Below are 72089 nucleotides of genomic sequence, written 5' to 3'. Positions count from 1 at the left end.
CTACCAGTCCAGTTAGGAAGCTTCGACGTGGTAGTAGGGATGGATTGGTTAGCAAGTAACAAGGCGGAGATTGTTTGTCACGAGAAGATTATCCGTATTTCGACCGACGATGGTGAGACCATTGTTGTTCATGGAGAGAAGCGTGAGACGCCGTTGCGGATTATCAGCTGTCTGAAGGCGAGAATGTGTCTGAAGAAAGGGTGTGTTGCTTTTCTAGCACACATCGTGGATAAAAAGGCTGCTGAGCCGAAGATCGAAGACATCCCTGTCGTAAGGGAATATCCGGAAGTCTTTCCAGAAGACTTGCCTGGCTTGCCGCCTCTGAGGCAAGTGGAATTTCACATCGACTTAGTTCCGGGCGCCGCGCCTGTGGCTAAGGCACCTTATAGACTTGCCCCGTCTGAAATGCAAGAGCTATCAACGCAACTTCAAGAGTTGTTGGATAAGGGTTTTATTCGACCAAGCTTCTCGCCTTGGGGAGCTCCAGTTTTGTTTGTCAAGAAGAAGGATGGTAGTTTCCGTATGTGCATTGACTACAGAGAATTGAACAAGCTGACGATCAAGAATAGGTATCCTTTGCCAAGGATTGATGATCTGTTTGACCAACTTCAAGGTTCAAGTTTCTACTCCAAGATCGATCTTCGATCTGGATATCATCAGCTCCGGATACAGGAGGAAAGTATCCCGAAGACAGCCTTCAGAACTCGTTATGGGCACTACGAGTTCCTTGTCATGCCGTTTGGTTTAACAAACGCACCTGCAGTGTTCATGGATTTGATGAACCGAGTTTGTAAGCCGTACCTGGATAAGTTCGTGATTGTGTTCATTGACGACATCTTGATCTACTCAAAGACAAAGGCAGAGCACGAGCAACACCTCAGAGCTATTTTAGAGCTACTGAAAAAGGAGCAGTTGTACGCCAAGTTTTCTAAGTGTGAGTTTTGGCTGAGAGACGTGCAATTCCTTGGGCACGTGGTAAATGAAAGTGGAATTCATGTGGATCCAACCAAGATCGAGGCGATCAAGAATTGGGAAGCGCCAAAGACGCCAACCGAGATCCGGCAATTCTTGGGTTTGGCTGGTTATTATCGAAGATTTATTGAGGATTTTTCAAAGATCGCTCAGCCATTGACGCTCCTCACGCAAAAGGATAAAAAGTTTGATTGGGGAATCAAACAGGATGAAGCATTTCAGTTGTTAAAGGATAAGCTTTGCAACGCGCCAATCTTAGCTCTACCGGAAGGTACCGACGATTTTGTGGTATACTGCGACGCATCGCGTCAAGGATTGGGTTGTGTGTTGATGCAACGTCAAAAGGTTATCGCCTACGCATCACGCCAACTGAAAGTGCATGAAAAGAACTATACCACGCATGATTTGGAGCTAGGCGCAGTGGTTTTTGCTTTAAAGATTTGGAGACACTACCTTTACGGTACGAAGTGTACGATCTTTACAGATCACAAAAGCCTCCAGCATATATTCAACCAGAAGGAGTTGAATATGAGGCAAAGGCGATGGGTTGAGTTGTTGAACGATTACGACTGCGAGATCAAGTATCATCCAGGGAAGGCGAATGTGGTCGCCGATGCCCTAAGTCGCAAGGAGAGAATCAAGCCCATAAGGGTTAGGGCTATGGAAATGATTATCCAAACCGATCTTTCCTCACGCATTCGAGCAGCGCAAAAAGAAGCTCTCAAGGAGGGAAACCTTGAGAAAGAATATCTCCGTGGGATGGAGAAGATATTGGTTCCAAACAAGGAAGGAACGTTATGTTTTGAGAAAAGGATTTGGGTTCCTTTGTTTGGTAATTTAAGAGAAGTTATCTTTGATGAAGCTCACAAGTCACGGTACTCTATCCACCCGGGAGCGGATAAGATGTACCAAGATCTTAAGGATTATTATTGGTGGCCTAGGATGAAAGGCGATGTTGCTATCTACGTGAGCCAATGTTTGACTTGCGCTAAGGTTAAGGCAGAATACCAGAAGCCTTCGGGACTTCTGCAGCAACCAAAAATTCCCCAGTGGAAGTGGGAAGAAATATCCATGGATTTTGTTACAAAGTTGCCAAGAACGCCTAAGGGCCATGACACTATCTGGGTGATAGTGGATCGCTTGACGAAATCAGCACACTTCTTGCCGATCCGCGAAAAGGATCATACAAGCAAATTGGCTGAAATTTACATGAGAGAAATTGTCACTCGCCATGGAGTACCTCTCTCGATTATATCCGATAGAGATGGAAGGTTCGTATCGAGGATATGGCAATCCTTCCAGGAAGCTTTTGGCTCGAAGCTGAATATGAGCACCGCGTTTCACCCGCAGACCGACGGCCAAAGTGAGCGGACGATTCAGACATTGGAAGACATGCTGAGAGCATGTGTGATGGATTTAGGCGGTAGCTGGGATAAGCATTTACCCCTGGTTGAGTTTTCATACAACAACAGCTACCACACCAGTATTGGTGCCGCGCCATTCGAAGCTTTATATGGACGCAAGTGCAGGTCGCCGCTCTGTTGGTCTGACGCAGGTGATAGACAATTGGTAGGTCCCGATGTAGTTCAGGAAACTACAGATAAGATCGCGCAAATCCGAGATCGCATTAGCGCGGCCCGTGATCGCCAGAAGACCTATGCAGATCTGAAAAGGAAACCTCAAGAGTTTGAGGTTGGGGATATGGTTTTGTTGAAGGTATCACCCTGGAAGGGTGTAGCACGCTTTGGGAAGCGTGGGAAGTTGAATCCACGCTACATTGGTCCTTTCAAGGTTTTGAAAAGAATTGGAACAGTAGCATACAAGTTGGATCTACCTGCCGAGCTGAACAACGTTCACGATACATTTCATGTATCCAATCTAAAGAGGAGTCCAACTCAAGTTAACGTTGCCATTCCTACCGACGAGATTCATATTGATGACACGCTCCACTTCGTTGAAGAACCTGTTGAGGTCACAGATTGGAAAGTTAACAAGACCCGCCGGAGCAGTGTCAAGCTCGTCAAAGTTCGCTGGAATGCTAGACATGGTCCTGAATTCACCTGGGAGCGTGAAGACCGAATGAAAGAGAAATACCCCCACCTGTTTCCTAAGAACCCTGCTTCTTCAAGCAGAACCTAAATTTCGGGACGAAATTTATTTAACGGGGGGAGAATGTGACAACCCTCTCAAAACCAGGTATCCGTACGACTTAATTAATTATTAATTATTGCCTAATCACTGTGCTTTACTGAGTTTGCTGATAAACTGCTACTTGATTGTTGGTACTTGTACATATCTGCATCATACTTTGATATTCCTGTCACTACACTACTTAATTGCTGAACCTTAGTGACAAACATGATGCACAAAAGCACAGTAACACTAAACGGATACACAGTAAACATGCTGATATAGCCAGCATCAGGCAAACACTGCCTCTAAAGGCCTGAATGAGCCAGAATTATTTTACTACACCCATAGTGTGTGTAGGGATACAAGGGTTGTATGATTACGTCTCTAGGAATAAGATATAGAGATTTGGATGTGCCTAAAACATACTTTAAGCACGGAACACAGCACTTTTATCAACACACTAGCTTCTAGCTAATTAATAAAGTGCCAAAATATGAGGAATTATTCCCGACACTTTGCAGAATAAATTGTGTCGCTAAAAATATTATTTATGACGCTTAACGGATATCTTAAGCACTTTAACGGATTACTATCCAACCGAACAACCGGACAATACCCGGAACATAAAAATATTGCCAAAATTAATATTGGTACTTTTCTGAGCCAGTTAGGGTCCCTGATTACCCTAACACCCGCTTTTAATGCGCTAAAACAACTAACGGGGTTAGACCTCGCACTTAACGCACTTAACCAAACTGAACCGTAACTGAACGATTGGAAACAAACCGAGCACCATTACAACCTAAAGGAATCGGCCAACTAGTGGGACCCGGGGGAGTACGTCCTTTATTATTTTATATTAGATTACGCGAAGATCGAGACGACTTTTTCTATAAATATCCTCACCTCTCACACCTAAACACACACACACCTCACCTTCACTCTCTCTCCCTCCCTTGCTCTCCCTCTCGGCCGAACACTATCACCACCACCCACCCGTTTTTCGGTTCAAGTCTTGACATTCCAAGTATACTCAAGTGTCGGTGGTTACGTACAACGGAGCTCGGAACAAACGGAACACGGAGGACCTCTACCGTTTGCTATTATCCACGCAGTTTTCGACTAGTTTCTTCCCTAGCCCCGAGCTAGAGGTATAACGTTTAAAACTCATTTTTAGTCATGTCTAAAGTGGTTAAAAAGATATTTGTTGGTTGAATGTCGGTAACCCGCTTAATGGAACTTTAAAGCCTACTAAAACGTGTATATCGTTGGATAAAAGCTCAAAACGCGTGTAAATGTCGTAGTATTTAAATATGTTGGTTTTTATGGCCCGATCTATGATGTGGTGGCTCTCATCATCGTTTAACCCGACTTTGTTAGGATCACGTATCTTGACATACACTGGTTTCTTTGGTACAAGGGTTAAAAGGTGAAACTCCACCACACGGGAAACATGAACTTGTGTAAAAATGTTTTAACGTGAAAAATAGTATTTAAAACAAGCCGATCTACGTATGTACAAGTGGTATATTCGTAGGACCGGGTGTCGAGAAAATCATGTTTTTATAAAAATAGATAAAGTGTTAACAAATACGATTTCTATAAACTACAAGTGTAGAAACACTTGTAGAATGAAAGATCCGACGAAATAACAATGTTTACAAAATTGTCGGGAAGTTGTAAGAAGTGATTTGTTCCAAAAACGAGGTTTTTGCAAGACTAAGTTATGCTATATATAGATCCACTAAAAAATAACGAGATCTACACCGTAGTTTTTGTAAAAACTACAAGTTCATGAAACAACGCGGTTTTACATACTAGTCTTCTATTTGAAGTGTTGAAAATTGATTCGGTTGATTTGATAAATTGTTGAGATGATTTTGTAAAAGAAAATGATACGCTTGAAAGCGTGGCCACCTCCAGTTACAGGGGAAACTCTGGCGAAATTTTCTAAAAATCTAACACTTAGAATTATTTACAAGTGTTAGACTACTTTGACATGTTTTCAAAATATATTTCGCCGCAACTTTACTTATAAATAATCGGAGGTGGGATTTTCACAAAAAATAAACGAGATAAGTATATATTCGGTAAATATATTTTGTCACCTCACTGTTTATGATTATTTTGTGAAGATATATAAATATTATTTTTAGAGTAAAAATAATATTTACTAACCTTGTCAAGCCCGAAATAATACAAACGCTTATACGCCAAGAATATAAGTTACAACGGTAATTATCATTACCACTTAATCGTTAAAACGTAACTTACGCCTTATTCAGAAGTATTCATAAGCGCGTGTGTTGTCAATACATTATTTTGGGAAAATATTATGTGGAAAAAGGAAATATATTATTTTTGAGAAAAATAAATATATCTTGAAATTAGAAATAAATATATTAAGTGGGACTTAATAAAATGATACAAGTGTACATGTATTTAAATCCCCCATCCTTGGGAAGGAGAATGCGTATCAAAAATATACACGGAACGGTTGTCTAACTGTTTCCAAAAATGTAAACTATGAAGCTAAAGCACGGCCACCCGTCTAATAGAATTAGCACATGTAGGTCGTTGCACAGCACTTGGATATTGGATTGCTTGATTTTGTGACGCGTTCACTGTGAGTTCATGTCCCCCTTTTCTTCTCTTAACTGTTTTCAGTTTTATAAACTGCGGGGGTGAAATACATGTTACAATGATTATGGATATGTTATACATGGTATGATTAGCATAAGGAGGGTTATTACTTAGATCATGTGAGTGGGTAGGCAGAAACTTGAGGCCATTAATCCTCGTTGAGGACCGAGGGACAGGAGCGGTAGATCTATCTGGGTGTAGCGAGCCCAGCCCCAGGTCCAGCTGAACGGACCTCGGGGTGACTTAGTGCCCGACGCATAAATCCGCTAGGTTTGAGTCATCCCTACTTGCACTTCACACATATCAGTGGACTTGCAACCCATTGGTGATCTCTTTTATTTCCTTATTTGCTACATACCAGGGTTTTTGATAAAGATAAAGGTTTATTTACTCATTTTCGCATGAACTCGCTCAACATTATTGTTGATTTTTCAACTTACATGTATTTCAGGGAATTAAGGATCTGGCACGGTTTAGCAGGATTTCCCGCTGCATTTAGACTCAGAGTCATCCGGGTTCAAGGCTTATGGCTCTTTCCTGGACAAGCCATAGCCCCTGAACCATGTTTATTTTTGTTGCATTATGGTAGTGGTTGTACTGTTTAAGACAAGTAATGGTTGTTGGGTGTTTACCCATTTAGACAATGTTTGACAATTTTATTTTCAATGGATGACTTTGCATGATTTTAAGTTCATATAGCTTGTTATGATTAAGCTATGGTATTAAGAAGTCACACCAAATTAACCACGCTTCCGCAAAGCCAGGGTGTGACATCATTCACTCTCGAATCAAATGAGAAGACCTAACCCTTTTATGCAGATTCAAACCCCCTGGTTCAATTGATTCCGGTCGATTAAACCCAGTGTTTCTTCATTGGCGCCCACCGGTTTCTCAGTTTTTATTCATATCTTCTCGTTTTGATTTACTCTTCCATCTCTGTTTTTCAACGCAAGAGACTCCGACAAATCGTCAATCCGGCCCTCGGCCAAATTTCGCACACAATACCCAAGTTGAAGGGATTGTGGAAGAGGCTTCGGATGATAACGAAGTCTAGTACAATGATACTCATCCGAATAACCCTGTTACTCCAGGAGCACAACCCGAGATCCCAATCATTTCAATTTTACCTCCCGGTGAAACTCACATCTCGTGGTATGTCAGATCCCAAGGTGCAATAAACGCTGTATACGCACAACTTTGTGCACAGACTGCTCCTCCCACTCAGTCACGAAGACCTGCATCTCGTGCAAGAGCACCATCTGCACCACGTGCATCACACCATGACGCACCATCACGAGTAGATATAGAAGACACAGAAGTCTACTCCAGATCTCCTACTGAGGTACGAGTCTACTCACTCTGAGACTCGACGAAGAGATTACCATGATGAATCTAATTCTCATCGAAGGCAGTCGGTCCATTCTCGGTTGGGCCCGCGTTCTTACCATAAGAGGGACACCCACACCGACGAATACGACAGAACATACCAGGAGGGTGATAATACAAGTGTGTTCAGCCGGCTACAGCGAGACCATGCAAATTATAGACCCCACGTGGTTTATAATCCGAATGCAGAACATAACTACAACTTAATCTACCGCCCGGCAGAAGCAGCTGAGAACTCGAAGTTCGTAAGCGAAATTGCTTTAGCTCCCCTCAAAAAAGCGAAGCTACCATCAAACTCTTGGCAAATTCAACGGCATGTCAGATCCGGATGATCACCTTCGTGTATTTACCAGCGCAGGTCTGGTAGGAGGCTGGACATTGCCTATGTGGTGCCACCTATTCGTCCAAACCTTGACAGGTGCGGAACGGTTGTGGTTCGATAATTTACTAGTAGGGAAACTAACGTCGTGGGTAGATCTAAAAGAGAAGTTTCTGGTTCACTTTAGCCAACAGCGAAGATCTATCAGAGACACCGCCGATGTGATGAACATTTGGAGGCGCGATGACGAGAGCCTGGAGGACTTCATAACACGTTACAACAAGGAGGTCCTGGAGATTGGTGATGTCCACGAACATCTGATACGAGCGCAATTCAAGTATGCAGTGCGCTGTGATGACATGATCAAGGTTCTGTCGGGAACAGAAGGTCTGCTTAAGAGCTGGGAAAAACTGATGGCAGCAGCCAAAGTTTACGCCCAGACAGAACGAAATCTCAGCTCCAACAGACCACAACCACCACACAATCGTCCGCAAGATATGAGCGGCAGCAGCGGGAAAAAGTTCAAGAAGAATTGGCGAGACTCAACCTCTGGAACATACTCATCTGACGACGGGCGCGCAACAATAAACAAAATTAGCGGCACAGAAAGAAGCAAAGCAATAGAATAGAGAACGATAGTGGACCCTCCTAACGAAAACTCCGGCGAAGGTGCTCAGCACAGAGGACTATCAGTTTAAAACCCCTCCGCCAATGAAGAACAAGAGGGGCCAAGACCCAAATCAGTATTGTGACTACCACAAGGACAACGGTCACACTACAAACAATTGTATATCCCTCCGCACCGAAATCGAAAAAGCGCTCAAAAGTGGTGAACTCACCCACTTACTACAGAACGTGCGGAATGATATTAAACAAATTACTCGCGGAGATGAAGGCCCGAGTAAGAAAGCGAAAGTGTAAGCTGCGCAAGTGCAAAAGGCATACAATAGCTTCTTTTCATGTTGGTTAGATTCTCCAGCCTACCAATCCATGACATAGAACTATTAGTATGGATAAGTTAAGTCTCAAATTAATTATCCTAAACAAACGACTTTGTAATCATGGCCTCTGAGCCCTATCCTTAGTTAATGCAAAGTTTGTTTTCTTACTTCTATGTTTATTACAAAGTGCATGCAATTCCTTTTGGTAAGCGCAAAAACATTATGGTAACCGTAACACAAGTCTCATGAACGGTCTATGATCACACGCATCGCGCAAGGCCCAGCCTTACGTTCACACAGGAGCTTTATACACCTTTATTCGCCTTGCCTAGTCAAAGAAATTGTACTCATGCAAAATATTGTAATTCAAACACATATTATATCAGTTACTGGCGCACCATGTGCCTTAACAAAAAACTATATACATACACGACAGTGTATAAACGAAGTTACTTGCGCCGAAGCGCATTAATAAAACAGGGATCCACATCCCAAACCTAAGTCAGCTATCTATTGTTCATACAACCGCAAAAATAAAGAAAACCTAAGCTAGGTCTTCATCCTCATCCTCTTCTTTGTCTGGGAAAACCTCTCTCAGCTGTGCCATGTAGTCTTCAGACTGTAGCGCGACAATAATGAGATCCATGACTGGAAGCTGTAAAGTATTAAATTGAGTCTTGGCAGCAGTGATGTCTGTCGTTAGTGACATGCAAAAACCGAAATAAACTAGTAGCTAGAGTAAGTCGGATATCGAACCAGAGGAGGATTGTGGAAAGTGTCGAATGTAAAGTATTAATTAATTACTACTGAATTGGAAAATCGGTGTGATTGATTATAAGAATTATCTAAAGTAATGAATAAAAATTAAGAAAAAGAGTGAGTGTAATAAACAATGATGAGAAAAGGTGATCACTCCGGGATTCAGATTGTGTGATTAACTAATAACTTAGCTGATTGTCATATTGGATACTATTGGTTAAACGATATAATTATCAACTATTCATGCAATGAATAATTATTCAACCAACAAACTATAATTGGATTTAAACGTATTTATGTCTCTGTCTAACACAGGATTCGTTTGTCAAACGAATTATAAAAACGCAAGTAAAGACCGTCTGTCACACGGTTACAATCCGAACTCAATACATAAAACAATAAACCAAATCAATAGTGTCTTACACAATCATTCACCCGAAGTGTCCACGAGAGATTTAGCCGCTCATCTCGGTCGATCTTCGTCTGCCTCTCTTTTCGTCCCCCCTGTCTGCCGTCGAAGATGATGTTTATTATCATATATCTTGTGATCCATGTCAAGATGACGATTTTGTTGTTATTATTGGCCCAATCCCTGCGCCCAAAGAAGTCCAACTAACAGCCTTATATGATGATGTCGGCCCACCTAATGCTTCACCAAAAGTCGGCCCAATGATGATCATGATTTGATTGACTTTGTGTGCCTTCTAGTCTAACCGTGATGATGATGTATAAAACCCTCAAGACCTCCTGTCTGCGCATGTGCCTCCTCACGTGACTTCATGTGTACAATTGTCTACATATGGGCTGCTCTAATAGTCTAATTCATATCCCATGTGCGGCCCACTGTCAATGGCCTGCGAGCCCAGTAAGTCAACACCAACAGCCTCCAATTCGTTTGATGATGGATGATGTTTTGTGATGATGCTTTGTTAATCCCCTCTCGATCTTTACATATGTTGCCGCCAAAGAAGTCCTCCCAAAAATTGTTCACATGATGATGGATGATGTGATATAATATCCAAATTCCTTTTTAAAAGTCACGTGAATCAAGTCTGCCTCCCCTTTGACTTTAATTTAACCTTTTCACAAACAATTTCCTCTTGTATTCTTGCCGTAGCTTACGCTTGAAACCGTATGCTACGGTTTATGTTTTCTGTGAATCCAGCTCCCACCAACCGTCACTCATGTGATTTAAGTTAGCATTCGATCCGAACAAGCCCCGAATAACGCCTTTCACTATGTTTATCATCCACGGGTGTTCCGCATCATCATTAAACTCTCCAACTTTACCGAATTAAGTGATTTACCTGTAAAACCACGAACACTCGTAGTTAACACATTCAAAGCATGTAGTCGCTTAAAACATAATAAGACACGTAAAATAAGCACATTAATACTCGGGTTTCACACTCCCCATCAAGAAGCAAGAGCAGCTTCGGTATCAACACCATGAGTAGCAGACCTACTAGTGTCCCAATCAACCTTTAAAGCGTTAACCACATGATGGGAACACTCTGCATACCATTGGGCATACCCATCATTCCGCGCAGCAACCAGCAGGTGTGCAACCGTTTTATCTATTTCTTCAGAATTAAGAACTGAATCGGCAATCTGCACAAAAGTAAAAGAAGAGTAAGAAGACGCGCAAACATCTCCAAATGTTATCAAAGATAGATAAACTTACACTTACGATCCCGCGCTCTTTCAACCACAACATGTCACTCTTCAACGGTTCAAGCTCACTCTCCGCCGTTACCCGCGCAGTCTCGGAGTTTTCCAACTTATCTTCAGTTTCGGAAAGACGGCGGGAAGTCTCAGCCTTTTCAGTCCGTTCAAGCTCCAAATCTTTTTTAGCAGATTCAACTTCCGCTTTAAGTTGTTCCTTCTCAGATAATAAAGAAGTAAGTTCTTCTATCTCCTTATCTCTAATGGCAAGGGTAGCGCAGGTATGTACCTATCTCTGTTCACTTCTTTCCCTATGAGAGCGTGCTTCATCACGCGCTACTTCAGCCTCAGCTTTTTCTTGCTTCAATTTCTCAATCTCCGCATCTTGTTTTTTCAACTTCTCAACTTCAGCTTTAAGATTGTTAATAACATTGCGGAGACCCATCTTCTCATTAGTATCTTTCTCGCAAATCTCTCTCCAATTTTTACGCTCCTTGGAAAGAAGAGCAGCCTCAGCCTCTGCTTTTCTCGTCCACCCCGCAACAGACCATTCTTCAGTTTTCAGGTCATTCTCAAACTTGGCCCAATCAGCCTCCCACGTAGCCTTCAACTGAGCTACCCGGGCCTCATCTTCAGCAAATTTTTTCTTGGACTCCTCATAGGCAGCCCATTCTTTGCACATACTACGCCACTCACACACTATACGATGCGTAGTGGACGTATACCTAGCAGATTCCTCAAGATAAGCATGATAAGCCTGTTCTTGAGCACGATCTTCTTGAAATTTAATCTCCGCAGGAGGAAAAGTGCCTTACAACCAGTCACGGCAAACCCTCCAGTTGGAGAAGGTATCACCTTTCTTCAAATTCCAAACTGGTATATAAACTTCGGATGCCTTCTTTTCTGTGTAAGTTTTATAACAATGACCCCCAAAGTTTCATCTGGGCGAAGGAGATCATCCTCTTCATCATAAGAAGCAGCACCTTGATCTTCCGCAGGGATCTTTTCAACGTTCACAGGCTCAGAAGTGGGGGCAGAGAAAGGGATAGTAATTACCGGGTCTTCAGGAATGAATTTCCCTTTCCTCACATCACGTGCCGCAACTTCAGGAGACTTAAGACGAGCAGACTAAGCTTCTGCAGTCTCTGAAACTATAACCTTCTCCGTTCCCACCGCAACTTCAACAGGTTTTTCAACCTCAGGGTTCCCTGCCTCAGTAGTCTTCTCCGCCTCATCTTCAACAGCAGCTTTAGTACTTTCTAGCTGCTCGCTAATCGGGGCACGAGGAGGTGAAGGCGGAAGATCCTCATTAACCGTGGATGATGGCTCCGCATGCACAGGGGAACTTGGTTTTTCTACAAAAACAAAATACATATTACAAACATGCAATGCGCATAGAAAGCAAATAAAGAAAAAGGCTTACCTGGAGGTGGTTTCGCAATAAAGGCATCAAGATTGCCCCTTCTAGTGATTTTCTTTCTTTGAACCTTCTTGGCAGGCTGCCCTTCAGCCTCAGCATCAGTCTGTTTTCTTTTTCCCGCCTTTGTCTTCAACAAAGGCTCTGGACTCGACTCTAAGTCAATTGGGTCCTCAGGATTTGAAGGAGGGATGTCAGCAGTATCCCTAGGTTCCGCCTTTGGCTTCTTCACAACTATAGGCGCAAGTCCCTCCAATGAGTCAGACACAACTACATAATCACACCAGGAGTCAGATGAATGGCGCGTACCTTTCTTCTCTCCTTTCACATTTTTGGCTCTTAGCGATTGAGCCTTCATCGCATCATTCTTTTTCGACGCAACAGTAGCAGTCGGCGCACGTTTCTTCTTTTCAGGGCCTACGCCCAGGTTAGACAACTCACCTACTGGAAAAAGAAAAATCTTGCAATGATACCTCATGCACAGAAGCAACAAAAAATAACATTGCAATTTCAACAAGGATCATAGTAAAATTACCAGCGCCAGTTGGGGGGTCGCGCGGACAAATCTTCATCTCGTGGAAGAACAAAGTCCTTAACAATCTGAAGATACCAAAGCTCCTCATCAGCCCTTTTTGGAATTGGCCATCTTCCCACCTTCTCTCTCGAATGCAACAACATATAGAGAGACAACTGCAGAAAGAAGAACAGGGGAAAATTCAAAAAAAGAAGAAGAAGCAAATAGTGTTAGGAAACCCCAAAACTCACCTTTGCCGTCTTCCGTGTACACTGGCTTATCATCTCGATTCATTCGCCAGCAAAGGCTCATACCAGCACCAACCAGGGCTTTCTCTGGCAGAGCAATCTACGGAACATCCTTTAGATCCTGGTACCAATTCTCTGAGAAAGGAGTTTGTATGGTTTCGGTTGGAACGTCTTCTTTGCCTCTAAAAACCATCTTCATCGGGATCACTCCGGCTTTAATAAAGAAGAATTTTGGCTTCCAATCATGAAAAGATTTTGGGGGGCTCAACAAGATCTTCTTTGCCGAAGCACGTTGGATAAACGAGTAAAACCCCTAGGAAAAATGCATCTGGTGAAATACCCGGAAACGGGTAACCGTCGGCTCAATATGCATTGACCGGCAGACAAACTCAAAATGACGAACCCGAATCATCCCAATAGGGTGCATTTGAGAGATGTGAAACTTGTAATACAAAAGAATTTCGAGGAAAAATTTTGTTACAGGCAATCGAAAATTACTTGCAGAAAAGAAATCCCAAAACAGAGTAATATACCCGGCCGGAGCATCCGCCGCCGTCTGACCTTTTCGTCAGGATATCGAGCATCCCAACTATCAGGGAACTTGAAGTTTCAAACCATACCGTCAAAAGTTTCCTTCGGCCACTTTAACGGTGGAAGACCAGATGCCATCTCTTCAGAAGAGTCTTCGTGGTGTTCTCCGGTTGACATAAAGGGGGAAATTACAAAGATTCTTCAGAAAATTAACGGAGAAGATGAAGAAGACTCAAGGGCAGATAATAAGCAAATAAACATCAAACGAGGTTTATATTGTAACCGCCATAAATGCCCTAGAAAATCGAAGCGGCCCCTTTTTCGGAAAAAACACGGTTATCTAAGCATCAAGGGCAAGTGGGAACAACCACAACGCGAGTTCACGCGCGCGTGTCAGCCACGATCGATGACGTGCAACTGACAAGTGACAGCCTGTCACACATCAACAGTCGTCGCTGTACCTTTCACCTGCCAAGAGTCAAGACTCTGAAATTTGAAATCATGAGCAAAAGAAAAATCTTCTCCAAGAAGATTTCCAACATTTTCGCGCCAAGAAAGCTCCATAAAAGCAAAAAACACCCATCTCTCATAGTCCAGTGCTCCACTTATTTGCATAAGAGCAACACTAGACTGGGGGACTTGAAGGGGTAAGGTCCCAAAAACCTTGCACAGATGCTTGGGACCATACCACAACTCCACCAATGAACTCTCTTTAAAAAGAACCCTGCGCGGCTCCGCACCGGTTCTAGAAGAGAACTTAGAAAGAAAACAGTTTTTAATATCCGCGCGCCAAAAGGGAACTAATAAATCCTTGCGCAAGCTCTCATACAACAGAACAGTTAGGATAAGGTCCTAACAAAACCCCCGCGCAAATATCATCTAGACTTGGATAAAAGTAACCTTTCTGTTACAACAAAATTAGCATGAAGCAAAGCCACATAGGATTACAACTATAAGCCTTCTAGAAGGCTTTATCATTCATCACCATTCGGTTATAACCGAATGGCCACGTGGCATCATCCTAGGTACTCCCCAAAGTCACGATGACGGCACCAAATTGAAGGAAGATCCACACTTGCCCACTTTCCACGTGGCATCTCCCCAGCTGTTGATCATAACCACGATCCGTGTGCTCACACATCCGTTAGTGATTAACGGTGAAGGAAATAACCGCTCACGGAAATTACTTTCCGTCCTTTCTCACGTCAACAAACTTTCCCGCCCAAACTTCGGTTATAAATAAGGATAATTTAGGTATGATTTCTCAAGTTACTCTTACTTCACTTTCACTGCTACTTATTCTTCTTCATCAAACCCTGTACTTATTCTCACGCCGAAGGGTGGTCACGGAGAGAACCCCCATTCTCCCCGTGGTGAGTCTAACGGCTGTTTGTTTTGTAGTTGTTGTTCGAAGAAGGAGATCATTCACCCTCGAATCAAATGAGAAGACCTAACTATAACAACCCTCGGTAAAACCGACATCCTCATAATATTTCTGACACCCTAATATATCCTAAAAATATCCCAATATGTCTTTATATGCACCCCGTATGTGAAAACCGAGCCCAATATACAATATAACATATAAAATAAATTAAAAACAATAATTATTAAGTTGACGCGGGCCGCGTAAGCCCTGCCCATATCCCACGCGGGCCGCGAGAGGACCAGTTTTCGGCCCTATATAAGGAAGCCTCGGGATTTCATTTCCGATCGCTCACTTCTTTCTTTCTTAAGCAAATTTCTATAGTGGCGTTATTATACCCGGGCATTATACCCCCTAAAATAGCGAGGTTCTGCTACGATGTAAGTATTATAACCCCTGGAGACGTATTAGATACGCTGCCCGATTGATCTAGGGTTCCGTAACGGCTGTCGTGGTTCTGCCCGACGTAGTCGTTGGAATGCCGTCTCGGGGAGGGTATTACTAATGTTAAAATGGGTTATTATACTAACACACATGCATTTGTGTAAATTATAGATATTCACCAGGAAACCCTAAAGAATAACCTAAGACAGCAAACTGAGTAATCTCCTTTTTGTTAACAGTTTTTACAAAACCTTAACCTTTTTATAATGCAATTTAGCAGTGATTGAGTCTTTGTAATTCTACAATTACTGCCGGTATGTTGGGGTTTTGTATACAAAATGTGAGTAACGTTACCATTGGACGAAGAGTTAGCCAATGGGTAATATGACCCTCAGTCAGACTTGACACTACTGAATGAGTAATTAGGTAGATATAAACATTGTAATCGCCCTCAATACTGTTTAAAGTAAATTAATATTTCTTGATTAAACTGGGATTCACTCACCAGTATTTCCCACTGACAAAACCTTTTTAAAACGCGTTTCAGGTAACAATATGTGAAAGCCAAATAGAAGCCAGCTGGACAGCACTGAAGGCTTGGAAAAGTGGCAATAAAGTTACCTAAGAATAAAAGAGATGTTTTTAATAAATAAATAGGATTTATTCCTATGAAACGTGTGTATTGAAAACTTGGGTTTTACCCATTTGTTTAAGATTATAAAATATGGTGGTTTACTCTGATTTTATATTTCCTAACTACGATCCTGATGAAAATTTCCGCTGCCAAATAAGTAATTAACGTGATACCACCGAAACTGGCTCACGGCCGCCCGTTCCCGGGAACTAGGGACCGGGGGTTGTGACAAAAGGTGGTATCAGAGCTATGCCACTGATTCAGCCACAGAAGTGTTCTGCTGACATCAAAATTCAAAGTGTTAGGAAATAATTTATGGAAATACGTGTATAATTGTATTTCTTGCTATGTGTTATCTGACTATTTGTTAGTTTACAGTATGAGCGACCAAGGACCTTCTGACGCCTATCGTCAACTGTCTGGTTCGCCTAGGAGCGAAGGCACCTCCTCTTCTCAGCCTGCCCTCTCGGGGCATTCTGCTGACACAGAAGAAGGAATATTTGTGTTTAAGGCTCAGTCTGAAGAGCCATTTCCTCAGAAAAAGAGGGGATGGTTCAGTAGGGGAGCGCACGAGCGTAGGAAAATAATGAAAAAGGTGCAGGAAAAGCGAGTGTTAGCCGCAGCAAAAAGAGAAACTGATGCTTATAATCAGGACATGCTCAATAGGGGTATCGCTAATATCCATATTTTAGCAACCACTGCTGCTGACCCAAACCTGGAACAAATGCTAGCACCACAACCACAAAATCCTGACCAACCCATGGAAGTAGAAAACCAGATAGAAATGCCTGATTACAACCCGGAGGAGATACCTAGGGTACCTGCACCTGATCCCCTAGACCCAAACAATTACGACCCCTGGTGGGACGATGTTAGGGACTACGTGCAACAAAACCCAATACAGGAAAATGTGCCAATGCCCAACTTAGGAGCTTACCCAGGGTTAGATCCTCAAGATCCCTACATCATTAGTGATGCATATGTTAGGGAAATTTTAGAGAATCCATACCCGTACCAAGCCCCTATGCCTCCGTATCAGGAACCCGTACCCCAGTTTCCAAACCCAGTCCTAGAACCTGCACCCCCAATGAGTGCAGAAAATGTCCAAGAACTTAGGACTTTTGGGGAGGAAATTTTAGAAAGCAGTGATCGTATGCGACAGGTGGGAGAACGCCTCGTATGGAAATACGATGAGCGTAATATGGATTTTTGGATGAATCCATATCAGTGAAGGTGATGGCAGAAACGGTAGTAGTAATAATAATAAAATAAAATATATGTGTGTATGTGTTAGAAAAAAAAAACTATGGATGCCTACTATTAGTATTGTAGCTCTACATTTCAGTCGGTATTGTAATTTAAATTTCAGTACTAGTGTGTAATGATGCATACTATATAAATAGAGTAAAAGTCGCAATGCTCGACGCTTTTGGTTAAAAGTGCGTGTCATGTGATTGGCTATATTCAAATATTAATTGTGATATTAATATTTGATAAATTGTTTAAAATTCAGATGGCCGACGAGGAAAATCAAGATAATCTGAATAACGATAACCATAGTAACATTAACGTGGTTAATGAGAATCCGGACAACAATAACAATGGAAACCAAATGGATAATAGTGTCGTTCAACATATAGTGGCACAAGGAATTATAGATGCAATGCCATTTATTATTCAAACGGTTCAAGAAGCGAATAATAAAAGTAAGCATAGCAGTAAGCGACCAAGTGAACCGGAAAACAGCGTGAACAATGGACCCGTACTTCAAGCGCCCATTCCCAAAAGAAGAAGAACCATGCCATATGGTTGTTCTTACAAAGAATTCTGGTCCTGTAAACCAATAGAATTCTCGGGTAATGAAGGACCCATTGCAGCCTTACGCTGGATAGAGAAAACTGAGGCTGTTCTAAAAATAAGCAAATGTGCTGAAGAAGATAAGATAATGTTTGCTTCAAATCTGTTTAAAAACGCAGCCTTAGAATGGTGGAACACTATCCTCCAGTCAAGAGGAAGTGATAGGATTTATAGCATGGAATGGGAGGAATTTAAAAACATGGTAGAAAGGAAATTCTGCCCTCCCAATGAAAAGGAACATATAGCAAACAAGTTTCTGAATCTTAGAATGACCGGGGTAGACAGTAAGGGTTACACTACCACATTCTTTGAATATGCTAGGATAGTACCTACCCTTGCATCACCCGAACCGGTATTAATCTCCCGTTATATCTGGGGATTAATTGGAGAGATTAGACATGTAGTCAAGGCAGCTAGACCTCAAACTATAGAAGAAGTTGTAGAACTAGCCAATACCTTGACAGATGAGTTAATCCGTACTAGAGAAGAAGACCAGAGGAGAAACCTAACCCAAAGGCTTACCCAAGAATTCCGTTCTGGGAATTCCAACCGTAGGAATGTAGGATCTACATCTGCACCTTATTGCAAGTATTGCAAAAGGAAGCATTCTGGAAAATGCTCCATTTATTGCAATTTTTGCAAAATATCAGGTCACAAAGAAGAAGACTGCAGGAAGAAAGCTAATAGCAGGGTGTGCTTCAACTGTGGGGAACAAGGTCACATCAAGACCAACTATCCAAAATTAGCCCCAGCTGCAAACAACAAGAACACTAAAAATGCTAGAGCATTCGTTCTAACTGCAGACGAAGCTAGGATGATTCCGGACGTCATTGCTGGTACGTTTTTAGTTAATGATATTTTTGCTAAAGTATTATTTGACTCTGGTGCCAACCAAAGTTTTATTAATACTTCACTTTGCAAACTCCTAAATCAATCATTAACTAACCTACCACAAGAATGTCTAGTAGAGACAGCAAATGGAGAAACCGTTAGAATTTCTGAAATCTTGCAGGGAGCAAGAATAGAAATTTTTAATCAAAAATTTATTGCAAACCTTTACCCAATGAATCTGGTAGGATTTGATGTCGTATTAGGAATGGATTGGTTAATAGCCAATAAAGCAAATATCTTATGTGATCAAAAGTCAATACAGATAAAATCACCAAGAGGTGAAAAGATCACAATTAAAGGAGATAAGCCATCTAGACCCACTAAATTCATCTCTGTGATGAAAACTGCAAGTTGTATAAGGAAAGGATCTATAGTGTATTTGATTTCTGTAATCACTAACACTAAAGGAAAAGAGTTAAAAGACATTCCAGTAGTGTCCCAATTTTCAGATGTCTTTCCAGAAGAATTGCCAGGACTACCGCCAGACAGGGAAGTTGAATTCAGAATTCACCTGTTACCAGGAACAGCACCGATTGCCAAAGCACCTTACCGTTTGGTACCCGCTGAAATGCAAGAACTGAAGAGACAACTAGACGAATTGTTGGAGAAGGGATTCATACAGCCAAGCTCATCGCCATGGGGAGCGCCGATTTTATTTGTCAAGAAAAAGAACGGATCAATGCGTATGTGCATTGACTACCGTGAATTGAACAAAGTCACGATTAAGAATCGGTACCCATTACCAAGGATCGATGATTTGTTTGATCAACTTCAAGGAGCTCGATTTTTCTCTAAAATCGATTTAAGATCAGGATATCATCAACTAAAGGTACAGGAAGAGGACATTCCTAAAACCGCATTCAGAACAAGGTATGGTCATTATGAATTTACTGTCATGCCATTTGGTTTAACCAATGCCCCAGCCGCATTTATGGACATGATGAACCGAATATGTAAGCCATATTTGGATAAATTCATAATTGTTTTCATAGATGATATTCTAATTTACTCTAAAAGTAAAGAAGAGCATGCAAAGCACTTGCATTTACTTTTAAGTTTATTGAGAAAAGAAAAGCTTTATGCTAAATTTTCAAAATGTGAGTTTTGGATAGAACAAGTACAATTTCTCGGACATTTAGTTAACCATGAAGGAATTCATGTAGACCCAACAAATATCGAGGCAATTACCAAATGGAAAACCCCAGAGTCACCAACTGAAGTTAGAAGTTTCTTAGGATTGGCCGGTTATTATAGAAGATTTATTCGAGATTTTTCTAGAATAGCCATTCCTTTAACTAAGTTAACCTGTAAATCTGTTAAGTTTGAATGGGGACCAAAACAAGAAGAAGCCTTTAGAATTCTTAAGCAAAGATTAACCCATACACCCATACTAGCGTTACCATAAGGAACTGAAGACTTTGTAGTCTTTTGTGATGCTTCTAAGTTAGGTTATGGATGCGTATTAATGCAACGTCAAAAGGTTATAGCTTATGCATCTAGACAGCTTAAGAGTCATGAAGAAAATTATTCGACCCATGATTTGGAATTAGGAGCCATAATTTTTGCCCTTAAGATTTGGAGACATTATCTTTATGGTAGTAAGTTTACCATATTCACAGATCATAAGAGTTTAAGATATGTCTTCGGGCAAAAAGAGTTGAATATGAGACAGAGACGCTGGATGGAGTTACTTAGTGACTATGATTGTGATATCCAGTATTATGCAGGAAAAGCCAATGTGGTGGCTGATGCTTTAAGTCGAAAGTATCATGAAAAGCCAAAAAGGGTACGTTCTCTTAAATTAAATCTACAAGTAGATTTAAACAATCAGATTAGAAAAGCACAAGAATCAGTAATCAAGGAGGATACTGAAAAATTAAAGGGAATGATTAAGGAATTAGAACAAGGAACAGATGGAATTTGGAGGTTCCATAAAAAGAGAATGTGGATACCTAAATTAGGAAATTTACGTCACCGTATATTAGAAGAAGCTCATAAGTCTAAATATACGATGCATCCAGGAAGTGATAAAATGTACCAGGATTTAAGGAAAAATTTCTGGTGGATAGGAATGAAAAAGGATGTAGCAGCCTATGTTTCTAGATGTTTAACTTGCTCACAAGTTAAAGCTGAACATCAGAAACCCTCAGGATTGTTACAACAATTAAAAATACCAGTTTGGAAATGGGAATTGATAACAATGGATTTTGTTACCAAATTGCCTAAAACAAGGAAAGGAAATGATACAATCTGGGTGATTGTAGATAGGTTAACCAAGTCAGCTCATTTCTTACCAATGAAGGAAACCTTTAGTATGGAACAATTAGCCAAATTATATGTAAATGAAATTGTTTCATTACATGGAATTCCTTTATCAATTGTTTCTGATATGGATGGCCGTTTTACCTCTCATTTTTGGTCAAGTTTCCAAAAAGCAATGGGAACCAGGATAAATCTAAGCACAGCTTATCATCCTCAAACGGACGGACAAAGCGAAAGGACAATTCAGACAATGGAGGACATGCTTAGAGCTTGTGTAATTGATTTTGGAGGTAATTGGGACGAACACTTACCTTTAATAGAATTTTCTTATAATAACAGTTATCACACAAGTATTAATGCTGCACCATTCGAAGCACTTTATGGACGAAAGTGCAGAACCCCAGTCTGTTGGGCAGAAATTGGGGAAAAACAATTATCTGGACCCGAGATAGTACAGGAAACAACTGACAAAATCATTCAAGTCAAAAAACGACTGAAAACAGCACGTGATCGCCAAAAGAGTTATGCCGATAACAGACGCAAACCATTAGAATTTCAAGTAGGAGATAAAGTATTATTGAAAGTCTCTCCCTGGAAAGGAGTAGTAAGATTCATCAAGAGAGGAAAGCTTAGTCCCAGGTATATTGGACCTTTCAAAATTCTTAAAAGAGTAGGACCTGTAGCCTATAAGCTACAACTGCAAGAGGAAATGGCAGGAATACATGATGTATTTCATGTATCTAATCTCAAAAAGTGTTTAACTGATGAATCACTCGTAGTACCTCTCAAAGATATAGAGGTTAATGAACAACTCAAATTTGTAGAAAGGCCTCTACAGATTGAAGATAGGAAAATTAAGAATCTCAAGCATAAGAGATTAGTTCTGGTCAAAGTGAAATGGGACTCCAAAAGAGGACCTGAATACACATGGGAACTTGAATCAGAAATGCAAAAGAAATATCCACACTTGTTCCAGTAGATCTCGAGGACGAGCTCTAAAACAAGGTGGGGAGGATATAACAACCCTCGGTAAAACCGACATCCTCATAATATTTCTGACACCCTAATATATCCTAAGAATATCCCAATATGTCTTTATATGCACCCCGTATGTGAAAACCGAGCCCAATATACAATATAACATACAAAATAAATTAAAAACAATAATTATTAAGTTGAGGCGGGCCGCATTGACCTCACCTCAACTTAACGCGGGCCGCATTAGAATGTAACCAGACTTCGCTAAAATCATAAGTTCATGCGGGCCGCGTATGATCTCGCTTAAGTCCATGCGGGCCGCGAGTGTCCTGAATTGTGGCACGACCCTGAGCTGACACGTGTCAACACCGTGTCAAGTCTAGAGGGTGACCCAGCTAAGCTACGCATTGACCGCATGTTGACGCGGGCCGCGTAAGCCCTGCCCATATCCCACGCGGGCCGCGAGAGGACCAGTTTTCAGCCCTATATAAGGAAGCCTCGGGATTTCATTTCCGATCGCTCACTTCTTTCTTTCTTAAGCAAATTTCTATAGTGGCGTTATTATACCCGGGCATTATACCCCCTAAAATAGCGAGGTTCTGCTATGATGTAAGTATTATAACCCCTGGAGACGTATTAGATACGCTGCCCGATTGATCTAGGGTTCCGTAACGGCTGTCGTGGTTCTGCCCGACGTAGTCGTTGGAATGCCGTCTCGGGGAGGGTATTACTAATGTTAAAATGAGTTATTATACTAACACACGTGCATTTGTGTAAATTATAGATATTCACCAGGAAACCCTAAAGAATAACATAAGATAGCAAAGTGAGTAATCTCCTTTTTGTTAACAGTTTTTACAAAACCTTAACCTTTTTATAATGCAATTTAGCAGTGATTGAGTCTTTGTAATTCTACAATTACTGCCGGTATGTTGGGGTTTTGTATACAAAATGTGAGTAACGTTACCATTGGACGAAGAGTTAGCCAATGGGTAATATGACCTCAGTCAGACTTGACACTACTGAATGAGTAATTGGGTAGATATAAACATTGTAATCGCCCTCAATACTGTTTAAAGTAAATTAATATTTCTTGATTAAACTGGGATTCACTCACCAGTATTTCCCACTGACAAAACCTTTTTAAAACGCGTTTCAGGTAACAATATGTGAAAGCCAAATAGAAGCCAGCTGGACAGCACTGAAGGCTTGGAAAAGTGGCAATAAAGTTACCTAAGAATAAAAGAGATGTTTTTAATAAATAAATAGGATTTATTCCTATGAAACGTGTGTATTGAAAACTTGGGTTTTACCCATTTGTTTAAGATTATAAAATATGGTGGTTTACTCTGATTTAATATTTCCTAACTACGGTCCTGATGAAAATTTCCGCTGCCAAATAAGTAATTAACGTGATACCACCGAAACTGGCTCACGGCCGCCCGTTCCCGGGAACTAGGGACCGGGGGTTGTGACACTAACCCTTTTATGCAGATTCAAATCCCCTGGTTCAATTGATTCCGGTCGATTAAACCAGTGTTTCTTCAGTACTTCAATGCGTGTTTACAAGTTGATGACTAAGTTGATAATTATGTGTTTATGTGATTAGTAGTGGTTTAGATAACAAAACAAGTGTAATACCATAAGAACATGGTGGATACGCCGCTGGTACTTCCTATATATAAGTGTTCTTATTGTATTATTCTTGTTGCGTTATCCGAATCATTTTAGGACTTTTATGTTTGGTTGATTCAATGTTCGATTATCCAAATCCTTGTAAAATCTTCTGTTTTTTCATATGTTAGATTCTTAGAAGGATATCCAAAGTATTATTATAAATCATTGATTTGATTTCTAATAATACTCACACGAGTTATGACTTATTTCAATATTGTTATTATTAATCCTTGATTGGATTTCTAATAACACACTCATAAGTTTTATGACTGATTTCAATGTGATTACAAAGTTCAAAGTACAAATTTCAATGACATAAAAATTACCTAGTAATAATCATATTGCCATATACAAAGCTCTTTCGTCACAAGTTTTCACAATCAAAATAATGTATTGCAATACTAAACATTTTTGCCATTCCTTGGCTTCAAAGATTTCATTTTCAATTGACGACCCTCGTAGTTGTTAAAGTATGGCAATACCAAACTTTTTGCCATTTATTTGGCTATCAAAACCTATGTACTCGCCAGCTTTTATGCTGACTCTCATTTCACATATGTTTCAGGATTTGATTATTCAAGCATGCTACACATGGGAACGCATCCGGGCATTACACTTCCTTAATCAAAAGACAATTACATGTATTCCTTGTTTGTAAAACAATGTTACATTAATGAAACAATTTAGTACCAGTTGTTGTGTGCAATTTGTAACGTGACTCCTCGATATTTCCGCAGTGTGTTACGCGATTGGGGTGTTACAACAGTTGAACACATTCAACGTTTAAGACCAACTTAAACCAGTCTTGATATTGAAGACCAACTTTACTGATGTTCAATACCAAATTAGTTGTTTAACCCTAGTCAGGTGTGTTGCCCCTTATACCCCAAAAGTGGATGCCGCTCTTGGGACCTTACTACTAGAGACGTTGCTCCCAAATTTTCGTTGTCATGCGAGGTTGAAATCATAGCATTCTCAAACAAGCGTGCACTCCACACTTTCCAACTTGTTTAATCTTTACTATGATTTCTCATTAGTCATCAGGTAAAACCAATTATATAAAATAGTCTAATGACACTTAAAAAATACTCAGCATCAAACTCGTTCAACAGTACGGAATAAAGGTGACAAAGTTATGAGTTCGCTTGTGTCACGTGTCAAAACAGGTTTTGAACTAATTGTTTTTAGTACAAGTCGAAACGAGTTATCTTGGGATGGCCGGTGAAGATAATTATGTCATTTTCCTATAAACACTTATGATATTACTTTCTTTTTTATAGTATAATATAACAATATTTACATGTGTGTTTATGCGATGCCCAACATCAGACCTAGTAAGTGGCTTAGGTGAGCAGGCGCACCTGTTGAAGATGAAAAAAATTAGTGTATTTTATATTGCAAAATCTCACCTGCACCCCCTGAAAAGAAATAGAAAAGAATACATACAATACAGTTGTTATTGTTCAAAACAAAACCAAAAGGTTATTAAAAATTAATAAACAATAAACTATATAAAAGGAAGGGGATGTTCATTTGGGAAGAAAATTTAATTGAGAAGAACAAGAACAAATGATACAATTGTAAAATATTAAATAGTTTTTCCTTTCATCTCATATATTACTATCTTTAACTAATTAATTAGTCATAAATACTATCATCCTCTACACTTTTTTTTGCCTACACACATAAAAAGTTATCCTACACATTTCAAAATTAATCCTATACATATTTAAATTTATCCTACACAACTCGTAATTTATCCTATATACCTAGTAATTTGTCCTACACTCTAATTTTTTTATTATTATTTGAAATAATATATATATTTTTTGAAAATAAATTACAAATTTAATGTAATTAGCTACTAAAAAGGAAGACTAACAATTAGTGATCTATATAAGTTTACAAATATACCCTTGACATTAAAATTAAATGCAAATATTAAATAAAGTAAAGTGAATCATTCTTATTGATTAAAACTTATTTTTTTTTTCTTCTTACAAAATAATTCTTCTCAAACACTATAAAAGGATAAGTACATAACTTAAAATTATAACTGAACAAAAAAAAAAAAAAAAAAAAAAAAAAAAAAAACTAAACTTTTTTTAATATTAAGTTAAATAAAAAAAAAGCTTTAACTATTAGTTATTAATTATTAATTTTGTATTGGCTTACTTTTTTACTTTGATTTTGAGGTGAAAAATCAGTTCTACATTTTGGTAAATTACTGGGCCATGTATTTATTTTTTCAAAAGGCCCAATTGTTGGGTTTTTTTAACGACAGATCAGCTCAGCTGGTATTCAAGTTCGAATCTTTACCAATGGTGTTTGTCCATATTTACAGAATTTCTACTTAGTATGGATTGAACCCTAGACCTGAGGAAACCTTAGTGGAAAACCCCCTGACCAACTGGGCTATATCATATTGGCGGCCCAATTGTTGTAAGTCATCTTCTTCATTATTTCTCACAACCGGTAGTGTTGACGCCCGAAAAACACCGTCGCGTTTATCTTAGTTTATCGATTTTTTTTCTCATCTCAAGTACTTTGTCTAGATCGACAATAGTTTTGAGGGTCAAAGTAAAGTGACTGAAGTTACTTACTGATATCAGAAGAAATTTGCCTTCATTGTGTCTCTCAGCCACCAATTCCCCAGGAAAAAAACGGGCATCAGCAAGGTGCGCTGCTAGCTCACCCCTGGGGCCGGGCCTGAAGGGGAATTGAGATTTTTGGGCATGTAAAGAGGAAGTAGACGATGGCGCCAAAAGACAATTATTAAGAAAATAATATAACCAAAAGACATTGGTTAACACTTTAACAAATATATAGAAAAAGACACGTGGACATGAATGATAAACCAATAAAAAAATTAGGCTCCGTACAAAATTGTTGAGATTTGTCATAATGAATAAACCAAATTCAAACAGAAGATTCGTCATTATGAAAAACAACATACCATATTGATATGCACCTGTAGAATAAGTACATTTTCACACTCCCGTGAAGTTCCCCATTTGACTAAGAAAGTTAAGTTTCTAAACATGTTTGTGTAGGTTACAGAAAGCAAACTTTAAAACAAACCAAGACATTGTTCAACACTTTAACAAATATATAAATGACCACAGAATAACAAAATGAGTACATCTAATACAACATAAACATGTATTTAACTTTAAGCAATAACACCAGTGTCTAAAAACCTAAAAACGATTCAAATTCCATGTACTAATCGAACACTAGTTTTTATAGATTTTCTTTTGACCAGCTAACTCACACACCGGTCTTGAAACCTCAACCTCGCCACACCTTGATACTACCAAGCTAGAAGAAAATTCAAAGAAGTAATTTTTGTACCAGTGGAAAGTTCAGTCACCGTATTAACGCCGAATTTCTTCACTTCCCTAATAATGTTTTGTATAGTAGTGTAGTTGGATTAAAATGGTAGCAGAAAATGAATATAGCATGTGCAGACGAAACATGGACAGAAGAACTTCTACAAGCAACAAACATAGCATTTCTGAAAACTAAACAATATGTCTAGACAATAAAAGCAAATATAAGTTTTACAGGAATCCAAACGACATAAGAACTAAAAAGCATATCACAGCGCTGTAATAAGTTATGTAAACTAAGAAGACAACTCACTGTATTCTTGTCCACAACATGGTTTCGAGTCAGGTATCAAAATATTAAGCGAGCTCGAAAAATAAAATTTATCCATGTAAGCCGTAAGACAGAATTAAGGAAGGACATATGAAATGGTTCGATTGGCTTATATTCTTTAGATTGATCTGGAGAATATTGCTACTTTTGGGCACATTCTCATGTCGGCATTAGGGGTGTGAACAAACCAAGCTGCTTGTAAGCCACTCAAGATTGGCTAGCTTTTTCTAGAGACATAGAGCGGCTAGCTAAAACCTTTAACCGAGCCTTAGGCCGAGCTTCATATACCCAACCTAAACTGAAGTTCATTCAAAGAAATGACATCCTTGATTTGATTCTCCACCTCTATCAAAAAAAAAAAAAAAAAAAAAAAAAAAAAAAAAAAAAACAAAGAGAAACAAGGGTTCAGAAGACTATCGCCATAACATGCCCATGTGAATGCTCGTGTACAACAACAACCATACCCAGTATAATCCCACCTATAGCGAAGCTATTGATATGGTATGGGGAGGGTAGGATGTAGGCAAGCCTTACCTCTATCCCAGGAGATAGAGAGGTTGCTTCCGGTGAGACCCCCAGCTCCAAAACCATAACCAAGACATAAGCTTCTGAAAAACATACATAAGCACACAACTACTAAAAAAAGGTAGAAACAAAAATAATAAAGATAAACACATAAATAAATAAGTATTTGTTAGTAAAACTCCGACACATAATAGGTGAAAACCTATAAAAAGCTATTTAGCACCTCATAGAAACTGAAAAATTAAGCTCATAAGACAAGAACCAAATCAAAACCAGGCCAAACTCCTAAATGTCCTTAACCTTAATCCTACATCTCCACGAAGTTCTGTCCTCAACCATGTCCTCATAGAGGTGCAAATCTAGCAAATCTTGCCTAATCCGCTCATCCCAAGTCATTTTCAGCCTGCCTCTACTCCTCCTTCTCTCTACAATGAGTGTTTCAACTATTCTAACCGGTGTATGTTGTCTGCCTCCTCCTGACATGCCCAAACCGTCTAAATCTCCCCTCCCAAATCTTGCCTGAAATACTAGCAACCCCTAAACCATCTCCTGACATGCCCAAACCATCTCAATCTCCACGAAGTTATGTCCTCAATCTCCCATCCCTCTACAATGTGAATACTCGTGTATCATCTTTTTTTACATATTTATTTTGTTACATGCACAAAGTATGAATATAATCTTTCTTGTTTGGATTTAGTATACAAATAGATTAGTTTGTATTCCATGCACATGTGCATATTAATGTGATTTGAATTATATTTTGTAAACATATAATATCAATAGTTTTCTTTCACATGCACATGTTGATAATATGTATATAATGTGACTGTGTTCGAATTTATTGTGAAAAACACATTAGTTTACATTCTACACACGTAACCATAATATGTACCTGTGCATGCAGCAGTTGCAACCAGACAATGATTTCTTCATGCTGCAGACAGGATCAAAACACTAATAACGGAACCGCAAAGGTGTTGGATTCGAATCGATATGAATCTTAAGAGCCGGAGAGCTGCGACTGAAATAATCGAAAACACCGGAAAACCCAGTCAAGGAATGCGGTAGCCAGTGGCCTGAAACCACAGTCAAACTCTGCAGACTTGTGAAAGGGCAATTTCGTCTTTCACACAATTCTGGGAACATAGAAAGAAGCTTCAACGCGTCTAAGTTTATGGTAAGAGACTTTGCCTTATAGAGTTGTTGGAACGTCTTGATCATCAACTCAAGTAACATAGAATGCTCCTCAATATATCTACTATAGATCGTTTGAAAATTTACTGTATTTAATGAATTGAGATCTTTGGCTGATAACGAAAACCGAGCAATGCCGTATACGTTATACGTGAACAATGAAAGCTTTGGTGCGGAGACCACAAACTCACACGAATGATAAATACCGATCAAGTATAGACTCTCTAACTCACTTGACTTGATTATGAAAGTATCAATATCAGATAACGTACAGTCATCCAACGCAAGAGTTTTCAGATTCGGAAATCGGGAAAACAGATCAACAGACTTACTTGCATCATCATTAACAAGTTGTAACGTGAATGTAACACGTTTAATAGTTAGAGTGGTTAGAGCCGGAAAATCCCATGTCAGAGATGGACTGATTTTAAGCCCAAAATCAATGTTCAGAGAAAGGTGTTGGAGATATCGAGATCTAAGCAAAGATGAATCAAATCCGCCACGTCGTGTTAGCTTATCACCCGAGAATTCAATCTTTAGCTTCCGGGTCTTGTGTGACATTGCATAGAGTATGATCTTTTTAAGAAGCCGAAGAGTGATTGAATTTGATCGGAACTCGATGGTGGAAAGCTCCGTAACGTCATCACGCTTAGATAGAAAGCGGTGCGTGAAATTAGGGAATTTAGAGCCGCTTACCTGATCGGGAGATGGACCGATCTCGAAGTTCAAATGCGGGTGTGATTTCCATGTATTTTTCCACCTTTGTGATAGAAGACTACTTTGAACAACAGATCGAGTATCTATGAACGAAAAAATGTGATGGATCACACCATCTGGCAATCGGGTGATCCGATCATCGTCCGACAGTTTCGTCCGATTCTTGTTAATCAAGAACCATCTTCTTCAGTGAACAATAATACTCTCAACAATGAGGATTTTCATGATGCAAACGAATTGAACGAATCTTCAGAGGATGATGAATTTCTAGATGCAGATCAGGAAGCTCCTACAACAGCAGTTCATGGTACTTCAGAGGGTACTCCTCCAGTAGATGCCCATAGAACAGCTGAGGCTACTGCATCATCCTCTTCGTCAATTCCGGGCCTTGATTTGGTTGTTGATCTTAATCTGAACAACCTGGGTATAAATGTTCCAGTTCCAGATAATCCAGAAACAAGGATTCATAATACCCATCCTCAACAAAACATCATTGGAAATGTGCAAAGTGGCGTTCAAACAAGAAACATGTTGCGAAACAACAACAATGCAGGCTTGTATGCAGCTATTCGAGAATCCGGGCAACAAAACGACTGGTCCTTCGCGTGTTATGTCTCACAGGAAGAACCAAGAACGTGGAAAGAAGCCTTAAAAGATAACGCTTGGGTTGAAGCAATGCAGGAAGAACTGCAACAATTCCAGAAGCTGGGTGTCTGGAAACTCGTAGAGAAACCTGCTGGATACAAGAAGATTGGTACCCGTTGGGTTTTCAAATGCAAAAAGGATGACCGCGGAGTTGTTATCCGAAACAAAGCTCGTTTAGTCGTTCAAGGTTTTCGTCAGATTGAAGGGATCGACTACAACGAAGTCTATGCACCAGTGGCACGTCTCGAAGCAATTCGAATCTTTCTAGCCTATGCATCCTTCAAAGGATTCAAGGTTTATCAGATGGACGTGAAAAGTGCATTCTTACACGGTGTGGTTGAAGAAGAGGTGTACGTCGAACAGCCTCCAGGTTTTGAAGATCCTATCCATCCCGATCGGGTTTGGTTGCTCAACAAAGCTCTTTATGGTCTTCATCAAGCACCGCGAGCTTGGTATGCAACCTTATCTCACTATCTGCTGGAGAACGGTTTTCGTAGAGGTCTTATCGACTGTACTCTCTTCATCAAAGAACAAGATGGAGATCTTCTTCTGGTACAGGTATACGTTGATGATATTATTTTTGGTTCTACTAATGATGTCTTGTGTAGGGAATTCGAGCGCATCATGCAGGATAAATTCGAGATGAGTGCTATGGGGGAAATGACTTTCTTCTTGGGCCTACAAGTTCAACAAACAGAGTCTGGGATATTCATCCATCAGACTAAATATGTTGGCGACATCTTGAGCCGGTTCTAGATGTCTGATGCAACGCCCATTGGTACCCCATTGCCAACTAATCACGGAATTACTCCAGATTTGAAGGGAGAAGCTGTTAGCCCTTCAAACTATCGCGCAATGATTGGATCTCTTATGTACCTCACAGCATCAAGGCCAGACATAATGTACCCTACGTGCCTGCTTGCTAGATATCAAGTTAACCCGAAGGCCTCACATCTTGCTGCTGTTAAAAGGATTTTTCGTTATTTGAAGGCGTACCCTGACACCGGTCTGTGGTACCCTAGGGATAATAACTTTGAATTGGTAGCTTTCAGTGATTCTGATTTTGGCGGATGCAAAATCGACGGTAAATCCACAACGGCTGGATGTCAGTTCTTAGGAAATCGCCTAGTCACATGGCAGTGCAAGAAGCAGACGTGTGTAGCTACATCAACATGCGAAGCTGAATACATTGCTGCCTCAAGTTGTTGCTCCCAAGTTCTTTGGATCCAACAACAAATGCGGGACTACGGTTTTGAATTCCTAACTACTCCCATTTACGTTGATAATTCTGCTGCTTTAGATATCACTAGAAATCCTGTGCAGCATTCAAAGACCAAACACATCGAAATCAAATATCACTTCATACGTGATTGCTTTGAGAAAAGGCTAATCGATGTTGTTAAGGTCCACACCGATGACCAACGTGCCGACTTATTTACCAAAGCTTTTGACAAATCAAGATTTGACTTTTTATTATTGGTAAACGGCATTAAGGTCAAGCAAGAGTAAAACCAACATCGGAAAATCATTTTTGTAAATACCTTTGTGTTTTTAAATTTGTCTTAGTTTATTGATTTTAGGGGGAGTCAATCCAAAAAAAATCTGAAAATCCAAAAACATCGAAAAATTTCAAAAACACAAAAACAATAGAAAAACAAAAATGAGTTTCCTGGCGAGCAAAAGAGAAAATGATAGTACATCAGTGGTCTATCCAAGCCTCTTTAAACCTTAAATGAAAAACGATAAGCAGCTCTATATAAGATGTATCGGTAGGCTCACAATCATTTTAAAGTGTGCAGGGTGATATAAATCTTAATCGACTGAAGACCAGGTGGGAACCACTCATTGGCATATGGTCTTAGTACCGAAATTTCGTTTGATAGATTGCCGAGGTTCTGAGATATTCGGTCTTTATGCTGCTTATCATCTGGGTATCATGGTTGTATCTTTTACCGAAAAATAACGGGGACGCAAGTCTAGATCTTCCATGATACTATACATACGTGTACATATTCATACTGCATTCGACCTCAATAAGTGATAAACAATCACATGTCCAAATCAAATAAGTGATAATATATCACATCTATCCGGGTGTCAAGTTCGTCTCTCTGCTGTACGGAAGTACTGACCTGTTCACGGACTTGCACCTGTGCCCTCATGCATATGAAAATCAAGTTCCTCATAAATAAGTGATTATATCACATAGGGCTTGTTTTCAAATCAAAATAAGTGAGTATCTCACAATTTATACGGTCAAACAGATGATAATCGGTATACTCACCGGTAAGATGAACCCTCGTGCATACCTTGATACGGGAATGTGTCGTGATGTGGATGAACACCGGTCGGTAAGTATAAATCATACCTTAACGTATCCCCTCGCCATGATTACATCTGATAAGTTGAGCTTAAGTGGACAACAATACCGATAATTGTTATAGGATGCTTATCTTAATGTTAACTAACTGAACAACAAGAGTGTTTTGGCATGACCGTACACTGATATGATTCTCTTACCCTCGAAACTCGCAAAAAGATTGTCTGTATATATTTATTTATCGCTTAACTTTTATTGTTTTTCTTTTAAACAGTTTCGTCGTTTGGTGCATATCAGCACGACATTAGCGGTGATGTCGTTTGATAACACTCAAAGGATTTTAAATTGTTGTCTTTTAATTTCAAAAATACCAAAAAGATTTTAGGTATGTTTTTAATATAAACTTTATAAAAGCCAAAAAGATTTTCTTTCTACTTTATTTTCGATCGTACGATGTTGGAGCTCAAGTCTTCGTTACCTGAAACCTGACTGAAAACCGAACTGACTAAATCTTCATAAACGGTCAAAATTTGCATGTTTGAAAGTTAAGGACTAAAAATTGACAAATTTATTAAACTTTCAAACTGTCGGACGGTGTTTGTTTGTGACATGGTCATACGTGTGTCATTTGTTTATACTATATTCCAAGCAGTTGTTCTCATTATGCGTTTAGATTTCTTGCATGTGCAGATTCTAAAGGCTAGGAGAACATGGTCGATGACAAGCTTCGGGATGAAGACACAACGTGAAGGCACTCAACTGATGAAGATGATCGAGTTGCCGCTGGCCATTATCAACACCACAAGGATCTCACTTCATAAAGTTAAAGTATTTCACGAGCATAACTCAAGGGGGAGCTTATGTTAAGGGGGAGTTTGTCAACACACTTCCTACATGATACGGGTAGTTTGTTGATACACTCTCTGCTTTCAAGGCGTGAAGACTTTGAAGATCCTCCGACAATGAAGACTTGAAAGGACATCAGAGTTTTGAGAACTCGAAGACCAAAGACCGTTGAAGTTCGAGACGAGTCTACAAATATAGAAGATAAAGACAAAGCTACAGCCAAGGGGGAGTTTGTTGGTGCACTTGTGTCTGTACTTTGTCCGTATTCGGTCTGTATATAAACGATGTTCTAAGTCTGTAAGTTGACCAAGTCAACCATCCTCCGGATTGACTTGGTCAAACAGTTAGAAAGTAGTTGTCTGTCTCGAAGGATAGCTCCTCGAAGGATACTGTTGATCCTTCGAGGTACTCGAAAGATATGCTTCGATTGTTAGACCTCGAAGGATCATCCTTCGAGGTCATTGCTGATCATTCGAACATCTTGTCATCGATAGATGATCCTTCGGACCATCTATCGGATCCTTCGGACATGACCTGCTGTGTATGGGTATAAATACCCATGCATTGTGTTGAGTTCATTAGACAGACAGATAGAACACACACCTCCGAGAGATAGCTTTGAGAGCATTCTGTCCGAAACTCACACACACACTTTGAGAGTTTACATGTTAGGTTTGTAAACATTGTGCTTGTAACCAAAACCTTCATTAGCATTAATACAAGTTGTGTTAATCGGTGAACCCATGTGTGTTTGTGTTTATACTTGCTTAATCCCGGTTTGCTCACTAGCTTGGATTCCGCACTCGCTAGTGGGTTAGTACAACAAGGTTTGAGGTTCGTCATCCGACAAAAGGGACCTACAAGATTGTAGGTCCGTGTTTCGGGATCCAATCCGTGATTTTCATGATTATGTTCAAAGATGGAAGAGATAAGAGAGGATAAACATAACAAACTTTGTATTAATCCGGTAGTAAACATTACAAGTCGGCCCGATTACATGGAAACCGAACTAATACCAAAGAAGTATACATCCAGGGAGAAATCAAGTGGTGATTTCTCCCGGTGAGGACTCAAACCTCCATTCACTCTCTAGCACACACTTGTGCTCTCACTCTTGTGTTTTACAAGACAAGGTGTTGGTATTTATACCAAACACAGGTTGCACAGTCGAAGGATCAAGCTGACTGTCATCTGTCGACCATCCAGCTTTCGAAAGACACATACATACCTCGAAGGATCACATATCCTTCGAGGTCCATCTTTCGAGCTCATCGAAGGATATTCATAATCCTTCGATGCCTTATCCTTCGACATCAACATATACAACCATAACTTGTCTTGCAACCACACACGGTCAAACGAATAACCCTCTCGTTTGACCACTTCAAACGAGCGGGTCTATACACGTTCGATAGACCGTTTCACTAACTATTACAAATTCAGCGTAAAATAATAACTAATCTATTCGACAAGCATCGGACACAAAATCTGCATCAACAAATTCCCCCTTGTCCGTTGCTGTCGAATGCTGAAAATGCAACTGCAATCATCGATCTTCAGTCAAGTAATCATCTTCTCTGTGTAAACAAATTCCCCCTTGACCGATGATCCAGGTAAGTAGTATCTTGATGTTCATTGTATAAAACTTCCCCCTCAGAGTACGCGCATCCGAGTCGAGTGTTGTGCAATTTCCTCAAAAGGCTCAATTGACCGATCTTCCGCTGATCTTCCAATACTCCAACCAGCATTTGATAAGGGTTCCATTCTATAACAACTGCATCAAGTCTTGATCTTCAAGCGTCTGTGCAAAACATTCCACGCTGAACCGTTTGAATCACCAGAAAATCACAACTCTACCACCTGTGATTGCGTTTAGAAATTTACCGAAGAAATTCAACATTTGAAAATTTTTATCCCCCCGTTTCTTTGGTAAAATCTCTAAACCTTAACAGATTCTTTCCACTTCAAATAAACTGTCGTCAATGTTCACCAATTCCCTCCACTGAGCGGAACTGTCGTCAATCTTCATTGAATGACGAGCGGAAGCGAACATACCGTGTTGTTTTTGGCCCATAATAGTCGCGTTACCATTTTTGTCATTGCATCGGTAACCGTGACTACCCCACATTTTTAAACATCAAGATTTCATCATCTTTCGTTTTCATCATGCTGCATCACCCCGCGCGCTCTCGAACCCAATCCAACTTTGCAACTCAAATGATCAATTTCAAGCTTATGCATCACACTTCAAAGCGTAATTAATTAATTTCAAACCACCATGAAAATCAAACCAAACCCACGAAATGGACTTCTTGTTGTATACCGAGTTCCATGATAGCTTGTCAAACTAAATTAGTTCACAACTTTAAAGCCCAAAATAAATTGGTTTGTGAATCCCAAACCCAATCTATAAATTTCTGCAATAAGCCTTTGGCCCATCTCTTGAGAAAAGAAACCACATGAGGCCATGACAACTTGGGCCCATCATTTAGCTGACAACAGTTGTACATACCCCATTCTTCTTTCTCTCTTTTCTGCGATAATCAAAAAGTCAGCCATCAACATCATTTTAGTCAACAACTTTCTTGCTCAGCCGTCAACATCACTTTTTCACAATCTCTCTCTCCTCAATAGTCAACAACCCTACTTCCCAAACTTCACCAGCCGACAAACATCATCATTTTGTCTCTTCTCTTTCAACAGAAACCTTCGAACAACTGGTCATTGAACAACTGATCATTCGATTCAACTGAATCCTTCGAACAACCATCTTTCGTAATCTGTTCAATCTATCGAACCAGATATCATTCGAAAACTGGTATCAAATGACCCTTCGAAGTCATTTCTGTCTGATCTTTCGAAGATGATGATCTTTCGATTTACTTGGGTCAAGAACAGATAACCCTTCGAAACAAGACAAAGCTGATCTGATCTTTCAAAGTTGTTTAGGAATGTAGGTGATCCTTCGAGGTTTGTGGAGATTGTGGAGATTGATCTTTCGAACAGTAACCTGATCCTTCAATGTGTATCCTTCGAATCACAAGTGAAAAACAGAACAGATGACCTTTCAAAGTTGTGAAGTTGACTTTTCTGGCACATGTCAGATCTGGATCTGACAAACATCAGCTGCTATCAGAACTGATCTTTCAAAAATTTGACCCTTCGAAACAAAGAATGATCCTTCGAATGAAGGAATGATCTTTCGAAGATAGTTTGGTTGACCCTTCGAGGAGCTACTTTGACCCTTCGAAACAAGTTGGGGTTAAAGGTGATCCTTCGAAAATTTGAAAAGTGATCCTTCAGACTTTTCTGATCTTTCAAAGTTTGAAGATGATATGAACAACAAGAACACAGCAACTGTTCAAATCTGCAGATTTATGAAAACACTCCGTAAACGATTTTTGATGAAGAAAACTTGAAGATTTAGGAGAAAAACATAAAACCCAACACTCGTTTTATCACAGATCTGGATATTCGGGTCCAGATCTGAGTTTTTCTCACTTTCACCATTTTTACATCTTGAACAAAAACCCACAAAAATCACAGATCTAGAGCACATGTGACTTAGTAAACGGTTAGTTTTACTAAATCGGGCACCATGGCTCTGATACCAATTGTAGGTCCGTGTTTCGGGATCCAATCCGTGATTTTCATGATTATGTTCAAAGATGGAAGAGATAAGAGAGGATAAACATAACAAACTTTGTATTAATCCGGTAGTAAACATTACAAGTCGGCCCGATTACATGGAAACCGAACTAATACCAAAGAAGTATACATCCAGGGAGAAATCAAGTGGTGATTTCTCCCGGTGAGGACTCAAACCTCCATTCACTCTCTAGCACACACTTGTGCTCTCACTCTTGTGTTTTACAAGACAAGGTGTTGGTATTTATACCAAACACTGGTTGCACAGTCGAAGGATCAAGCTGACTGTCATCTGTCGACCATCCAGCTTTCGAAAGACACATACATACCTTGAAGGATCACATATCCTTCGAGGTCCATCTTTCGAGCTCATCGAAGGATATTCATAATCCTTCGATGCCTTATCCTTCGACATCAACATATACAACCATAACTTGTCTTGCAACCACACACGGTCAAACGAATAACCCTCTCGTTTGACCACTTCAAACGAGCGGGTCTATACGCGTTCGATAGACCGTTTCACTAACTATTACAAATTCAGCGTAAAATAATAACTAATCTATTCGACAAGCATCGGACACAAAATCTGCATCAACAAGAGCCGCTTACCTGATCGGGAGATGGACCGATCTCGAAGTTCAAATGCGGGTGCGATTTCCATGTATTTTTCCACCTTTGTGATAGAAGACTACTTTGAACAACAGATCGAGTATCTATGAACGAAAAAACGTGATGGATCACACCATCTGGCAATCGGGTGATCCGATCATCGTCCGACAGTTTCCTAGCCCTACGTCTAACCTTCGATGAGTTCCGCCGAACCATTTTTTAGAGACAGATGCAACGATCCCCGATGGATTTCGTTGTTCACGAAAGAAAGAAACGCAATGTAGAATGGGTTAGGGTGTGTGTGCCTTTGTGTTGGATAAAGGATTTGGAAGAAAGTGATTTGGAGCCCTAATTCTGTATAAGCGTTTGAGTTTTGGTTTTGGGGCTGCATATTGACGATTAGCAGTTTTATTTACTTACGCTTTGTAGTTCTGGGTTCATTGAACTTGGACAAATATGGATACCGTCGGAAATGTGCATATACCGTGGATTATATTTGTTGTTCAATTTTTACTCGTTACTCAATACTCACACAAATCAGTTAATAGATCATCAAATATACGAAGATGGTTAGCCTTTACTCGACTTAATCTGCTAGTATTATTGTACTCGTAACTCCTTGAACTAAAACTCACAAAGCTACCACAAATGATTAAATTTATTATGCAGAACTATTTATGAATATGAATAATGTAACATGAAGAAGATATTTGAAGTTGGATTATTCTTATCTAAAGATCACAACTTACATAGAATGTACACAGTGACTTCCAATGCAAAAGAAATACCTGATTTACATTAACAGGATACAGCTTTTTTAAAGAGAATTTTGCCAGCAGAATTTAAATATCCTGAAATGATTTGCCACCATGCAAGTTATAGGATGCCAAATCAATTATGATAATCTACATAGCAACTCTGTTCTTTCTAGCGGATATGCGATTTCTTTTAATGTTCATGAATTATTGAATAATGCCAAATGTAATCCATCATCTGGTTCATAAATTGTGTTTTGTCCATACAACTTTTAGTCTCTCCTTTATGCATATTTGATGTTCTGAACTACTTGTTTCTAATTTCTATGTAAATGTGCACTTTGACCACGTCATAGCCAATAGGAAGGGTAAAGTCACATAAATCAATAAGTAAAAGAAAAGAAGATTTTGCTTTTGTGTCAGTTAGGTTATACAGTAATTCCTAAGCCCAAGAGGTAAGAAACTAAGAATAACAAGTTCTTTATCACCCAAGATACAATAATGTAACAAATTATGTGTACGTTTATCTATATATGATTCGAATAGGTTTCCCTGCAAGATAAACAACAATCTTACCAAAGCAACTCACTATAAAACAATCTGTTACTAAAGAGTATATCTGTATATGCACCCTTCATGGTTATATTTCTTCTGCGAGAGTTTACTGCATCGCTAGTCAATGTTAATGAATTGTGAGAAGTAATTCACTGATACCTAAGGTTTAAAAAGGCGGAAATGGGTATCGAGGCGTTTTTCCTTAGCCTCACGAGGCATAAGCCTCGAGGCAGGTTGAGGCGTAAGCCTCGAAACATTATTAAAAATATTAAAAAAATATATATATCTCTCATAAAAATCACAAAGTAACATAAAAACAAACATCATAAATAGAAAATAATTTAACAAACAAGGTTTAACATAAAACAAACATCATAAAATAGTATAAAATAGTTCGAACAACTTAAATTATTAATATTATGACATCTAAATATCATAGAACTCGTTTTCCTCCGCATCATCATCCTCAAAGTTTTCATCTGGGGTATTTAGATCGTCATCTTCATCAACAAAATTAATAACTCTTTTCCTTTTCCTCCTAGATGATGAACTCTCACCTTCTTCCTCATTTGACCCGCCAACTCCACCAATGCCATCTTCATCCCCACTCGGGTTGGCTATCCACTCATCATCCAATTAGGTTTTTTTAACCTAATAGATGTTTTTAAGTGAACTATTGGGTTGGCCCACCAATTAAGCCCAATAAACACCAAATGGGTCTAACATAAAGTCCAGAATACCTAAATTTTTTCAATTTTCACAAGGTCTAGTGAGGCTCCGCCTCGCCTCACTGCCTCGGCGCCTTGAAAAGCCTCGGAAAGCCTCGGATGACTGAGGCTTAGGTTTCAGTTGACCCATATGAGGCTAAGCCTTTAAGGCGTTTTTTCATAGCCTCAGCCGAGGCGTAAGCCTCGAGGCGGGCCTCGGAAAGCCTTTTTAAACATACCTTAGCAAGTTCCCTAAACTTTCAAATTCCATGACAAAAAAAAAAAATTCAAATTCATCCCTAAGTGTGAGGGTAATGCACTACCACCTTAGCTAATAATGAATTTGGTTATTCAAACACATGGGTTCATAAATAGAGGTTTTTCCCTTACAATAGAAAAACACTCGAATATATAGTTTTCAATATCAAATAGTGCATACGCTCCATTCTTTATTATTCATCTAAGCCTGAAATTCAGATTTTTAAATTTCTCCTCTAGTCATAGGCTTATCTAGATTCTAGAGGGATACTGTTTTAATACTTTATATAGTTTTGCTCTTAATCAATTTAGGGAAATTGAACTGTAATAATCCCACCTAGACCTTATTGGCCATTAATAATCCCACCTCAGAATATTCCCTCCACTAGTCCCACCATTCACCTATTTTTCCTACAATGGTCCCCCGTTAAAAAAAAACTTAACGGAGTTAAGCTTTTTTCCAAATTACAAACAGAATTTTTAGGGCTTTTGATTAGAATGACGATACGAGTCCATTGATGTAAAACTTGCCTCGAAAAGGTGATCCAAACGATGGAAAAAGGCGCTTCAATTCGGGTGTTTAAATTTCCAATTAACCAAAATCAAGTCACTTGGAAAAAAGCCCTAAAAAATTGTTTGTAATTTGGAAAAAAGCTTAACTCCGTTAAGTTTTTTTAACGGGGGACCATTGTAGGAAAAATAGGTGAAAGGTGGGACTGGTGGGGGGAATATTCTGATGTGGGATTATTAATGGCCAATAAGGTCTAGGTAGGATTATTACAGGCCAATTCTCCATCAATTTATATCAAAGCCTTGAAAATATTAGATGTGTCCTCATGACCATGCCAAGTATCAACTCTGGCTTCGGGATCGTCTTTGCCAAATAATCAGACTCGTCTAACAGTAGCTGTCAAAACCAGACACAATCACTACCATCCACCGACTCATGTGTCACTACTTGACTACTCGTCATGACATGGGGATCGTGGTCGACTTTTTCCAAGATCCCAACATCACCAGCACCAGCACCACCTTGCTTGATGGAAATTTCGGAAAAAACCCTACATATTGCCACCACCTGCCTCCAGAGGCGGTCAGCCGGTCACCCAAAAATTAGTTGGCCTTTATCCATAATAAATAAAAGTTCTTGTTCAACTGTCAAATATATGGATTTCTAGAGAGTTTACATTCTCATCCTATTGAACATTGATACACCGACACACCAGGAATCATAAAAATTTTCGACCTTGAATTTACCAAGATTGATGACATGTCAAAGTTGGTATATCAATAAATATGATGAGGATTAGAAACAATCTGAAATCATAGTATTTAAAAGTGAAACAAGGATCCAAATTAGAAAGGGTCCGGCTAGTTTTTGGCGAATGTGAAGGTCGTAGGTGGCAGCTATGTGTATAGTTTGTTTGGAATCAACCTACAAGCAAGGCAGTGCAGGCACTGAAGTGCGACACGTTGGTGATGTGGATCTCTAAGTAAAATATGTTTCAGATGCCAAGAGTTGATGAAACGCACGGCATGAGTTTGGCAGGTAGTGATTGTTTCTGTGTTTTGTCAGCTGGTTTGATCATATTGTCAAAACTCATATATGCCACCGAGAATTTATCAAAACACTAATTGATAAAGTTAGCTATTATATATGAATCTAATAGTGTCAACTGTCATATGCCATGGTTACAGGGTGCTTAGGTCCCAAGTATGTAAGGGAAGAGAAAGGGTCTATGTGACCACACTAACATATGATATGGTCTCAAACTACAGTTCTATTCCTCCTATTAACACCAGAAAATTCAAAGTTAATAATAAACAGATTGAGATAAACCAAACAGACCCAAACAATCCAAATCGACAATGATATCAACTCAATTTAGCTTCTGAAACGACCTATACCGATACATTAATAAGTACCTCAGTTGGGAATCTAGGGGTTTTGGAGAAATAATCTTTTGGAAAAGGAACCAATCGAAGCCACAATGTATGAAAAGAAACTTACAAGAAATTATGTGTTACTTAAGAAATAATCTTTGGCAGCATTTATCATCTCTTTTGCTTCCAATTGCTGTGATTACACAAAAAAAAAAAAAAAACTGTTGGAACAATAATCAAATACGTCACCTTAATTGGGAATCATAGCAATCGACTGGGTTGTTTTGTTGCGATCAAATCAAGAAAAAAAATCACCAGCAGATGGAAAAGGAGTGTAAAGTGTTGGTGGCCGGAGATTCATTGGCAGGCAATGTTTTAAAATTCGGTATTTTACACCCAACCGGATTGGGCTCGTCAGACGGCTTAAAATTCGCTGCAACCCTTGCGTAAAATTCCGGGCTTTCAAATTTTTTTTCTTTTGAAAGCAATTCGTTAACCGATACTTAAATGTAATCCGTTTAACGCGACGTACACTCCGGAACAAGGACATAAACCACACATACCCTAAATATGCTTTACATAACTTAGAAATAAGTTTCAAAGGGTTGGGAATTACAAAAACACGCTTATTCAAGTTCAGGGACTATTTCCGACAAACTATGAAAGTCTGCCGATTCTCGTATTTCAAAGTACGAACCTCATATACGAATCCAAATATTTTTGTACTCAATAAAATCTTGTATTTTATTGAGGAGAATTCAAAAATATAATTCGTTGCGAAATTTGGATCATTTTCGTGATCGTTAAAGTGTTTTACCTATTTTTACGAAACACACAACCGTACAACTGAACGAACCAACATCTACGACATTTCCGGACATAATTCAAGTCACTTACGCTTTAATGTCCTTATAAAGCCTAAATTTTGGGTTAACGGGGGTTAAAAGCGTCAAAATCATCAAATTAGGTGCAGGGACTAAAGCTGTCAAACTTTGAAAGTCAGTATAAGGGGGTGGCGGGGAAAGCCTGAAGGCTGCACGGTCGTGTGGTGCCATGTAACACCCCAAAAACGGGTTTCGATAATCAAACCACGCTAATATTAAAGAGCGGGTAAAGTACCGTTAGTGGTAAAAGTTAACCTGTAAACAAAATAACTAGGAACAAATTAACCTAGTTAGTAACATGTAAATAAGTAATAAAACGATGAGTTATAGCCCTATATAAATAAAGTCACAAACTAGAGGGGCCAAAAAGGAAAAAGGAGTAAAACTTAGGTTTATTAATAAACAAAATAAAACATAACACAAATTAAATGTGTGTGAGAGTAACAATCAGAGAAGAAGAACAAGGAACAAACCCTTGTTCAACCTTAATCCATCAAATTGGAGGATGAATTAGGGCCAAATCACATGCATGAACATAAATTCGTGATCATCTAAGCTTGGAGATCATAAGTTATGTTGTAATTTATGCTTTGGTGATGATGAGTATATGGATGAACTTGAAGGTGATAACTTTGAGTTCAATATTTTAAGTAGCATGATGAAATTGATTATATATTTATGTTTATGATCATCATACTAGTTAGTATTTGAGAAATACTTTGAATAAATTTGAGACTAGGTCAAGTGTTCATACATTACATGAAATGGGTTTTGTATGAAATGATGAAATTTATGTATTTTGATCTTAACAGGTGCTTGAAATCATCATGTCTACTAGTTTGTATGGAGAATTTGCTTTAATTAGATGTTCGGATGAATGTCTGGTAATATGATGAAATGGGTTTTCACATAGACATGAAAACCCTTAGTTCTAGCATGATAAATGGATGAACTAGTATTGATAATTCAAAGCTAACTTAACTTGATGTTAACTATTACATGAAGTTAACTTAGCTTGTTAAACCATATCATATGAGTTCCAACAATCATTTGGTTTATAAGACCTCTGAAGGGGTATGGTCCTAAATCTCGCGCCACCTGACCGCGAGTGACCATTACCCTTATCAAAAAAAACCCCACCAGCAAAGAACTGCGTCCACGCGGACACATCCTTCGAATCCAATCGGTCAAAGGATAAGAAGAAGCCTTACCTTGTGTATGAAAGCGGACGTGCATAGCGATGCGGCTGGCACCGCATCATATGGACATTTTCGTCACGACAAGGGATCTGGGTAATAGCAACAGTCACCACAGACGGCGATGCGGCTTGGCACCGCATCCCGCATATGTCTTTGTCAAAGCATAGAGCGCGGGAACATCAAAGGTTACCGCAGGCAGCGATGCGGCCCGCACCGCATCCTGCCCACTAGGCAAATGGGACTGACACCACAGAGCAAGTGGCACCACTGGCAGTCGCCTGTCAGGCCATACGTAAGCAACGGACTGACAGTGCAGTAGGACATGGCTTCACCTCCACAACCGACAAACCTGACACACCTGTAAAGGGGCAGCACGTCGTCAGTCCGTCCCTTCAGCTCCTCCTTCACTCCTCGGCTATAAATACCAACCCCAAACCAGGTTTGAGGTATCTCTTCACAACTCTCTCACTACTACTACTATCACACTTTGCTTCCCAAGCAAATTACTGATTCTCACGCCGGAGAGTGGTAACAAGGAGCACCCCCCACCCCATCCTCCTTGTTACGACTCACGGCTTGTTTCCTTGTGCAGGAGATCAACCGGCGGACGATCCAGCCAGCGATCCTCGAGAGGAAGGGATTAACCCTTCTTTATGAGACCAGTGTGTGTTAACCCTGCCCGGTTAACCATTGTTTCATCATTGGCGCCCACCGCTACTATTAGCACTTTTTTTTAACCATCCCTCTCGCTCTCAAAAGATCATGTCTGATCGTCTAAACAATACTACCGGGGATAGTCTAAACCCCGCAAACCCAGGGCCTGTGGGGACCGCACCTCCAGTCCCAAATCCTGGCCACATTGGCACATCAACGCAAGGGGGCGCATCCCTTACGTTTGGACACAACTTGTTACAGTACGCATCTGTGATACCTCCAGACATGAACCTTCATGTCTGGTACGACCAGCAAACAGCTCTGCTGGCCGCAGCATACAACAGAGCTTGCGCAGATGCGCAGGTACCGGTCGGTCCTACCCCGGCACTACATACCCCTGCGGGTCGTATTTTACAATACGACGGCAGGGCCCCCACGCATCCAGCCTCACGGAGTAGGCGTGAAGACCGCGGATCATAACTGGACCAAGATTACTCAATCGCCAAGCGATGTCCTCCTTACGGGACCGTAACTGGACCGAGATTACTCAATCGCCAAGCGACGTCCTCCTTACGGGATCGTAACTGCACCGAGATTACTCAATCGCCAAGCGACATCCTCCTTACAGGACCGTAACTGGACCGAGATTACTCAATCGCCAGCCCGACGCAAGGGCAACCATCAACGCCCAGCGTGAGAACCGGGCGTCGAAAAAACAATCTCGGGAACGTAACTGGACCAAGATTACTCAATCGCCAAGCGACGTCCTCCTTACGGACGCGCATTTTCTGCGACCGGTCCAGCCGATGAAGTCCAAGAAAAACCAGGACCTCACAATCTATTGTGACTATCACAAGGACTCGGGCCACGCAACAAACAACTGCATCAGTCTCCGGCTAGAGATTGAGCGAGCCCTAAAGGAGGGGAAGCTGCAACATCTGTTGCAAGGTGGGCAAAAACCCACCAAGCGCAACACCCCCCATGGCGAGGGCACCTCCGCAGGGAAGAGGACCATGTATGCGGCCTGAACCCATATGATCAACGGAGGCAAAGGAAGGCCGCGCAAGGCGGCGAGAAGACCGGACAATGACTGGAAAGACGAGCAAGTCGTTTTTCCAAAAGTCCGAGGCGGCCCGCGCGACAGGCGCGCCGTCGTTATTATAGGCCACCTGGCTCATTACTGCACCGAGCGATTATTCATCGACCCGGGCAGTACTTCTGATGTCATATACTAGCAGTGCTTCAACCAGTTCGATCAGGAGGACAAAGATCGGTTGCAAGCGGTGGACTACCCGTTGGCCGGGTTCGCAGGGGAAACTGTTTTTCCCCTGGGCCAAATTACTTTTCCTGTGCGCCTCACTAACGGAAGGCACACACGAACAGAAGAGGTGAACTTCATGGTTTTACCTCACACTTCCAAATATGACGTGCTCCTTGGGAGAGAATCCCAAGGCAACTTCAACATGATTACGTCCGTACCCCATTCTGCAGTCGGTTTCCCAACTGAAACAGGGGTCGCGATAATCTATGCACGCAGGGAAGTCATGGCGTCGGACGAGCTGCGTCCGACCAAAATAGCAAGGCCTACCCCCAACCACCAACCGGAAAAATGGGTTCTCAATGCGAGACACCCAGAGCAAACGGTCACGTTGGGCCACGCCTTGTCCCCCAACATCAGAGCGCACCTGAAGCAGCTCCTCTTCAGGAACCAGGATATTTTTGCATGGACACCCGCAGACATGACGGGGGTGCCACGCTAAATTGCGCAACACTTCTTGAATACCTTGCCAGGTATCAAGCCAGTGATCCAAGGCCAACGCCACCTTGGATCTGCAAAAAACGAGGCGATGCTTGAGCAGGTCAAAGAACTGCTCTCCGCAGGCATCCTGCGGGAAGTCAAGTACCAGACTTGGTTGTCCAACCCAGTCATGGTAGAAAAACCATCCGGGGGATGGCGCATGTGCGTCGATTATAAAGATCTCAACAAAGCCTGCCCCAAGGATTGTTACGCACTTCCGGAGATCGATGAGAAAGTCGATATCCTCGCACCATTTCGATGGAAGTGTTTCCACGATTGTTACAAGGGCTACCACCACGTATAAATGGCAATCGAGGACAAAGATAAAACGGGATTCCGTACGCCAACCGGGAATTACTGCTACACAAAAATGTTGTTCGGGTTGCGCAATGCAGGCGCAACCTATCAAAAGTTGATGAACGACACTTTTCACGGCCAAATCAGCAAAAGTGTCGAAATCTATATGGACGACCTGGTCGTCATGAGCATGGAGGAAGATACCATGCTCACAGATATCGAAAGAACATTCCAAACTCTGCGAAGCGTCAATATGAAGCTCAATCCAGGGAAATGCTCGTTTGGAATGGAGGAAGGCAAGTTCCTTGGATTCATCGTAACAAAAGATGGATTCAGGGTCAACCCGGAGAAAGTTCAGGCGATAGAGCGCATGCCATCGCCTTCTACGATGAAAGAAATGCAACGACTAGCCGGCAGGCTAGCCGCACTAAACAGATTCTTAGCCAATCATGCGGCTAAGTCCTATCCTTTCATCAAAACACTGCGGAACTGTTTAAAGAATGAACAATTCCAATGGACCGCAAAGGCCGAAAACGCCTTCCGGGAGATGAAAGAGTGTTTGATTCAACTCCCAAATCTGACCGCGCCACGCAAAGATGAGCCACTTATCTTATACCTATCTGCCGCAGACAACGCGGTAGGCGCGGTACTCATAGTGGAGCGAGAGGGAGTTCAAACACCCATCTACTATATCAGCAAAATGCTCAATGACCCAGAGACGAGATACTCCATCATGGAGAAATTGGTATTAGCACTGTTGCACGTGTCACGACGGTTGCGACGTTACTTTGCAAACCACGTCATCACAGTTTTAACCAACTATAGGATCGGCCCGATCCTATCAAAACCCGACATCTCTAGGAGATTACCAAAATGGGCAATTGAGCTGGGTGCACTCACGCTGAACTACAAGCCGCGCCCCGCAATCAAGGGCCAAGTCCTAGCTGATTTCGTTGCCGAAGTACCGGCAAATCGCATTCAAGAATGCGAACAAGAACAAAACCCTGCACCACCACCATCCTCCTCAGAAACCTGGGCACTCTATACCGATGGTGCATCCAATGAGGATGGTGCAGGCGCAGGTCTGCGACTCGTCAGCCCCGACGGCCAAGAGCTTACCTATGCAATTCGCCTCGACTTCAAAAGCACAAATAACGAGGCAGAATATGAGGCTCTACTGGCTGGGCTACGTCTGGCAGTCAAGCTCGGCGTGCAACATTTGGAAGCACACGTCGACTCGTTGCTCATGGCAGGGCAAGTACGCGGGGATTATGCCACAAAAGGGGATATCATGATCCTCTACCTCGAACAAGCCATGCAACTGAAATCAAAATTCACTTCCTTCAACATCCGCCATATCAACAGAAGTGAAAACAAACCTGCGGATGCACTGTCAAAACTCGCGTCCACTAGCTTCCAACACTTGGCAAAAGAGATACGCATTGAGATTCTGCAGAATCCCTCAGTACCCCTGCGCCAAGTCAACGTCATCCAGTACGGTACAACATCCTGGATGACACCAATCATTGCATACTTGCAATCCGGTGTTACTCCCGAAAGCAAGTCAGAGACACGTAAGTTACAGTACAAAGCGTGCCACTATCAAATGGGAGACGGTATCCTATACCGTAAATCATACCTGGGCCCACTCCTACGTTGTGTCGACCCCCAAGATGCCACATACCTCATCAGAGAGATACACGAGGGAATATGTGGCATACACGCAGGCCCACGCATGGTAGTGGCCAAAATTATGAATGCTGGGTACTACTGGCCCGGCATGCACCTAGATACAGTCAAAGTCTTGCGCAAGTGCTTCAATTGCCAGTGACATGCTCCCAAGACCTTGCGCCCCAAGAATAACTTGATCCCTGTCACCACCGCATGGCCTTTCCAAAAATGGGCAATTGACGTGGTGGGACCATTTCCAGATGCACCAGGTGCGGTAAAATTTATCATAGTGGCCGTGGATTACTTCACAAAATGGGTAGAGGCAAAACCACTCGCCTCGACGACCGCTATGATAACGAGGAAATTCATTTGGGAACATATCATCTGCCGTTTCGGTCTACCGATGTGCATCGTTACCGACAACGGCACCAACTTTGCTGCCGACGAATTTCAAAAAATGGCTAGAGAAACTACACATTGAACACATATTCTCCTCAGTGGCGCATCCGCAAGGAAACGGCCAAGTGGAGAGTATAAATAAAAGTCTGGTCGAAGGCATCAAAGCACGGTTGGGAATAGCCAGACGCGGCTGGGTCGATGAACTCCCAAGTATCTTATGGGCCCATAGGACAAGCCCAAAGACGAGCAACGGTGAGACACCCTTCAGCCTGGTCTATGGCTCAGAAGCGGTGATCCCAGCGGAAGTAGGTCTCCCCTCACCCAGAATGTTGGCTATTGAAAAAATAGACAACAACGCGGAACGCAGGGTTGACTTGGACCTCTTGGAAGAAAGGCGTGAAAACGCTGCCATCAACGAGGCCAAGTATAAATCCAAGCTTGAAAAGTACTACAATTCACGCGTCCGCGTTTGTACTTTCAACCCAGGAGACTATGTCCTCCGCAATAACGAAGCATCTAACGCTGAACGCCCAGGCAAACTTGCCCCCACGTGGGAAGGACCTTACCTCATCCAAGAGGTCCTGGGCAAAGGCGCATACAAGTTGCAAACGTTAGAAGGCGAGCTTATCGCACGCACATGGAATGCACAACAGCGTCAACGCTGTTACATGTAAGCCATGTTTTTACCTTTTCCGTGTAACCTATCGGGCCGCAGGCCATTTACAAATAAATAAATGAGCAATTCAATTTAATGTTGTTTATTACTTCTATTACAAATGCGTGTTCCACTTTGCGGTATCTGCAAAAACAGATTGGCAAAATCTTCATTCGCGATACCCATACAAAGTGGTGACCACACGCAAATATTGTAATAGGCCAGCAAAGGCAAAACATTAAGTGTCTATCTGGCCGGATACACACGGTTTTTACAAAACCTTCACAATTCCTAAACCCTAATGGGACGAACACAGGAATTGACTAATACTCATACAACAAAGGTATAGAGTACACTCAACCGCGTTTACAACAGGTAGAGTCCTGCATACACACATTCAAATATGCAAGAAATAAAAACAATTGTACAAATTGAGCAAAAACAGTTGAACTTTATATTCAAAAAATTCTTACACCTATGCGGTGTACAAAGGATTTACATAAAGTTCTAACATTTACATTGAGAAAACAAAAAAGGGCACGCAGGCCAACCTAGTCCTATTTTGTACCGCTGGTACCCGCGCCACCTTTGCCGTCACCAACGGCCTCTTCCTCTTCCGACTCTTCAGCATCAGCGTACAACATCCGTAAACGGTCTACATAGTCTTCCGCATCCAAGCATTCGTCAAGCTTCTCAAGGGCAGAAATAGACATGTCATAGACGATGCAAGAGCCGCGTCAAGAAGCGCTTCGGTATCCACACCATAGAACCCAGACCGTTCATCGGTGTATTTGCCTTGAGCCAGAATGTTCATATGACTGATGCATCGGTTGTAACCAACTTTAAAGCCAACATCCCGGGCACGCTGCTTAATCAGGTCTATACCAGTTGCAGTCTCAGGCGCATCCAGCATAGCCTTAACAATCTGCAACGCACAAGTAATAAGGTTATCACATGTAAATCCAAACAAAAGCAAAGGCATCAGATACTTACATGCCCAATACCGTGACACCGCATCCACTCACGGTCGGTTTCAAGCTGATTGAATGAAGAAGTAAGGCTATCTCTAGCCTCAGCAGCCTCGCTAGCCTGCCTTTCAGCCTCAGTCGCGCGGGCAGTAACCTCCGCAAGCATGGCTTCGCGAGTCTGCACTTCAGCCTTTCGAAAACAAGGAACACAGGCATACAAAGATAAGCATTTATGAAAGAAGTCTACAAATTCAAAAAGCAAAGACAACTCATACCTGGAGGCTTCCAACGGTTGTGTTTAAAAGGGAGCGATCAGCATTTGCTTCTTCAAGGGCCTTGGCAGCACGGGCCCCCATCTCCTTAGCCTCTTCAAGAGCCTTTGCAACCCGGGCCTCCGCCTCCCTGGCCTTACCAACGGCCGCCTCAGCCGCGGCCTTCTCTTTAACCAACGCAGCATTTGCTGCCTTGACATTGGCCAACTCCTGACGAACACGAAACAGGTTTTTATTCTGTTTGGCCCAAGATTCTTTCCATGTCTTGCGCTCATTAGAAAGGGTTTCTTTCCAACTCTTGCGCTCATCAGAAAGCAACTTGGCAAGAGTACGAACCTGTTTAAGCTCAGCAGTGGCAGCCCACTCTTCAGTTTGCTTATGCTTTTCAAAGGCAGCCTTCTCCCTCTCCAGTCGCTTTGCACCCTCACGAGCAGCCTTCACCAACTCTTCTGCCTCAACCCGCAAGTGAGCAGTTTCCTCCTCCTTGCGTCCCAGCACCTTGTAGTCTTCCATAATGGCATTCGCCACTATGGAACTCCCCACAAGCATGGAAGAGAGTTGGTTGACACGGAGCTTACGGGGCACAACACGGGCACGGCCAACTTCAAACGGAGTGCCCAGGCCACCCAAAATCTCCTTGCAAGCAGAAGGATCACTTGAAATGTCATCCCCCTGCATAACACTCCAGGGGGTCGGTGGTAGCTCGTACTCCGATCCTGCGTATAGGTGCGGTAGTAGTACTCCAGTTCAGACTCTCCAGGCTGAATCGGAGGCCCTTCAAAACCCGCACCCCCAGAAGCGGAACCAGAAGCCTTCTCGGCAACAGGAGTCTTGTGCTTTTCAGCATCAGTCTTTTGCTTATCAACATCCGAAAAATTTAGGTTCAGGTCATCGGTCTCGTTCGGGGAGATAAGGTTGTCGGAGGAATCAACCGTGTCAAAGATATGAGCCACGCCTTTCCTCCCAGTATCCTCTACCCCCACAGAGGGCTCACTCGCCACCTTGACAAAAGGACCGGTAAATTCTTTATTAACCCCCGCATCCGCAGCTGTGTCATGCGGGGGAGAAGAAGGAACGTCAAACAAAGAGGAGAAATCTCCTACTTGCGTTTCTGCACACAAAGAAGCAGTAACCATCAATGAAAGCTTTGGTGCGGAGACCACAAACTCACACGATTGATAAATACCGATCAAGGATAGACTCTCTAATTCACTTGACTTGATTATGAAAGTATCAATATCAGATAACGTACAGTCATCCAACGCAAGAGTTTTCAGATTCGGAAATCGGGAAAACAGATCAACAGAGTTACTTGCATCATCATTAACAAGTTGTAACGTGAACGTAACACGTTTAATAGTTAGAGTGGTTAGAGCCGGAAAATCCCATGTCAGAGATGGACTGATTTTAAGCCCAAAATCAATGTTCAGAGAAAGGTGTTGGAGATATCGAGATCTAAGCAAAGATGAATCAAATCCGCCACGTCGTGTTAGCTTATCACCCTAGAATTCAATCTTTAGCTTCTGGGTCTTGTGCGACATTGCATAGAGTATGATCTTTTTAAGAAGCCGAAGAGTGATTGAATTTGATCGGAACTCGATGGTGGAAAGCTCCGTAACATCATAACGCTTAGATAGAAAGCGGTGCGTGAAATTGGGGAATTTAGAGCCACTTACCTGATCGGGAGATGGACCGATCTCGAAGTTCAAATGCAGGTGCGATTTCCATGTATTTTTCCAACTTTGTGATAGAAGAATACTTTGAACAACAGATCGAGTATCTATGAACGAAAAAATGTGATGGATCACACCATCTGGCAATCGGGTGATCCGATCATCATCCGACAGTTCCCTAGCCCTACGTCTGACCTTCGATGAGTTCCTCCGAACCATTTTTTAGAGACAGATGCAACGATCCCCGATGGATTTCATTGTTCACGAAAGAAAGAAACGCAATGTAGAATGGGTTAGGGTGTGTGTGCCTTTGCGTTGGATAAAGGATTTGGAAGAAAGTGATTTGGAGCCCTAATTCTGTATAAGCGTTTGATTTTTGGTTTCGGGGCTGCATATTGACGATTAGCAGTTTTATTTACTTACGCTTTGTAGCTCTGGGTTCATTGAACTTGGACAAATACGGATACTGTCGGAAATGTGCATATACCGTGGATTATATTTGATGTTCAATTGTTACTCATTACTCAATACTCACACAAATCAGTTAATAAATCATCAAATATACGAAGATGGTTAGCCTTTACTCGACTTAATCTGCTAGTATTATTGTACTCATAACTCCTTGAACTAAAACTCACAAAGCTACCACAAATGATTAAATTTATTATACAGAACTATTTATGCATGTTCTCATTAAGGGAAATTTGCTAAAATTTATGAATATGAATAATGTAACATGAAGAAGATATTTGAAGTTGGATTATTCTTATCTAAAGATCACAACTTACATAGAATGTACACGGTGACTTCCAATGGAAAAGAAATACCTGATTTACATTAACAGGATACAGCTTTTTTAAAGAGAATTTTGCCAGCAGAATTTAAATATCCTGAAATGATTTGCTACCATGCAAGTTATAGGATGCCAAATCAATTATGATAATCTACATAGCAACTCTGTTCTTTCTAACGGATCGACGGTTTCTTCTACTGTTCTTGAATTATTGAAGAATGCCACATGTAATCCTCATCTGGTCTTTAAATTGTGTTTTGTCCATAAAACTTTAGTCTCCCCTTTATTCATATTTGATGTTCTGAACTATTTGTTTCTAATATCTATGTAAATGTGCACTTTGACCTTTTGGTCTGTATCCTCTGACGTTTTTTTGCGTCGCACCAGTTGACCTTTTGGTCTGTATCCTCCGATGTTTTTTCTCACCAGAAGCAGCATCCTTCTCTTCTGGTTTCCTCTTTTTCTCACCAGCAGGCTTAGAACCCGCAGAGGTCCCACCTGCAGCCGCACCACCACCTAGAACACCCAAACCCTCAAGGGTGTCAGATACTACCACGTAATCGGTATGTCTGTGGTAACAAGAATGAGAGATACCTGCCACCTGCGACACCAAAGGAGGGACAACAGAACCCTCAGGTTTTTTCTTACCGCGACCCCGCGCGGGTTTCTCCACATGCTTCTTCTCCGCATGCTTCTTGGGGACAGTCTTCGCTTCAAACTTTCCCAGAGCCCCAAGATTACCTGCGTTTAAACAAACAAACCAGCAAATCACAAGGGTGAACTTTATATACCAAGGACGTCTTAGATTATACCTTTGCCTTGCGGCAACGACGCATTCAACGCCCTGCGTTCAGGAACGCGGAAGTTGCCAGCAATCTCCAAGTTGAAACCTTCACGTTCCGAGCACGGAAGCAACTCAACCTTGCCCTCAAAGGTCGGCTCAAACATCCTCCACAGGGGAGCGTCCGCCGATAATACACATGCAAAATTAATAACAAGATAAAGACGCAAGGAAGACGCACAAGAGTAAAATGCTTACCACCACTCTTTTCCCGCACAACGGGCCTTGCCTTCCTATCAGGCCTAGAAAACATCATCCGCAACACCCACAACTGCGAATTGTCCAGCCTTTTGAGCTCAATGGGTTTCAGCCTTGGAAACCAGCTCACTATATTAGCATTGGGAGGGGCAAGATCCTCCGCAGGAATGGTCTCATTCACATTCCGAAAACTCATCTTCGCAGCCACCGCGGCAGCCTTAACGTAGAAGAACTTCCTCGTCCACTTTGTGACACCCTTGGGAGGGATCATCAGCTTGGGACTCCCATACTGTTGGTTGAAAGAGAAAAACCCGGTGTTCACCGTCAACTGGTAGAACCGCCGGAAATTCTCAACAGTAATCTCCAAACCATGAGCACGAAAAGTGTACTCAAAGTTCCTGATCCGAAACATCCCGAACGGACTCAGTTGGGAGATGTGAATCTGGTAGAACTCCAACACTTCGGCAACAAAAACCGTTAATGGCAGTCGGAGGTTGCCATCATAGAAGAACTCGGCCCACAGTGTGAGACATCCCGCCGGAGCATCGGCACCAGTATCACTCTCCTGTGGGTATATAGCCCCAAACTCTTTGGGTATTGGGATACTGGTCATCAGGGTCTCAAATTGACCCTTTGACCACTTTAATACCGGTAAGCCACCGCCGGGTGCACCACCGTCATCTTCATCTTCCTCCGCCGCCGCCGGCGACGAATGATCAGGGTTTTCACCCTCCACATTGTGAGGATTAGATGGTTCAGCCATAATACTGTTAGAAACAGAAAATAGAAAACGAGTTATCGAAGAACTTGGAAACCTCACCGGAAACTTCAAGCAATTGATCGGAGAAGACGAAGGAACTTTCTTTCTCTCACCGGGAAATTTTTGAAATTTTGAACAAGTGAAGGGAAACCACTATCGGTTTCCCCTTATATACTCATCGCAATAAATGCGGAGGGGTAACTGAATCATCACGATCAAAAAGAACGAGTTACGCGGAGACACGTGTCCAGCGACAGTTCCGCTGAAGATTACCACGCGCGCGTGGCCGCCCACGCGCCTGACAAAGGAGACGTTTACACTCCTGCTACAGTGCATTAATGACTTTGGGCAGTACAAACGTCCTTTCCTATCAGCACATGCAGAAAATCTCACCAATTTCCACCAACTAATACGTGCGTCCAGCCACGTATGCAGCAAAAAAGCGACCACATTATCCAAATATAAGCGGCATGCGGTTTCTCTGGTATACCGCACCATAACCCATACCGCATGTCGTATTTTTACATACCCCTCAAAAAAGGCAAAAAATATATCTCTACATTATATAAGGGGATATAAATTATATCCGCATATACCCACGAGCACACGAGGAATATGCGGAGATGACACACACGAGCCCGTACAGGTGTGTCAGATGCTCAGAACCAGCGTTGTTCTTTGGCTGAACCGCGTCTCAGAAACAGGTAACCCGCATTGCCTTCATTCTCTTCAAGCTTCAAATCCCTCGTCTCCGGTTCACAACCACAGAGGGAGCGCAAACAGCTTCTCATTAGGGAAAAGGATAAGTTTGATGTGCGACCGCACATCAGCAACCCTGACTCCTGATCCTTCAAGAGCCACATCCAAGCAACACACTCTTTTAAAGCGAGTCTTGGGTTACAAAACCGCAGACACTCATGAGTCGCTGCGGACACACCTATAGATCCGCAAATGGTTGCTACGGAAGAGCCACGACTAAGTCATCACACAGATGAACGAAGCTACTTCAAGGAAAACTTCCCGGCATTGGAGCGTGAAGGAAAATGGCTACAGAACAAATGCGGACGAGATTTCCAATCATCTAAAGAGATCTCGTTGAACAACAAGCGACCGGACAGTGGTAACAAGTCCGCTTATGACTTTGTTTGCCCACCTATGCGCCGCATAGAATAAACAATGGTGGGCACAACCTTGCCCATAACCATGTTTATCGGCCCATAGTACAGATTCAAATTGTTCGACCAAACATGGCCAAACAATGACGCAACGAGGTAACCGCAAAGGAAGTGCGGTTACTTGAGAGCTAAACTGAAGAACACGAACACCCCACGAAAAAGGGATCATCATTGCATGTCCAATTGCTGAACATAGAGCTTGAGCAAAGCACTTGCAGCATTGCATCAGCTACCGCAGAGGTAACAACTAAAGTTGCAGACATAGATATCTTCGATTACCGTCTCAAAGGTTGGTTCGAAGCCTCCTCTCTTCTTCATTCACCACCTCAAAGGTTGGTTCGAAGACGGAGAAACGATCTCAGAAGTTGGTTCGACACACCAACAGGTGGCAACCAACCTGATGACATCAGAAAAAGGTAGCCCGCTACCCAATCGGCTGAGAATTTCGCATCAGACGAAACTTGCTCACCGGTACAGAAGAGACGTCACATGACTCTACCAGATCCCCAGCTTGATTTATGAAAAGCGAATGCCATCTGCATGGCCTAGAATTTTCTCCAGGCTGGAAACTACCTTCTAGACACCATAGTCCAGTGCTCCTCCCACATGCAACTTGCACGAGGCAGCAACACTAGACTGGGGGGGGACTTGAAGGGGTATGGTCCTAAATCTCACGCCACATGACCGCGAGTGACCATTACCCTTATCAAAAAACCCCCCACGCATCCTTCGAATCCACTCGGTCAAAGGATAAGAAGAAGCCTTACCTTGTGTATGAAAGCGGACGTGCATAGCGATGCGGCTGGCACCGCATCATATGGACATTTTCGTCATGACAAGGGATCTGGGCAACAGCAACAGTCACCACAGACGGTGATGCGGACATCAAAGGTTACCGCAGGCAGCGATGCGGCCCGCACCACATCCTGCCCACTAGGCAAGTGGGACTGACACCACAGAGCAAGTGGCACCACTAGCAGTCGCCTGTCAGGCCATACGTAGGCAACGGACTGACACTGCAGTAGGACGTGGCTTCACCTCCACAACCGACAAACCTGACACACCTGCAAAGGGGCAGCACGTCGTCAGTCCGTCCCTTCAGCTCCTCCTTCATTCCTCTACTATAAATACCAACCCCAAACCAGGTTTGAGGTATCTCTTCACAACTCTCTCACTACTACTACTATCACACTTTGCTTCCCAAGCAAATTACTGATTCTCACGCCGGAGAGTGGTAACAAGGAGCACCCCCCCACCCCATCCTCCTTGTTACGAGTCACGGCTTGTTTCCTTGTGCAGGAGATCAACCGGCAGACGATCCAGCCAGCAATCCTCGAGAGGAAGGGATTAACCCTTCTTGACAAGACCAGTGTGTTAACCCTGCCCGTTTAACCATTGTTTCATCAACCTCATTCTATCTGATTCCCCGATTTATGTCCCGTTACACTAACATGTAGTTATCCGATACACTAGGAACCACTTCAACACTTGAACTCTGATCCTTTGAGCCTTGTAATATCATTTGAACAAGACCTATACGCAACCCCAAGTGAATACATAGTTCCCCTCTTTTACGTTTTTCAAATGTTTTGGGGTGATTCGTATGTGTAACCAATTTATTTTCAAATATATGGCATATTTGTGTTTACTAAGTGTTTTTTTTTTTTGTATTATTCCGATTATGCAAACACGACGATTGAGAACACAAACCAAATCCTTATAGAATCTATCTATCTTCATAGTTAGATTCTTGCACGATATTTGAAGTACAGTCTTAAATCTTTATGTCTTCATAGTAAGATTTCTAAGAAGTGCTTTACACGACGATGGCTATTCTTTATGTGTAGAGATTGTTGGTGATTTAGATAACGAAACTAGAGTAATACAATAAGGATATGGTGGATACGCCGCTGGTACTTCCTATATATAAGTGTGCTTATTGTATTACCCTTCGTGGCGTTATCTCAAATCACCATTAGGATTTAGGATGTTATGATTCAATGATTCAATGTGACCAAACCAAATCCTTATAGCATCTATCTATCTTCATAGATTGATTCTTGTGAGATGTTTAAAGTACTAAATTGGAGTCCTTGTTTAGATTCATTATGTACTTTAAATGCGTATGTTATGATTCACTGTGACCAAAACCGGATCCTTATAATATCTATATATCTTCATAGTTAGATACATGTGGGATGTTTAAAGTGCTAAATTGTAATCCTTGATTGGATTCTTTGTGTACTTTAATGTGTGTTTACAAGTTGATGACTAAGGGGCTATTTGTTTACCTCTTAATGAGACTCTTATTGGTTTAGACTTCTTACTGGTTCAGCACTTAATGGTTCAGACTGTATGTTTCACGAGAAGATGTCTGAATGGTTCAGACATTTGCCTCTGAATGGTTAAGATTTTTACAGAGTCGGAATGGTTAAAACCTCTAATCTGAATTGGTCAGACATTTGCCTCTGAACGGTTAAGCATTATACAGGCTCTTAACGGTTCAGACCTCTTACTGGTTCAGCACTTAATGGTTCAGACCTCTTACTGGTTCAGCACTTAACCATTCAGATGTTGCCAAACAGCCCCTAAGTTGATGATTATGTGTTTATGTGATTAGTAGTGGTTTAGATAACAAAAAAAGTGTAACACCATAAGAACATGGTGGATACGCCGCTGGTACTTCCTATATATAAGTGTTCTTATTGTATTACTCTTGTAGCGTTATCCGAATCATTTTAGGACTTTTGTGTTTGGTTTATTCAATGTTCGATTATCTAAATCCTTGTAAAATCTTCCATATTTTCATATGTTAGACTCTTAGAAAGATATCCAAAGTATTATTATAAATCATTGACTTGATTTCTAATAATACTCACACGAGTTATGACCGATTTCAATATTGTTACTATTAATCCTTGATTGAATTTCTAATCACAAGTTTTATGACTGATTTCAATGTGATTACAAAGATCAAAGTACAAATTTCAATGGCATAAAAATTACCTAGTAATAATCATATTGCCATATACAAAACTCTTTTGTCACAAGTTTTCACAATCAAGATAATTTATTGCAATACTAAACCCAATGTTGCAGAAATCGGCCTAGGCGGCCGATTAATCGGCGCCTAGGCGCTAGTCGGTGGGTTACTGCCTAAATTTAAGCTAGTCGGTCAAAAAATCGGTTATGGTCAAAATCGGTCAAAGTCGGTAAAAGTCGGACAAAATCGGACTAATCGGGCCCATGTTTTTTTTACCCAAAAAAAACATGTTTTTTTTTTGTAAAAAAAAATGTTTTTTGACCCAAAAAACCCAATTTTTGAAACCTGGCCCATGGTTTAAAGCCCAAATTTTTAGTTATAAACCTATTTTAACATTTAAGTTTAGGTATTTTAACATTTAACTCCCTCTATCTTTCACTAGTTTACATATGGTTCCTAAACTTTTAAATTTATTAATAAAAAGTATAAAGTTATATCCTAAACTTGTAAATTTATTAATAAAAAGTATAAAGTTATCTATATATATATATATATATATATATATAAATTTGTAAAATTATACTTCAAAAGTCCAATCCGATTAATCCGTATTAATCCCTAGGCGGTACCTCACTGCCCGACTAGCGCCTAGTGCCTTCTACAACATTGACTAAACCTTTTTGTCATTCCTTGGCTTCAAAGATTTCATTTTCAATTGACGGCCCTTGTAGTTATCAAAGTATTGCAATACCAAACTTTTTGCCATTTATTTGGCTATCAAAACCTATATACTCGCCAGCTTTTATGCTGACTCTTATTTTCAAATATGTTTCAGGATTTGATTATTCAAGCATGCTACACATAGGAACGCATCCGGGCCTTAGACTTCTTTAATCAAAAGACAATTACATGTATTCCTTGTTTATAAAACAATGTTAAAATTAGTGAAACAATTTAGTACCAGTCAGGGGCGATGCTTGGAAGGGGCGCCCGATCCCCCGAACTTTTCGGCCAGTAGTGTTATATATGTAGTTTTCGTATAGAAATTTTTGGGTATATATGTTTTCGACCCCCCGATTCTATAGAAATTTTTAGGTATATACATTTTCGACCCCCCCCCCCCGGTAAAAAATTTCAAGCTTCACCACTGATACCAGTTGTTGTGAGCAATTTGTAACGTGACTCCCCGATATTTCCGCCGCGTGTTACGTGATTGGGGTGCTACAACAGTTGAACACATTCAACGTTTAAGACCAACGTAAACCAGTCTTGATATTGAAGACCAACTTTATTGATGTTCAATACCAAATTAGTTGCTTAACCCTAGTCAGGTGTGTTGCCCCTTATACCCCAAAAGTGGATGCCGCTCTTGGGACCTTACTACTAGAGACGTTGCTCCCAAATTTTCGTTGTCACGCGAGGTTTAAATCATAGCATTCTCAAATAAACGTGCACTCCACACTTTCCAACTTGTTTAATCTTTACTATGATTTCTCATTGGTCATCAGGTAAAACCAATTATATAAAATAGTCTAATGACACTTAAAAAATACTTAGCATCAAACTCGTTCAATAGTATGGAACAAATATGAAAAAATTATGAGTTCGCTTGTGTCACGTGTCAAAACACGTTTTGGACTAATTGTTTTTAGTACAAGTCGAAACGAGTTATCTTGGGATGACCCGTGAAGATGATTATGTCCTTTTCCTATAAACACTTATGATATTACTTTCTTTTTTATAGTATAATATAACAATATTTACATGTAACCTTCTGGGGTAGCCCAGTTGGCCAGCCTCACCCAGACTCTTCTTGAGGTCACCGGTTCGATTCCCGGCAATGCCCTAATGGGGTGTTGGGGCTCTTCACCGTGGGTAATCACCGCCAGGCAGCTATGGGGCTAAGCTAGCTTGCGGAGTTGCAATACTCTGGCGGATGGGAGGTCCGTGCAACTACCCCCCCCCCCCCCAACAATATTTACATGTGTGGTTTATGCGATGGCCAACGGCAGACCTAGTAAGTGGCTTACGTGAGCGGGCGCACCCCTTGAAGATAAAAAATTAGTGTATATCTCACCTGCACCCCTTGAAAAGAAATGGAAAAGATACATAAAATACAATTGTTATTATTCAAAACAAAACCGAAAGGTTATTAAAAATTAAGAGTAAACTGCCATTTTGGTCCTTGAGGTTCGGACAGTTTTGCCACTTTAGTCCAAATCTTAAACTTGTTGCATCTGGGTCCCTATGGTTTCAGTTTTATTTTATTGCCAGTTTGGTCCAAAAGCAAAGTCAGCTCATATTTCTCAAAGAAAAACTGGTTTTTTGTCCTTTTCTGAAGGGCATTTTGGTCATTTTAAGCATTAATATATATATATATATATATATATATATATATATATATATATATATATATATATATATATATATATATATATATATATATATATCATAAAAGACCTCAAAACACTCTGCACTCTCTCCTCTAAAAACTATGCACACACACACTCTCTTTCTCTCTAAACACCCATTTGTTTCTTGTTTCTCTGACACGATTCCGGTGGGATTGAAGTCGTGTGCGTTACTCGAAGTGGTTGATTTCTCCCGGAATAATTTCTCCGGTGAGTTACCCATGGATGTGTTTTTGAATTTGAGTAGTTTGAAGACGTTGAACCTAGGGATTAATAATTTTGTTGGTGAGTTGCCGGATTCGTTGTCGGAGATGATGAATTTGGAGACGTTTGATATGAGTTCTAACCGGATTTCCGGTCGAATTCCTGTGGTGAGAAGGGTTTTCGTCTTCAAGCTCCACTGGTGAGTTTACATATAGTTTTTGTGCTTAGATGTTACCCAGATGAAATGAAATTGTTGTGAAATGAGTGATTTTTCTCAAATTTTTGTCAATTGGGTGTGATATAGGTTGTCGGTTTTGTTTCTTTACCGAAACTATTGGTTTATGAGTGGTAATTAGAGATGGTTAGCTAAAATTTTGTTTGAGTACGAATTCATGAAATCTGCAAGTCAACACTACAAACAATGGGTCAGATTTGGGGTACTTATGAGAGAAAGAGAGAGACATGGGCAGAGAGAGAGGGGGAAAGTGTGGTGCTTGTAATGGTGGTAGTGGGTGTTCGGTGGTGGTGGAGTGTGGTGGTGGTCGTGGATGTTCAGTGGTGGTAGTGATGGTGGTGACTTGGGGGTGAAGAAGTGGGGGTGGGACCCACTTCGAAGATATTTGTTTTATTTAAACTATTTTTCTATTTTATTAAAAATGACCATTTTGCCCCTAAGAAAAAGACAAAATAGCAGGATTTTATAAAACAAATATCAACTGATTTCACTTTTAGACCAAAATGGCAATAAAACTGAAACTGTAGGGACCCAGATGCAAAAGGTTTGAGATTTGAACTAAAGCGGCAAAACTGCCCAAACCTCAGGGACCAAAATGGCAGTTTACTCAAAAATGAATAAACAATAAACTATATAAAAGGAAGGGGGGGTTCATTTGAAAAGAAAATTTAATTGAGAAGAAAAAGAACAAAGGATACAATTGTAAAATATTAAATAGTTTTTCCTTTCATTTCATATATTACTATCTTTAACTAATTAATTAGTCATAAAGACTATCATCCTCTACACTATTTTTTTTGTTTTGCCTACATACATAAAAAGTTATCCAACATATTTCAAAATTAATCCTATACATATTTAAATTTATCCTACACAACTCGTAATTTATCCTACATACCTAGTAATTTGTCCTACACTCTAATTTTTTTTAATATTATTTGAAAAAATATATATTTTGAAAATAAATTACAAATTTAATGTAGTTAGCTACTAAAAAGGAAGACTAAAAATTAATGATCTATATAAGTTTACAAATATACCCTTGACATTAAAATTAAATACAAATATTAAATAAAGTAAAATGAATCATTCTTATTGGTTAAAACTTATTCTTTTTTCTTTTTACAAAATAATTCTTCTCTTCACTATAAAAGGATAAGTACATAAGTTAAAATTATAACTAAACAAAAAAAAAAACTAAACTTCTTCTATTATTAAGTTAATTAAAAAAATCTTTAACTATTAGTTATTAATTATTAATTTCTTTCTACAATTAGTTTTAACTATTAATTATTAATTTTATATTGGCTTACTTTTTTACTTTGATTTTAAGGTGAAAAATCAGTTTTACATTTAGGTAAATAACTGGGCCATGTCTTTATTTTTTAAAAAGGCCCAATTGTTGGGTTTTTTTAATGATTATTTTTTAAAAAGGCCCAATTGTTGGGTTTTTTTAATGACAGATCAGCTGGTATTCAAATTGAATCTTTACCAATGGTGTTTGTTCATATTTACAGAATTTGTACTTAGTATGGATTGAATTCTAGACCTGAGGAAACCTTAGTGGAAAACCCCCTGACCAACTGGGCTATATCATATTGGCGGCCCAATTGTTGTGAGTCATCTTCTTCATTATTTCTCACAACCGGTAGTGTTGACGCCCAAAAAACACAGTCGCGTTTATCTTAGTTTATCGCTTCTTTTCTCATCTCAAGTACTTTGTCTATATCAACAATAGTTTTGAGGGTCAAAGTAAAGTGATATCAGAAGAAATTTGCCTTTGCTGTGTCTCTCGGCCACCAATTCCCCAGGAAAAAAACGGGCATCAGCAAGGTGCGCTGCTAGCTCACCCCTGGGGCCGGGCCTGGAGGGAGATTGAAATTGTTTGGGCGTGTAAAGAGGAAGTAGACGATGACGCCAAAAGACAGTTATTAATTATTAAGAAAACTAGGTGTATTCCTTATCGCGCGCTGCGCGAGGGACATGGGTTTAGACGATTTAGTGCGTTAAGGTTATGCATTATGGCAGCCTTAGTGTTATCTCAGACCAAGTTGCTGAAAGGTTTACAAAAAGTAACTTTCTATATCACTTTTTCCTTCACCAACAGTGGCGATGCTTGAGATTTCCGACAGGGGGGGGGGGGGGGTCGAAAACGTACACACCCAAAAATTTCTATAAAACGGGGGGTCGAAAACGTATATACCCAAAAATTTCTATACGAAAACTACATACTCTCCAATATTGAGCGAAAAGTTCGGAGGGTCGGCCGCCCCCTCCCGCCCCCACTATCCTACGCCCTTGTTCACCAATGGCACTAACATAGATGATAGAAGGCTGCTCCGAAACGCACCACATTTACTCATGACATTGCTTGTAAACACATAAACCAACATATTAAAAGATGAGGCATCCAACATAATACTGTTTATGATCGACATCAGAAGGATGATCTCTTCTTTGAGCCAAAACTTGAATACCTACTCTTTTTTTAATTGACCCGAACCCGTTTCAGCCCGAATCAAAACAACCCTTTTTTTAATTGACCCGTTTCGACCCAAACCCGTTTCGACCTGAACCCGTTTTGACCCATGAACCGACCCGTTTTACAGGTCTAGACCCACCCTGCCCATGCATTAAGCGGTCGGTCCAAACGAAAATAGCTTACCTGCAGCTACATGATCATAATCCAAGATGTGCAAAATGCCATTTGGTTATCGGCTATTATAGTGCATGTGAAGCATTGTTTTGTGATGTTCAAAGGCTCAGATCCAAATGCTCAGAAACTACATCTCGTTGTGGCTGCAAATAAACCCATCATTTGAAAGGAAGCCAACAAAGGCTTTGCAAACACGCAGCATGCACCATAGATCAAGCAACCAACGGGAAAAAAAACGTTCAAATCCTTCTCATATTAATAGATAGGGTAATTGCCATGCCAAACAACGATCTGACCAATTTTTTTGGGTATCATCATCGCCTAGCCAACCATGGGGTAATGACATAACCCACGTACTTTGGTTTTCAAGGTATAAGCTCAAAAATGTTAACTCATTATGGCTGCAGTGAACATGATTGCCAGACCAAAACAATGAGTTTACCAATTATTTAAGCCAATGGTCCCATAAGTTCAACATTTGATGCTCAGACTACACAGATACATCATCACAGGTGTTATGACATTGTTGTTGACTGAACAACATGAGCTTCCAATTGTGATAACGACTCAGATGAGTCAACGCCCAGCATCACAGCCTCAAAACATTAAACATCACAAACGAATTGAGGCAGAAAATAAATTCAAAAACGTCTCCGATGAGCCACAAAGATATGAAGCATTGGCTCATCATCAGGCAGAAAATAAATTCAAAAACGTCTCCGATGAGCCACAAAGATATGAAGCATTGGCTCATCATCATCATCGACCAAACCAGATACTGATTAAACCATCAAACAAATAACAGAGACCAAATGAAAAAGCCCCAAATAAAATTAGGGCTTAAACAACCAAGAAGTCAGATTGCATCATAAATAATGGAAAGCCATATTTTTTATATAAGGATGAAAAGGCCAAACGTAAAGCCGCTGTCACCATCCATAGCCCGCCACCATCGCCACCGAGAACCGTCGTATCAGAACCCTAAAGGGTTCGATGAGCAAAATGGTACGGCAAACAGGATGGCACTAAACGGAGGCGGCAACGGATCTAGACGACAGAGCATAGCCATCGTCCGCGTTGACCGAGGCGCACACAGCGAAGCTAAACGAAGAAGATACCATAGATCGAGATACAATACAATCGTCACCGGCGGGGAAGCCGTCACCAGTCTCCGCATCCGATCTCTCTCTTCTCTCCGCCGGCGAGCATCTCTCTCTTTTTCTGTCCGATCGCTCTCTCCCTGTTCGCCGCCGACGAGCGTCTCTCTCCTCTGTCACACAGTTTATCCAGTCTCCCTCCCCCTGTCTTTCTATTATCCCCGACGTGGGTTTAATTATAAAAACCCGTAAATGCTAAAGTAAAGGTTACTGTTCAATCCATTCGATTTTTAATTTTAAATTTTAATAATAAAATAATAATAATAATAATTTAATAATTAATAATAATAATAATTTTAATTTAATATATAGAAGAATAATATAACCAAAAGACATTGGTTAACACTTTGACAAATATATTTAGAAAAAGACACGTGGACATGAATGATAAACCAATAAAAAAAAATTAGGCTCCGTACAAAATTGTTGAGATTTGTCATAATGAATAAACCAAATTCAAACAGAAGATTTGTCATTATGAAAAACAACATACCATATGCACCTTTAGAATAAGTACATTTTCACACTCCCGTGAAGTTCCCCCTTCGATTAAGAAAGTTAAGTTTCTAAACATGTTTGTGTAGGTTACAGAAAGCAAACTTTAAAACAAACCAAGACATTGTCCAACACTTTAACAAATATATAAATGACCACAGAATAACAAAATGAGTACATCTAATACAACATAAACATGTATTTTAACTTTAAGCAATAACACCAGTGTCTAAAAATCTAAAAACGATTCAAATTCCATGTACAAATCGAACACTAGTTTTATAAATTTTCTTTTGACTGGCTAACTCACACACAGGTCTTGAAACCTCAACCTCGCCACACCTTGCTACTACCAAGCTAGAAGAAAATTCAAAGAAGTAATTTTTGTACTAGAGGAAAATTCATTATTAGGATCTGAGTTTGGTTTTGATTGTGTTTTACGTTTGAATAAAGATGAAGATGAATGAGTTGTGCAGCGGAATTTAGATGGAAGCAAACTTTTCACAATCAAACAGGAGAAATGCTTTTAACATACAAGTTTAACATTGCACCGAATGATTGAATTTATTTTCAAACAACGATTACAATTTATTACATAAAGTACACAAAACTACTGCTGCATCCTTCCACTGCTGTGAACCCAGCAGCACTTGTCATGATCAGCAGTGCTTGACTCAAGGCAGTAGATTGAGCAGCTGGGGTTTAGTTCTTCATCAGTCTTTGACTTGATCAGCAGTTGTAGGTCAGCAGTTTGTATGATCAGTAGATAGGAGGTCAGCAGATGATGAAACCACTTTCAAGGGGAGAGACTTGTATGCATAACTTCTGCTTATTCTGGATCCACTGCTCTGATCCAGTTTTGGCTTTAATTATCTGTTCCTTTGGTAGGGTTTAATCCCAACAATCTCCCCCTATAACAGATAATGCCAAAACTCTTCATTATTGGTAGATCTTTATTGCCTCATCAACAGTTCCCTTATTTTCCCTTTGAGTTGTAACTCAAAAGTTAAGGCATCTGTGTCATCATCATCCCTGCTAAGTGGAAGATCAAGGAGATCCTGCAAATCTTCAAGACTTAGGCCAAGAGCTTGTTCCCTTGTTAATTTCTTCACTTCTCCACTAGACTTGAACACTGTCAGTACGTGGGTCTGTTTATCAGTTTTCCACTTTAGTACTTTTGAGCCTGGTGGGTTTCTTGGGAGATTTTTATTGGATGAGGTGTTTGGTGATGCAGGCCTATTCATGACTGTCTGAGCAGTACTTGCAGATTGTTCCAATCCAGAATCTTCTTTAATCATTATCTTAATGCCCTCTTTTACAAGGTCATCACCAGCCATTAATTCTTGGATTGTTTCAGCACCCAACTGGTTTTGATTCCTTCTTTTATAGATGGCAGCACCAGCTGGAGCAGTGGTTCTTTTGACTTGCAGCTTTGGTGGTCTTGTTGAGACCTCTGCTTTGGAATAGTCAGGTTTCTGTGGAACTTTTGGATCTTTCTTTCTAAGTTCCTCCAACCTTTTGTAGGTGGCCCTGACCCTGTCTTCTCTCCACTTTGACACAGAATTCTTTGACCCATAGTCAGTTGTTACCAGCTCCTCTTTCATTCTCTTCAACTCTAAAGCTTTGTCAGCAATATTCTTTTTGAATTTTTTAGGACGAGTATGCTTGACCTTATTCTTGATCATTTCTTGAATCCTGGCTGCCTCACTTCAAGCTCAGGAATGGTCCAGTCTTTGTACATGTGTTTCTCCCCCTTGTACTTCTTGGTAGCCATGATGCTTTCAATGTAGTCTTTTCTCAGAGTTTCATCTGCTCTCTCTGAGATTTGTTGACACACATTTTTTGCAAATTGCTCTAGGGATCTGACTTGTGTAAGCAAATATTGATAGTTCTGCTGAATTTCTCTATCAGATTTCCCTTGTGTATTTCTTTTTGAGATATCATCTGCTTGCTTAACCTTGATTTCCAAATATTCATCAATACTGTTAGGCCTGGGATATCCTTCAACTAATGGCAAACTCCTTTTATCAGGGTCATCCTCATAATAGAAAGATTTGATTTCTTCTCTAACTGCTATGAGTTCCAGAGGAAATTGAATACCTGCAGGAGGTAATGGCTTTTGGATTTGAGCTGAAGAGAGAGGAATAGGTTTTGGAATTGTGACAAGTGATAGAGGTTTTGAGGATGTTGGTGGTGGTGCGATGTCATTATCTTTCAAGATTAGCCTTCTCCTTTTTGGTTGAGGAGAGACCGATGATGTTTTGGGTGGATCATTGGTGATGATTTGAGTGGCAGTGGTTTGTGATAGACTAACAGTTGTTGAAACAACTGGTGTTTCAACCACTGTTGTGATTACAACAGATGTTGTAACATCTGATGTCTTCTGCTTTTTGGCAGGAGGAGATGGTGGTGATGGTGGTGGTGGTAAGGCAATGGTAGTGGTGTGTGTTGAAGTGGTGTGTGTTGAAGTGATAGCAGATGTTGAAACAACTGAAGTACCAGCAGATGTTGATACAGCAGGAGTTACAACAGCTGTTTGAGTGGAGGTTTGATGTTGGGGGCTTTTGGACGGTGGTTTTGGAGTATGCTTTGTGAGTCTGGATGGTGTGGACTTGGGTTCCCTTACTTTTCTAGTAGGATTTCTTTTTGGCACAAGATTTTGAACATCCTTTAGCCCAGAACAACCCTGCGCGTTCAGCTCCATGTAAGCTCTTTTCTCCTCATTCCACCTTGACATATCCTTTGCCACTCTGTCCTTTTTTACACTTGCTACAGCTTCATCAAGTGCATTTTGGGTAACATCAACTTTTTTACTACCATCGGGCAAGGGAATGTTTCTGGTCATAGCATCCTTTTTAGGTTCAACATACAACCCATCATCTATCCCTTCTTTTTCCACTCCTAAATTTTCTCCCCCTTTTTGGCATTATCTGGGGGCAGTTGATCAATAAATAGAACAGTTGGAGGAGCAGTGCTAGTGGTTTTCAATATATGGGCCTTGAGTGCCTTAATATCTGCTTGTGTGTTCTTGAACCTAGACTCCATGGTGTTTCTCAGCTTTTGTACATGTATCTCATGTTGCTGATCAGCCATTTGTTTTTGTTGTTGGAGAAAAGGTTGAAAGAGGTTCCACAGCTCATTTGTAGCAGGTGCTTGTGGTGGAGCAGGTGCTTGAGGTGGAACAACAGTGGATTGCACCTTTTGTACTGTCAACAACTGATGCAGCATTTCTTTGATTTCTGCAACAGAAGTATCTAGTTTTTCGACTCTGGCCGTCAATTCCTAGTACTTTAAACCATCACCCAATTTAATGGGATCATCTGATTGCCCACTAGCAGTGGTTTTATCAGTGGTTGAGGTAGGGAGTGTACTCCAAACATTAACCATTGATGCCCCTTGTTCTTGGTACTGGGGTCTTCTTCCTTCAACACTTGACAACCTTTTGATGTTGCCAGTGTTCAAAACGAACCCACTGGTGGATGTCAGCGGTGCTATGGAAGGAATTGCCTCTAAGGAAGTCTTATTGATGTAACCACTGTCCAAGTGTAAACCAGTGGGTTCAACACTTGTAGTGGCTGCTTCACTTGAATTACCACCAAGAGTTACTTGTAACTCAAGAGGTGTAACCTCCTCAGGTTGTGTTGGTGGGTTAGCAAGGATTGATACATCAGGCCCAGTCATTTGTTGAGGCATATTCTCATGAACAGGTGATTGAGAAGGACTGGTTTATGCCTGGTTCAAATCAAATGCATCCAACAGAATCTTTGTATTTTGTGGAATTGTGGATGTGAGGGTAGGTGTAGAAAGAGAATTTGCCCCGGGCATTGGGCTGTGGATGATGGAAGCAAGTGGTTCCAGAGCATCATATTGTGGTGTCCCTATTTGTATAACCTGTTCTTTTTTAGAAGAAGCAGGAGGAGTTTCAGCCATGGTTTGAGATATTTCTACCAACTGCTGTGAGGAAGTAGCAACAGTGGTTTCTTGTGACTTTTGTGCTGTCACTGGCAGTTGCTCTAGTATCTCATCCTCCAGAGTTGCCTTTTTGGTAGGTTTGGGGGGTTTTTGAATTTTCTTTTGTTTTGGCTTTTTGGGAATTGTAGGTGTGGGTTTCAAAGCAGTTGTTCTGCCACTTTGATCACCTTGAGCAGTGGGCTCAACAGCAGATACCTGAGGAGCAGTGGTAGCTGCTAAATTCTGCTCAGGCACCTCTGCTTGTGTTTTGTAAGGTGTTGACATTCTAGTAAAAGTTTCAGCAGTTAAGCTGTGCATTTGAAGATAGTCACCTCATTTTATTGCAAAAATATCATCCTTACTGAATTTCTTTTCAAAATAGTAGCTTAGAAATCTTGGAAACAGTAAGAATGATTTTGTTTCAACATTTTTAACCAGATCATTAAAGATTTCCTTGGAATAATTAAAATCTTCTCCTTGAAGAATAGCATATCCCAGATTTTGAATCTTTAATGGTATTTCATTAAAAGCAGTTGTTTTATTTGAAACACACATTAGGAGGGTATGAAATAAAAATCTTGTTGTAGGAAGGAAGAAACCTTTTTGTAAGGTATCCCTCTTCATCATTGTGTCTGCATACCCTCTTTCAATGAAGTCAATTTTTAACTCATTTTTTGGGAAACAATTTTTACCTTCTTGATCATTGAGTTCAAAGACTTCCGAGATGGATTGTGGTGTGATTTTGACAGCTTTGCCCTTTAGAGAAGAGTTAATGGTAGTGACAGTCTCACCTTGTTTTTCAAGGGTTGCATTTCTCCAAAACTCTCTTTGGGTCGTCAAATAAATTGGTGCATCTGCTATTAACAAAATTTTGTACTTTGATGCAGAGATGGTATCAATGATGGAGTCGAAAGCATCGGTGGTGCCGGGTTTTGTGAGAAGACCCAGAAGATTGTAAGATGTTTTATGTGGGATTTCAATGGGTTTAGCCTTTTGAGAGGCTTCTTTGGAAGATGATTTTGAAGTGGATTTTGCGGAGGGCTTCGATTTAGTCATTTTGAAGAAGACAATCGAAGAAGGTTGTGAAGGAATTTGAGAGAATGAGATGAAAACTGCTTTGAAAAGAGAATTTTTATGAATTCAATTCGACAGTAAAACCCTGTTTGGGGTTTTGAAAAGGGGTTTTATGGAGAAAAAGTGAATGCTGACGTGGCAGCGGTTACAAAAGGTCTGACCACTATGTACTGTCCACGTGCCATCCCTTGATGAAGCGAAGGACAGTACTTTTGTGAAAACTACTGATGAAGGCAATGGTTGCAACGGTAATGAAGACAGTGGATGATTTTTACTATCAGTGGATGGCATATCAGTGGATACAACACTGATTTTGAACAACAGTGCTTATCAAAGGAATATGAGAACAGGGGATGACTTTCAGCAGTGGACAGACTTTTGCAGCAGAACAGACTTTTGAACTCATCAGTGGTTATGGCAGACTTTTAAGGATTTAATGAAAAATTCATTTTTAGCTATTTTTAAGGATGGATTTTTGATTATCTGAAAACATTTTAATGCTTTTATTCATAGAAAAACAGGATTTTGCCTGTTATTCTATGTTTAGCATGCCAATCCTAGAGATCAAGATTTCAAAGGTGGATGTGTCTAATGCTTTGGTCAGCACATCTGCCAGCTGATCCTTAGTTGGAACATGATGCAGAGAAATCAAACCTTTTTCATAGCAATCCCTCACAAAGTGATGTCTAATGTTGATGTGTTTGGTGGTTGAATGAG

The 72089-nt window shown here is 40.7% G+C and overlaps 1 protein-coding gene and 1 long non-coding RNA gene across 2 annotated transcripts; both read right to left on the bottom strand.

Moving 5' to 3' along the window:
- Positions 1–27608: 27608 nt before the first annotated feature.
- Positions 27609–42416, bottom strand: LOC110928624. Its single transcript, XR_002586516.2, has 3 exons — positions 42285–42416; positions 42097–42162; positions 27609–27645 (listed from the first exon to the last, which is right to left on the bottom strand). It is a non-coding gene; the product is annotated as an uncharacterized LOC110928624 (long non-coding RNA).
- An 8091-nt stretch (positions 42417–50507) lies between these two features.
- On the bottom strand, positions 50508–52014 carry LOC118488302 (translation initiation factor IF-2-like). Its single transcript, XM_035985652.1, has 2 exons — positions 50770–52014; positions 50508–50684 (listed from the first exon to the last, which is right to left on the bottom strand). The coding sequence occupies exons 1-2, from the start codon at positions 51442–51444 to the stop codon at positions 50508–50510; spliced, it is 852 nt and encodes a 283-aa protein (XP_035841545.1). The 5' UTR covers positions 51445–52014.
- Between the last annotated feature and the right edge of the window lie 20075 nt (positions 52015–72089).

The sequence above is a fragment of the Helianthus annuus genome, chromosome 16 (genome assembly GCF_002127325.2).
Source record: "Helianthus annuus cultivar XRQ/B chromosome 16, HanXRQr2.0-SUNRISE, whole genome shotgun sequence".
NCBI classification, from domain to species: Eukaryota; Viridiplantae; Streptophyta; class Magnoliopsida; order Asterales; family Asteraceae; genus Helianthus; species Helianthus annuus.
This window is presented reverse-complemented; position numbering and strand designations above follow the sequence as displayed.

Bases quoted from the DNA above. Each gene is read 5' to 3' on its own strand.
- LOC118488302 (XM_035985652.1), bottom strand. From the start codon at position 51,444: ATGCAGGGGGATGACATTTCAAGTGATCCTTCTGCTTGCAAGGAGATT. The intron at 50,685-50,769 runs GTATGAGTTGTC...TGTTTTCGAAAG, and splicing joins CAACCGTTGGAAGCCTCCAG to GCTGAAGTGCAGACTCGCGA.